The following is a 72,089-nucleotide window of genomic DNA, read 5'->3' as shown; positions in this document are numbered from 1 at the left end:
GCAAGGCCTAACAAGAAATAGGGATGTGGAGCATGGGAAGATAAACTTGATCATGGGGAACAGAAAAGTGTCGCATGTCACCAAGATTGGAGTTTATTCTTTAGTGCTTCGTAATGGATTAGGACTAGATTTGAATAATTGTTGCTATTCACCTGAAATGTCAAGAAACATCATTTCTTTTCATGGTTTTTATAGACAAAGATTTAGATATTCATTTGATAATGAAAAGGGTTCTACTAATGCTTATCTTAGTGGTGTTTTCAATTTTGAAGCATTGCCTTGTAATGGAATATATGAAACTGTGATGGTTGTAGACAATTTAGGAAATGATGTGTTGTGTATCGATTCTTCCAATAGTTTGGATAAAACATGCTTGTGGCATTGTCGTCTTGGACATGTCACAAGAAACACATAGCCCAACTCCAAAAGTATGGAGTGTTGGAGTCATTCAACCTTAAGGATGATGACGTGTGCGAGTCTTGTTTGCTTGGAAAGATCACCAAGTCACCCTTCACTGGTACTTGTGAAAGGGGTGAGGGTTTATTGGATCTTATACACACCGATGCGTGTGGACCCTTTAGATTCACCACAAGGGATGCGAGCCGCTTCTATGTGACTTTCACCGATGATTATAGCATATATGGGTATATCTACTTAATCAAGCACAAGTAAGAAACCTTTGAAAAGTTCAAAGAGTTTAAGCAGGAAGTGGAGAATCAGTTGGGAAGGAAATCAAGATGCTTCGATCTGATCGAGGTGGAGAGTACCTTAGTCTTGAATTCAATGACTACCTCAAGGAATGCGAAATCGTTTCGCAATTGATGCCTCCTAAGACACTGAAGTTGAATGATGTAGCTAAGAGGCGTAATCGAACCTTGCTAGACATGGTTCATTCCATGATGAGTCCTGCTTCGCTACCTATCTCATTATGGGGTATGCCTTAGAGATTGTCACCCATATCCTTAACTTAGTCCCTTCAAAGAAGGTTTCAAAAACACCTCACGAGATGTGGATAAGGAAATCTCCCTCGTTGGCACATATCAAGGTTTGGGCTTTCGAGGCTTTCGTAAGACAAGAGACTCACGACAAGCTTGAACCTTGTAGTGAGTGGTGTATTTTAATCAGCTACCCACAAAAGTCCTTTGGATATCTCTTCTATAGACCGAGTGATAATGTTGTCTTTGTTGCGAGGAGAGGGGTTTTCCGAGAGTGATAACTCATAAGCCAAGGAGACAGTGGGAGCCAAATTGATCTTGGAGAGCTTCAAGAGTCAAGTGATGAAGGAATCTCTAACATTGGCGCTCAACCCGAGGAGGAAACTCCGGTTGAACCGATTGATGAACTCTTACCTCTTAGACGTTCCTGTAGAGTTAGTGTTCCGCCTATGTTATATGGTTTTCATATCACAAGTGAAGGTGATACATTTATTAGTCACAGTACACTAATAAATTTGGATGAACCTAACAGCTACAAGGAAGCCATGGCAGGCCCGTAGTCTGCAAAATGGAAAGAGGCTATGGATAGCGAGATTCAGTCCATGTATAACAACCAAGTTTGGAATTTGGTTGAGAATGTATCGGGTCGTAAGACGGTCGGGTGTGAGTGGATCTTCAAGAAAAAGACCGGCATGGATGGGAAAGTACACAATTATAAGGCGTGATTGGTTGCGAAAGGCTTTACTCAAACTCTCGGAGTTGACTATGATGAGACCTTCTCAACAATTGCGAAGATAAAGTCTATTAGGGTGATGTTGGCCATATTTGCATTTCATGACTATGAAATATGGCAAATGGATGACAAAACCGTTTTCCTTAATTGGAAGTTGGTTGAGGATGTTTACATGAGTCAGCCAGATGGTTTTGTCGATGCAAAGCATCCTAATAGAGTGTGTAAGCTTGAGAAGTCCATTTATGGATTGAAACAAGCATCTTGCAAGTGGAATCTTTGTTTCAACAAGAAAGTCAAAGAGTTTGGTTTCCTGCAAAGTGAGGATGAGTCATGTGTATATGTTAAAGCCAATGGGAGTATAGTTAGCTTCCTCATATTGTATGTCGATGACATACTACTCATATGAAACGACATCCCGACCCTGCAGGAAGTTAAGTCCTGGCTTGGGAAGTGTTTCACTATGAAGGACCTCGAAGAGGCTGCCTATATTCTGGGAATAAGGATAGTGAAAAACAGGAGTAAAAGACTAATAGGACTTAGTCAGAATACTTACTTGGAAAAGGTGCTAAAACGTTTTAGTATGGAGAATTCCAAGAAAGGTGAGTTACTGATCCAAAGCAATGCCAAGTTGAGTAAGACTCAAAGCCCGAGTAGTGAAGTTGAGATAGCAAAGATGCGCCGAGTACCTTACGCTTCCGCAATTGGCTCGATCATCTATGTTGTGACTTGTACTCGCCCTGATGTGGTCTTCACCTTGTGCATGGTCAGCAGATATCAAGTAAACCCTAGCATAGCACATTGGACCGCAGTCAAGAATATTCTTGGAACGACATAAAATTTTCAACCAATTTTTCATTTTTAAAACATGGTAAATTACATATCATAATTCTCCAAAACTTTAAATCTCAATGTCAAAACATAATTCAAATTAGTTTTTCACAAATATAGGATCCACAATAAACATAACTCCAGCTCAAGGGTGTGTCTACAATCAAGCTGGTGCCTTCCCATGATCCTCGGAAGTACCTGAAACCCATAACACATAACACGATAAGCACAAAGCTTAGTGAGTTCCCCAAAATACCATGCACATATAATTAGCCACTCGAGGCTATAGCTCTATAAGACCCTCTGGTTAATGTGTCTCAGTGGGACCCTCCAGTCCCAGAGCTCGTAGGACCCTCCGGTACGGTCTGGTTGGGACTCTCCAGTCCCATGGCTCGTTGGACCCTCTGGTCCGGTCTGGTTGAGAACCCTCCGGTCTCATAGTTCGTTGGACGCTCCAGTCCGGTCTAAGTAACACATTATATAGCATACAATACATATCACACAAAAATGCATAACTCAAGTAAGCACATAAGTCCTTCTGGTCACACATAGTTACCACTCTAGGTAAAGTATAGTGAGAAGACTCACCTCGTAACAACTCGGATAATCTAGAACTCGAATCACCGGTCTAGCCTCCGCCTAACACACATAATAATTATCCCTAATTAATAACGGCTCTCAGAAGGCTAGACTAACCCTTCCATGCACTCACAGAAGGGTAAAAGACAATTTTACCCCTCCATGGGCTCAATAGACCACATGTTGACCCAACCCTAAAAGTCAACCGAAAGTCAACGGCAGGGAGTACGCTGCGCGTACCAACTCTCTACGGTGCGCGTACTCGGCTGCCGTGCATGCATCGGGGATGCTCAACCCCTACAATGCACGTACTAGGATTACGCCCAGCGTACGTCTCAGTTTCACTCTCCTCACATTTTTGGTCTTAATCAGTTAAGACATAGGCTCATATCTCGGATCTGGACTCCCTAATGTCCCTTAATCCATAAAGTTAGTGACTTTAGGCCTTTGCATGGCTGATTAGGTCACAACCACTCAAAACACCCATCCCATTTCCTTATGAAGCTCATAACTCATGCATGGCTCACTCCTAACGTCCAAGATTGGATTTTTACGACTCTACTCCACAAAATACACTGAAAAAGTGTAGATCAAGGTATCTGGAGCTCATTATCTCATAAAGTCTCCATCTTTTGGTACCAAAACCCTAAAATACTCCATATGAATGAACCAAACCATAGAATGAGAAAGCTTGAAGCTTTATACCTTTTTGTGAAGCTTTCTACACAACTAAGCTCAGTTCCAAACTCCTAGGGCTCTCACTCCTTCTTCTCCAAGCTCATTTTCTACTTCAAGAACACAAAATTACACTCACAAGCTCCCAAATGCACTCTCCAGCTATAAGGATGAAGATTTAAGATTAGGAGGGTTTGCTGTCTGGGAATGGTGGCCAGGAATGAGGCCATCATGTCCTTTAAATAAGGAGCTCACTAACAAATAGGGTTTCATTATGGGGCTAGTACGCCCAACGTACCCGCTTGTACTCCCAACGTACTAGGTGGCCTTCGCGACATATGCACACATTCGAGTACGCTAAGCGTACACTCTAGTACGCCCCGCATACTCGTTTACCACCTTTTCTCTAATAAGGGCCAATATGGACAAGAGCTCAAAAGATCAAGGTTTTACAAGATATACCTAGACTTGAGATGTTACAATTCTTAAGTACCTTCGCAAAACCAAGGAATGGTTTCTAGTCCTCAGTGGGAGTGATGATGTAAGGGTGCGAGGGTATATAGTGACGTCGGTTTTTAGACCGACCAAGACAACTACCGTTCTCAGTCAGGCTGGGTCTTTACCCTGAATGGAGGAGCAATAACTTGGAAGAGTTCCAAACTAGAGACCGTAGCTAATTCAACATGCGAATCAGTGTACATAATGGTGAGCAAAGCATGAAAGGAGGCGATATGGTTGAAGAAATTCATCGGAGACCTTGGAGTTGTACCAGCCATAAAGGAGCCTATGGAATTTTTTTGCGATAATGAAGGAGCGGTTGCCTTAACCAAGGAACCGAGGGATCACGGCAGATCCCGACATATCGACAGGAAATATCACTTTATTAGAGATCGGGTAGAAGACGGACTCATCGTAGTGAAGAGGGTATCGTCAGAGGATAGCCCAACAGATCCCCTTACGTAGGGACTGAGTAAGGTTAAGCACTTGCAGCACGCTAGGACCATTGGGCTGAAGGACAATATTAGTTTAGATTAGATAGTTTCAAAACATGTAATAGATAAAATTTAATTAACATTTGATGTTTAAATAACGGGGTATTATTTATAAGTAAAGTTACTGTCTTGTGTTAATTATTTACATATTGTTTCACTTTGCAAGTTTTGTCTTCCTGAATAATAAGATTATTTAAACAGTCCACAGTCGCTCATACTTTAGAAGAAGGTATGAAAGCAGACTGTCATGAATTGGTGTGTAGATTGTCTAAAAGTGTATTAGATATAGCAAAAGTTTGTTGCAACGTTCATGAATGCTAATGAAATAAGATTTGATCATTCGATTAGACCCACCATTACTGGTATCACTTTATGGAATTTATCACGAGTGATCGCAAGACGATAATATCATATGGTCTTTAAACCTAGATATATGCTTTATTGTTTGCGAGTTGGTTGTGCATTGATAATGCGTAGATGCATCGGTAACTTAATGTTATAAAATGCATTGTTGTGCATGATTTGATGAGTGAATGCTAAATGCATATAAGTCAAATGTAACATCCCAATTTTCAAGGCCAAAAATTTCACTTTTAATTACGAGATTCATAACATAGTTTACCAAACATTTCCAATGTCATATCAATTTTAAAAAAAAAACATAACAATGTGTCTGAAAACCATATCATCAAAAGTAATAAAAATCAGATTACAATCCCAGAAATCTCCATGCGGAAACCATATGTGAGTGATGCGTTGCTACACCATCGGTTCCTTCCCCATAGACGAACAGGTACCTGAAACCAAAACTGAAACTGTAAGCACAAAGCTTAGTTTGTTCCCCCATCATACCCATACCAAATTATGCATAATCGTCGGTATCTTTCAACCGGTAACTGGAAACTACCCTCCCCTTCGGTATCTTTCAACCGGTAACTGGGAGCTACCCTCCCTTTTGGTATCTTTCAACCGGTAACTGGGAACTACCTTCACCTTCGATATCCTTCAACCGGTAACCGGAAGCTACCCTTCCCTTTGGTATCTTTCAACCGGTATCCGGGGACTATGCCACCCCTACTATTACTAATACATATCAAGCACAACAAGCATATCAGATACAATGATCATATCAAGCACAATAATCATATCGCACATCAATCCTAGATGATTTTCACAAAGACAACCATCTATGCAATGCCTTTGCTGGTGGGTCGGCATTGTGGCCGTAGACCCACCCCTACTTGAAGGAAACTCACATCCAAGTCGTGTAGTGTCTGCACTATCCTCAGTGTGAAAGTCGGCTCTCCTCGACTCCTTAATCCCTACACAACAACCCTTCAAAGTTATCAACTTGAACCCTTAAAAGGGTCAACTCGAATCCAGGTCAAAGTCAAACCCTGTTCAACTCAACTTTTTGGTCAACCAGACTCACCGAGTTGGTCGGCCAACTCGTCGAGTCCCTTCGTCCCCAGAATACTACAAACCCATCCCCACTCGTCGAGTCTAGCAAGAGCTCGATGAGTTCACCTTCAACAACACTTCAGTAAATCTTCAACCGACTCGCCGAGTTCTTCCTTGAACTCGTCGAGTTCATCTTCAGCATATGAATGTGTCCAGTCTATGACTCGCCGAGTTGTATGAACAACTTGTCGAGTTCATCTTCAAAGATTGGGAGATTGCCTTGGACTCGCCGATTTTTCTCGAACACTCATCGAGTCCCATGATTCCTAGGTCCCTTGTGAGCCTAAACAACTGAGGGACCTTCCACACTATCATCTGGTTATCATCGGAAAGGATTTGGTGGTCATTACACCCCGACTCGCCGAGTCCCAAGAATGAATCGTCGAGTCCATCCTTGATCATTGCTATACAGTCGATTTAAATGGGTCTTAACACATCAAAACCATATATCTGGCCTCCTAATGTCCATTTTACACGTAAAGTTCCAAGCTTTGTGCACATGCAAGGGGTCTTTGGCTCAAAAAGCCATAAAAGATGTTCAACAAAGTGCATGGGGCTCTCATGGCCATAGATTTGGCACCTTTATGCCATGAGACCCCTCCAATGACCCAGATCTGAAGTCAAAACTCCATATAACCCTTCACAAATCTGAAAATGGCTTAGAAAGCCTTAAAGATACACAAAATCCAAGCCCTAAGGATAAATAAACACATGGAAGATCAAGACAGGGGCATTTTTACCTTCAATGAGATGGAAATGGAACAAAATTTATGGATCTCCAAGCCCCAACTCGAACTCCCAAGCTTCCTTCCTCTTTTCAAGCTTCACAATCCACCAAAATGCACCAAAATGGCCTTAGGACAGTCACACAAGGCTAGGGTTTCGAGATAATGCTTTCTGGGAGTAATAGGGACTGTGGGGGCTGAGATAAGCTGTTTAAATAGGGCACAAACCCTTAAAATTAGGGTTTCGCCCAAACAGCACCAACTTGACAAGTTAGTCTCCCAACTTATCGAGTAGGTCATTTAAACTCCCTGCGGGTCACGACTCTACTTGACGAGTTTGGCCACCAACTCGTCGAGTCCCAGAGAAAAACATAAGAAGTACTTGAAAGGAAGCGTACCAGGGATCGGGTGTTACAAATCTCCCCCACTCATTTTAGACTTCGTCCTCAAATTTTGTTGTTGGGTCCTAAAAAAGCTTGGGGTAATGCTCCATCATCTCGTCCTCCGGCTCCCAGGTCCATTCCAAGCCCTTGCGGTGCTGCCATTACACCTTTACCAACTCCACCCTCTACTTCCTCAGATCCCTTGACTTCTTGTCAAGGATTGCCACTGGCTAATCGATGTAATTCAGGCTATCATCAACCTAAATATCCTCTAAAGGCACCACTGCCAATTCGTCTACTAGGCACCTTTGCAACTAGGGGACGTGAAAGGTGCTATGAATCTGACTGAGTTCGGCTAGCAGATCCAGCCTATATGCCACCTTGCCCACCCGGGCAACAACTCTGAAGGGTCTAATATACTTGGAACCCAGCTTGCCCCGCTTTCTGAATCGAATGACGCCATTCCAAGGCGACAATTTTAGGAGCACCATATCACCGACCTGGAACTCCAAATCCGATCGACGCTTTTCGGCATAACTTTTGTGCCTGCTCCGCACCTGCTGGATCCTCTCCGTAGTCTTGAGTACCACTTTGATACTCCCCATAACCCTCTAACCAACCTAACCCCAGCATATCGGGGTCTTGCACTTCCTCCCATACAACATCTCGAAATGAGGGCAGTCGATACTCGCGTGATAGATATTATTGTAGGAGAACTCTGCCAGAGGAAGGCAAGTATCCCAACTACCTCCGAAGTCTAGAATACACGCCCGCAGCATATCCTCCAGAGTCTGGATGGTCCACTTGCTCTGACCATCCGTATGCAGGTGGATGGCGGTGCTAAAGTGCAGACGAGTACCAAGCTCGTCATGGAACTTCTTCCAAAACCTGGAAGTGAACCGCACATCCCTGTCGGAAATAATTGAAACCGACACCCCATGCCGCGCCACTACCTCCCTTATATAGATGTCGGCCAACTTTTCGGCCAAAATGCTCTCCTGAATCGGAATAAAATGGGCACTCTTGGTCAATCGATCAACGATGACCCAAATCGAATCCACTCCCCGTACGGTCCTGGGAAGCTTTGTGATGAAATCCATAGTAATATCCTCCCATTTCCATAGCAGGATATCCAACGGTTGGACCTTGCCTTGAGGTCTCTGGTGCTCAACCTTGACCTTCCTGTAGGTTAGGCATCTCTCCACAAACCAAGCTACATCCCTCTTCATACAGGGCCACCAATAATCAAGACGAAGATCCATGTACCTCTTCATCGCCCCGTGATGGATAGAAAACCTAGATTTGTGCACTTCCTCCATCAATATCTGACGCACACCTCCATGATATGGGACCCACACCCTACGGTGAAGATTCAACAATCCACGGCTATCATAATCAAAGGAGGAAACCTGACCCATAATATGCTCGCTCTTCCGATGGTCCTCCTTTATGGCCTCTTGCTGGGCCTCCCGAATCTTCTCCAACAGCGGAGTGACAACTGTCATCCTCATACAGACGTCCCTGATCGGCTCTTCCTTGAGGCTAAGCGCGTCGGCCACAACATTGGCCTTCCCGGGGTTGTAGAGGATATCACAATCATAATCATTTACCACATCAAGCCATCGATGTTGCCTTATATTCAGCTTTGGCTGGTCTATGAGATACCTCAGGCTCTTGTGGTCCGTGTAAATAGTACAACGAACCCCATAGAGGTAATGATGCCAAACCTTGAGGGCAAAAACAACCGCCCCCAGCTCCAAGTCGTGTGTCGGATGATTCGCCTCTTGAGGCTTCAACTGCCTCGAGGCGTAAGCGATTACATGCCCTCTATGCATTAATACGACGCCCAAACCTGAGATAGAGGCATCGCAATATACTACAAAATCCTCCATGCCCTCCGGCAGGGCTAAGATTGGTGCCTCGCACAATCTCTGCCTCAATGTCCCGAATGCGGGCTGCTGCTCATGCCACCAGCGAAAGACTACGGCTTTCCTCGTCAACCTGGTCAGGGGCACGACTATCTTGGAGAAGACCTGAATGAATCTCCGATAGTAGCCTGCTTGTCCCAGAAAGCTCTGAATCTCAGATGGAGACCTCAGAACCTCTCACCTCATCACGACCTTCACTTTGGCCGGGTCAACCGAAATCACGTTCTGATTGACAAGGTGCCCAAGAAACTCCACCTCGCGCAACCAGAACTCATACTTGGAGAACTTAGCATACAAGCTCTCCCTCCTCAGGGTTTCCAAAACCTCCCGAGAGTGCTCCTCATGCTGCTCTCGCATCTTGGAATAAACCAAGATGTCATTGATGAAAACTATCACAGACCGATCCAACATCGGTCTGCACACGCGGTTCATGAGATCCATGAACGCGGTAGGAGCATTGGTGAGCCCAAAAGGCATCACCATGAACTCATAGTGACCATAACACATTCGAAAAGCAGTCTTCTGCACATCCTCCTCTCTAACCCTCATCTGATGATAACCTGAACGCAAATCAATCTTGGAGAACCAAGATGCTCCCTGTAGCTGGTGAAAGAGGTCATCAATCCTCAGGAGTGGGTAACGGTTCTTCACCGTTACTTTATTCAGCTCCTGATAATCTATACACATTCGATGTGACTCGTCCTTCTTCCTTACAAATAAAATCGGGGCTCCCCAGGGTGAACTGCTCGGTATAATGAATCCTTTGTCTAACAGCTCCTGCAGCTGTATAGACAACTCCTGCATCTCAGGAGGAGCCAACCGATATGGTGCCTTGGCTATCGGAGCCGCACTAGGGACTAGGTGGATCCTGAACTCCACCTGCCCTTCCGAAGGTATCCCAGGAAACTCCTCGGGGAATACATCCGTGAACTCTCGCACTACTGGCACATCGGCCACCGTCGCCTTTCCCACCTCCCGGGTATCCATGACATAGGCGACATATCCTGTGCAACCCTGCTGAAGGTAGCGCCTAGCTCTTACTGCTGAACATAAAGTTGGCCCTTGATGTGGCCTCTCGCCCTGAACCACCAGTTCTCCCCCACTCGGGGTCCTGATCCGCACCAACTGTTGTGCGCAGTCAATCACCGCCCTATTGGGGCTTAGCCAATCCATACCAATAATAACCTTGTTCCCCCGCAAGGGTATGGGAACCAAGTCTACCAGGTAACGCTCCTTGAACAACCTCAAAACACGATCTTGGTAGACCTCTGATGCTCGCACTGACCGGTCGTCTACAATCTCGACCTCTAGAGGGCAATCCAACATGCACGGGGACTCAGGAAACTTCTTGCTAAGCGCAAGAGAAAAAACGATCGGGTAGCACTCAAATCAAACAACACCTGAACTGGGATATCGTTCACATGGTACGATGTTAAATAGAGCACACATATAACATATAAAAATCTTAGCGACATAACATAAAAGATTAAGGAGAAGAAATCATAACCGTCACCACATCGTGTGCGGCGCGTGCCTCCTCGACTGTCAACTGGAAAGCTCGACTCTTCACCACTGGAGCCTCTGGCTTGACCTTCCGGCCATCCGTAACCCATGTTGCCGCTGGAGTTGGTGCCACCACTGGCGCTACTGCTGCTGTCAACCTGGGGTAGTTAGCCTTTTATGGCCCCTCTGATTATAATGGAAGCAAATCAAGTCTGACATCTGAACAGTGTGGGCAGGGGCAGTACAATCCCTTCCAAAATGCCAGTCTTGCCGCACTTATAACAGCCTCATCCCGACCCAGTGCGGCAACCTCCCTCGTGTGACCTACCTTATTTCCTACAGCGGTCCCGGCCCTGCTGGCCCTTCAGCCTAGCGTCGAATCCCTTGGGTTTCTTCCCTGAAACCCCCAACAACCTGCCCTGCCTCCGCTTTCCTCTTCCTGAGGTGCTCTAAGTCAATCTCTCTCTCTCCCTCACTCTGGAAATCATGGAATCCAGAGTCGGGCAAGCAGAATAGCTGACATGCTCCCGAATGTCAGCCCTCGACATATCATGATAGCGGGTCTTCCGTATCTCCTCATCCCCTGCGTACTGAGGTACTAACAAGGCCCTTTCCGAGAACTTGGCGGTGATCTCCGCCACAGTCTCAGTAGTCTATCTCATATCAAGAAACTCTCTGACCAGCTGTTGAAGCTCCACAGCTGGCGCAAACTCTGCCCTAAACCGGGTTAAAAAATCTGACCAAGTCATAGCCTCGATGGTTGGGGCTCCCAGCGAGTCACCAACTAACTCCCACCATTTTCTATCCCTCAAACATCCTGCGGCAAAGCGGACCTTCGACCCTTCCGGGCAGAAGCTCGTCAACTGTGTAGACTCAATGTCTGCGATCCATCTCCTGGCAGCAATAGGGTCCTTCGCCCCGTGAAAGTCCGGCGCACCACTCCCCCTGAAGTCCTTGAGGGACAGTGTGCGCGTACCCGTCTGGCTAGACGCCAAATCACTCCTGAATGCCCGGAGGTGATCCTCCATCAGCTCAATAATCCCCCCCTTGATTGACCCAAAAATAATCGAGGTCGCCTCAAGGATACCTCTCCTGATCTCAAACGTGATGAACTCGCATAGCCCGTCATCAACCTGCTCGGATCCTTTGCACGAGCCTGATCTTGATCCTGATCCAGATCTTGAACCTCCTGCTCCATGTCGTGTGACCACCATACTGAAAATAAACACGTAAACGTCAGGATCATACATACTCTCGAGAGGTCTCATACTCTCCCAAAGTTTCCTGGTTCCATCTCGGCCCTCCTTGACTCGAGTACGAATCCTCTACTTTCAGTAGTACGAGCCCATACTACCTTCCACATCTATCCGTACTTTCCTCAAGGATTTCCTCGACTTTATGAAGTCCCTTTCTACTAATACGACTTCCCATGCTAATCTCATCCTAGGCTTAACCTAGGGTACTCCCCAACCTACTCTCTGCCATCAATTGTACAAGGAGTCCCCACCATCCTTCCCTTACTAGTTTGTGGATACTATTAAATATCCACTTGCTAGTTAGTTAAGGCTAGCTAGGACCCCAATAAGCACAAAGCAAACAGAATTCATGCATTGAGTAACCAAGTCAAACATGACCTAATCAGGCTTTTATACTGTTGACTAACAGTCCTAGCATACAGATCAGTAAGAGCATACAACAGACATATAAGGCATCCCCCTATATCCTTAGCCCTAATCTAGCATGCAGTTCACAGAATCATACAACAGGCATACAAGGCATCTACCTAGATCCTTAGCCCTAATCTAGCATGCAGTTCTCATAATCATATCATATAACATAACAAGTATGGGTACTTGGGGAAAACTTACTTGAGCTCGACCGGTCGCATGCATCACACACCTCTTTCTTTCTCAAAACTCTTTAATGTAAATTTAGAAAAAAAAAACTATTTCCTTTTAAAAATCCTTCAAGACCTCGGTTTGAGTTCAGACACCCCCGAGGGTGTGTCCGAATCCCTCAAACCAAGGCTCTGATACCAACTTGTAACATCCTAATTTTCGAGGCCAAAAATTTCATTTAAATTACGAGATTCAAAACATACTTTAGCAAACATTGTCAATGTCATATCAATTTAAAAAAAAAAAGAAAAAAAAAAGAAACCCATAACAACGTGTCTGAAAACCATATCATCAAAAGTAATAAAAATCAGAGTACAATCCCATAAATCTCCATGCAGAAACCATATGTGTGTGTGATGCGTTGCTACACTGCCGACTCCTTCCCCTTAGACGAAGAGGTACCTGAAACCAAAACTGAAACTGTAAGCACAAAGCTTAGTGAGTTACCCCATCATACCCATACCAAATAATGCATAATTGTTGGTATCTTTCAACCGGTAACTGGGAACTACCCTCCCCTCCGGTATCTTTCATCCGGTAACTGGGAGCTACCCTCCCTTTTGGTATCTTTCAACCGGTAACTGGGAACTACCTTCACCTTCGATATCCTTCAACCGGTAACTGGGAGCTACCCTCCCTTTGGTATCTTTCAACCGGTATCTGGGGACTATGCTACCCCTGCTATTACTAATACATATCAAGCACAACAATCATATCAGATACAATGATCATATCATGCACAGTAAGCATATCGCACATCAATCCTAGATGACTTTCACAAAGACAACCATCTACGCAACGCCTTTTCTGGTGGGTCAGCATTGTGGCCGTAGACCCACCCCTACTTGAAGGAAACTCACCTCCAAGTCGTGTAGTGTCTGCACTATCCTCAGTGTGAAAGTCGGCTCTCCTCGACTCCTTAATCCCTACACAACAACCCTTCAAAGTTATCAACTTGAACCCCTACAAGGGTAGACTCGAATCCATGTCAAAGTCAAACTCTGTTCAACTCAACTTTTTGGTCGACCAGACTCACTGATTTGGTCTGCCAACTCGTCGAGTCCCTTCGTCCCGAGAATACTACAAACCCATCCCCACTCCCCGAGTTTAGTAAGAGCTCGACGAGTTCACCTTCAACAACACTTCAGTAAATCTTCAACCGACTCGCCGAGTTCTTCCTTGAACTCGTCGAGTTCATCTTCAGCATATGAATGCGTGCAGTCTATGACTCGCCGAGTTGTATGAACAACTTTTCGAGTTCATCTTCAAAGATTGGGAGATTGCCTTGGACTCGTCGATTTTTCTCGAACACTCATCGAGTCCCATGATTCCCAGGTCCCTTGTGAGCCTAAACAACCGAGGGACCTTCCACACTATCATCTGGTCCATCATCGGAAAGGATTTGGTGGTCATTACACCCCGACTCTCCGAGTCCCAAGAACGAATCGCCGAGTCCATCCTTGATCATTACTATACAGTCGATTTAAATGGGTCTTAACACATCAAAACCATATATCTGGCCTCCTAATATCCATTTTACACGTAAAGTTCCAAGCTTGGTGCACATGCAATGGGTCTTTGGCTCAAAAAGCCATAAAAGATGTTCAACAAAGTGCATGGGGCTCTCATGGCCATAGATTTGGCACCTTTATGCCATGAGACCCCTCCAATGACCCAAATCTGAAGTCAAAACTCCATATAACCCTTCACAAATCCAAAAATGGCTTAGAAAGCCCTAAAGATACGCAAAATCCAAGCCCTAAGGATAAATAAACACATGGAAGACCAAGACAAGGGCGGTTTACCTTTTATGAGTTGGAAATGGAACAAAATCTTTGGATCTCCAAGCCCCAACTTGAACTCCCAAGCTTCCTTCCTCTTTTCAAGCTTCACAATCCACCCAAATGCACCAAAATGGCCTTAGGACAGTCACACAAGGCTAGGGTTTTGAGATAATGCTTTCTGGGAGTAATAAGGACTATGAGGGCTGAGATAAATTGTTTAAATAGGGCACAAACCCACAAAATTAGGGTTTCACCCAAGCAACACCTACTCGCCGAGTCAGTCTTCCAACTCATCGAGTAGGTCATTTAAACTTCCCGCGGGTCATGACTCTACTCGACGAGTTGGGCCACCAACTCTTAGAGTCCTAGAGAAAAACATAAGAAGTACTTGAAAGGAAGCATACCAGGGATCAGGTGTTACACGAAGTTTATCTGTTCCTTTTATCCTAAGTGGGTAAATGTGATATTTTGGCCCCTCGGTGATTTGGTTTGACTTATGTGTCGGGCCCGGTCAGGACTGAATTGATGTGTTCAATTAAGTTCTATGTCATACAAATCTGAGATCGAGAAATAAACTACTGGACAATAAGTATGACTATGTTCCATGTAATTGTCCACATGATATTTAGAACGGAGGACTATACGATCCCTTATCTAAAGGACAGGTTACTGATAAGATCAGAGTTCGACAGCGTCTTTGAGAGCTATGATTGCTAATCGGATCCTAAAGTCGTACTTACATTTATAGTTATTAGACTTATCCAAGTGGGAGACTATTGGATTAGTGTCTAAGTCCATAACTATATTTGGTACGTACTTTACCCTGTTGTAGCATGGTCCTTTTGGGTTGCCTTCACCAAAGCAACATGATTGGACGAATAATAGACAAAGAGGATGTTATGGTTTGTTAATATATTATAAGAATAATATATTAAAAGAGAAATCATATTTGTTTAATTAACATTGGTCAAGAATTAATTAAGATTTTTAATTTTATGGTCAAAAGAGGTTAATTGAATTAATGGGACTGAACTTGTAATTATGTGATAGTTGCAAAGTTGGGTAAGGAAACCCTAGAGTATAGGGTGGACAAATTCTAAGCATAAGGCCTTAGGAATTTGTCCAAGGGGATTCTAGAATTATCCGTGGGCTGCTTGGTGGCTAAGTAACCAGATAAGGATAATCACTGAAACCCTAATATCCACACCTATATAAAGACCCCTAAAGCATGGGATTTTCGGCTACACTTGAACCCTAGGAGTCTTGGAGCCGATTTTTCCCTCCCCCCTTTATCTCTCTTGCTTCATCCAATTGATTTGGTGTTTGTAAGCCATTAGAGTCACAACATTTGGGGTGCTAAGGTTCTCAAAGCTTCAAGATCTACAATCAACAATCAAGGTGTTCATCTAACTTCTTTATTTGATATTCAATTAGTTTTGATTTATGCTAGATTAGGGTTTACAAGCATTTGATAAATTTGAATGTACAATTTTGAAACCTAGATCCAAAGCTTTAGGGTTTTGTATGTGCACATAGGATTTTCTTTTGCTCAAAACCCATCAGCTCCCACTTGGATAAGTATAATAACTATAGTCTCAAGTATGACTTCAAAAATTCAAAAGCAACCATAACTCTCAAAGTTGTTGTCGAACTCTAACCTAATCAGATATGTGTCATTAGATAAGTGATCAAATATTCCTCCGTTCTACAAGATATAGTATAGACATGAGACATGGATTGTAATCATTCTCTCTCTCTCTCTCTAAGATTTGTTTCCCAATTTCTGATTTATAACGACTGATATCAGACTACTAATTGAACACATCAATTCAGTCTAGGCTTAGCCAAGCACTTTAGATGTCATCATCATATCATCGAGGGCCCATAGATATTGCTTGTCCCCATTAGCGAAAAAGGAATAGATAAACTTTGGCTCATATGCTTGCACTATTCACTCATTAAATCACGCACGGCAATATATTTTATAACATCAAGTTAGTGATGCATTTTCGTATTATCAATGCACAACTGACTCATAAACAACAACTCATATGTCTCTGTTTTAATAATAATTACTCATGATAAAATCCGTAAAGTAATTCTCTAAGTGTGTGTTAATCAAATACTCAAATCCCAATTTCAAAAGTACTCATGAATAAGCAAACCATTGTTATGTTTAACCCCTTAGACAATCTACAATGTATTTCATGACAGTCTTAATTCACTACTTACTTCCAAAAGTATGATCGACTGGTGATGTTTGAATAATCCAATTATTTGGGAAGTAAAACATGCAAAGTGAAACACAATAATAACCTAATTAATTATGGTCTCAAAACTATTGAATATAAATAAAACACTTATTATTTAATCACCATATTAATTAGACTTAATTGTATAATGTTTCGATTAATCAACTAATATTCTTGAAAAAAACATTAGTCATGCCATGTTCTTAAACATGCATACTATGTTTCTTTATGGTCCTTCCTTTGTGAATAGATAAACTGGATATAACTCCAATGACGCTCTTTTCAAAATTCCAAATCCTTATTACAAGTGTAATAATTCCAAATTCTTGTCACTACTAAATTTGTTAGAGTCTAACCTTCCATGCAATATCATTTTGTGATGATGTGACATCAAAGTCACTGAGACTTAGCCAATGATGTCACAAAATGCTCTATTGAAACTTTGTTAATAAAACAGTTTCATGGTAATGAAGTATCTAATTCAAGGTAACTCCTTGAACACCTTCCTGGCATTAAGGTTTCTAACTCATATGTAGATTTCAATAACCAACTCCCATTATGGAAACATTTACATATTCCATATGACTATTAATTCAGATCAAGAATTATCCCAATCAGTAATATTTCAATCTGGTCCGTCCAAATATTACTATACTTCCAACTATCCATAAGCAACCAATCTTTAGCGAACCACAAATTGTCCTTTAATAGTTGTTTGACAACTTTAGTCACACCAAGTTCTTGTCCTCTTTCCTATCAATGCCCTAGGGATTTGGAAAAATCAGAACAAGTGAATATTATAGCATATGTAATCAATCCAATATCATAAGCATATGGGATTCGATACATCATGTCTTACATAAAGACCTGACAACTCTTGCTATAATATTTCCATATATAGAATTTCCTATGTTGAATCACTTCAACATGATATTCATATATGTTCATGAATAAATTCCATTAAAATCATTCAATCTAAACTTGTAGACTTGAAATGAAGTATGAGTGCTCTCTCCCCTATAACTTTCTATAGAAAAACAATTTTTAAACTTTGCAACATGCAAATTTGTAACCTTTGTTTCCTACATATAGTATTGCTAACCTGCAACACTTAGCATAACAATTATGCTCCCACGAGCATAGTAATTATGCTTCTATATCCATAACAATTTTGCTCCCACTAGCTTTGACATGTACCTATAAATCAACTGGACTTCTACAAATCAATACTATTGACTTTCTTTCTAAAGTTCAGATTTCTGATATGTGATGCTTTGATAAGTCTTCATTTAGACTTCAAGCTCATACACCTTTCATTAGATAGCATATGAGTGTGTTTAAACCCTTTCAGAACTTACAACAATAAGTCTTAAACGTTCAAATAGTCCTATTCCATTTCTCACAATTCGAACTATGAAAAGGGATGCCATAATCATATACGAATTTGAGAATGAAATTATCACAAATGATAACCATAATGATATCAATCAGATTTAAAATCTACTAGTGAAAGTGTTTCCTCGTAATCATTTTCATGATTTAGAGCGAAACCTTTTGCCACCTATATTTTATGGTGTATATGTTTCTATCCATGTGAATCTTATCATTTTCCAACTTATAATCATAAGACGAGATTGAGGAAAAAACCAAAATCAAATTTATCTTTCATGGACTGAACTTTGCTTATTCTTAATTTCTTGCCCTTTGCAGCAGAAGGGCCTACCAGTGCTTCCATGTTGTTTAAGCATATCACTTCCATTGACCAATGTAACATCACTGACCAATGTGCTCTACCTTTTGCAGTCAAATGAGAACCATAGAACTTATAAGAATTGCTAACTCAATTGGAAGGTCCACAAAAACAAGAATTTATGAACACGACAGGTTATAAACCTCTGGTCGTGTGCTGGTGATTACTAAAAGGTTAATTGACTCTTGAAACTCCTCAAGATCAATAAGACTCCCACTGTCTTCTTGACATATAAGTTTCTTTCTTCTAGAAACATTCCTTGATGAACTAAAACAAATATTCAAAAAGTTAGTGTGGATTCTTGTCAAGATAACACTTCATTTAATTGGTCTTAGTTTATCTTTGGTTTAACCAAAACATCACAACTACCAATTTCAAATGTGCTAGAGTAAGAAAACTTTTCTACTCCACATATCTTGAGGTGTTATAAACCTACTTAGTTTGAAATAAGCTTCAAGATACGATTCGAAGTTACTAGAGAGTGACTTTAAAACTTGATTTGATACGAAGTATGACACATCTCTCGATTAAACCATTTCAAGAATATCTAATTCCTCTTCTTAGTCATACAAATGTACTAAGATGTCGTTAGAGGATCAATTGTGACTTGGTTCCATAATCATTAAGATGATCAAAAAACATGATACCAAAGTACTCTCCTTTCCTTTTAGATTGGAGAAACTTTTATCTTTCTGCCTTATGGATTCTTCATATTCGTTCTGCCACTCCTTGAAAAAAATTTCAAAGAATCAGAATTACACTTAATCGTATAAGTATAATCATATTTACTGAGCCATTAGTAAAACATGACGAATAGACTTATCGTCCTTTGTGGTGGATCTAAATAGTCCACTTCAATGTGTAGTAGATCCAATAGTCCTTCACTTTGACTCACATAAACATGTGATCAACGAATTAGTCATAATCTCCCAAAGATCAAGATTATCATACATCACATAATTCGAATTGTATGACTCCAAGTTTCTATCCAATTGAAAGTTGGGTGATGAGAATTCCTTTTCACTTGATTGATTATGACATTTCCATAAACGACATAACTAAGAATCAAATCCATATTTAACATTGCTAATCATAGAAATATCATCACCAATTTTCATATATGTCATCGCAAGGAAATATAAAGTAACAAAAATTCACTTTATTGATCAAATGCGGAAAAATTTGTTCTTACAATGAAAATATAAAAAACTATGTTTCTAGACATTTCCTAAGCAATCTATTAATCTATCATAACTACTAAGCAGCAGTTCTAAAATCTGAATCTCAAATCATGCGATTGAAATCTATCTCACATGATCAGATTCATCTCACTCTTCTTATGCTTCCTTCTTTCTCTTAGATCCCGCAAAACATCAGAATATGAGTATCACATCATGTAATAAGAATCTATGAATAGGAAGCTAATAAATAAGATTTAGATGGTGGATTTACCTGAAGTAAATTCATACAACTTGACTTTACTATCTCTTCGATCTTTCAGGTAGACAGGGCAGCTTCGCATCCAATGTCCCTTCAATTGGCAATAGAAACATATGGACTCTTCAGGAATGACACATGGAGCAATCTCAGAACTGGCCTTTCTCTTTACCATATGGTCAAACGATTTAACCTTGGGCGATCCATTTCCATTGGAAAGAGCAACCTTTTCTAGACTACCTATGTTTCCATCGTTAATGTCCATGGAAACTTGGGAGACAGATCCTTCAAAGACATTTGCTTGACTAGTGCTCTTTAGCATTTCTGCTTCAGTAACAATTAGCAAATATTTTAGATCAATTAGGGTCACGTCGTGGTCAGTCAGATAGTAGTACTTGGCAAACCAACTATATGACTCAAAAAAACGACACCCAACATTCCCAATCTGTCAATGTGCGACTTCATTTTCTGAACATGCGCCCACATAGAATCTCCATCTTGGTGTTTGCATGCCAAAAGGGCTTGAGTAACTTCGAACTTTTCAAGTTAACGAAAATGTGGGTCAGGGACAATCATTGGAGGAGGTGGAGGAAGAGTTGGTCGCCTGGAATGTAGTGACCACGCCATGTGTTGCACACAATGCCCAAGCCTAATGCATGCAATCGATACTACTTGCCATTCCTGGGAACTCATAATTACTTTCATGCACTGTGTGCAATTTGCGAACATCATGGATAGCTGGTTTGCACAAATATTGTCGCCCATAAACCAATGTAATAGCTTTCTCAAACTTATACACACTTTCCCATTTGGTACGCTCAGGCCTTAATAGACCCAAACAACTCCGGAATCTGTCCTCGGACAACCTCGAACACCTCCTCGCGGATGATCTCCCTAACTCGATCCTCTGTTAACACTGGCCCCTCCTGGCTGATAACCTCAGGCGTTGCTGGGGCCTCCTGATCGCCCTGCCCTGATCCTGATCCTGATCCGGATCCAGAAACAAAACGCCTCGTAACCACCATACTGAAAATATAACAGGAAGATATAAGACAATCTGCATAAATAAATGGGAACCAACTCCCGACAAAACCCTAGGGGTTATAACTTCCTTGCTACGCGTATGGTTCCTATGCTTTCAGTAGTACGGGCCCATACTACCTTTCACACCTACCCATATTTGTCTCAAGTATCATCACAACACCCTAATCCTATACATGCATATGGTGGTCGCTTAACCTCACTCATCCATGAGACTTCCACCAACCCCTGCAGCACTAGTGTATGCTAACCATACATAACGCTGGACCCAAGAGACTTTCGAATATTGTTAACACGCTGTCGTGCATGTATTAAGCAAATAAATTATCACTGCTGGTTGCACTAAAAATATAGCACAGGGAAGTAGGGTCGAATCCTCAGGGACACAGCCTAATAGTCAATGTCTTTTTGCATCAGGCACAATCTAGTCAAGAAACAGATAATATAGAAAGGGGGTTTTGAATTAAACTAAAAACTAAAATTGAAGTGATATTAAATTAAACTAAAATCAGTAATAAAAACGATTTTAGCTCTGCTGCGACTTTCCTAATCATGCAATCAACATTGACTTGGTTATTTGAGATGTGTTCTATCTAAGCTGGTACTGAGAAAAACTAACAAGCTCTAGTAATTCCACTTTTACCTTATTTAGTTAACCAAAACAAGCTATTTAATTAACCCTAACTTTTTACTGTTCAATTAAATAAGCTCTTAATTAAATCAGAAAAGTCGCATTATAATCTATGTAAAATTCCCAGCAATATCCAATACTTCTCACAGGCTCGGAAGCGTAAAGATATGATTTTTACAGTTTATAATAAAGTCAAATCCCAAACACAGAACTGATTTATTACTTGTTACTTTTACCAGTTGAAAAGAACAATTACGGATTCTATTAACTGATTAACTGGAATGATAAAACCCTAGCCAGGTGATCAAACTAACAAGAATTCAAATCAAACATTCATTAAGAACGAAACTGGAGAATCTAGATAGAAACACAAATCAAAAACCAAATTTGACGATCAATCACAGGAAAAGTACTTGTCTTATGCAGAACTGAAAACTAGGGTTTAGCCATACATGGCTAAAATCTGATAAAAACAAATGAAAAGAGACATCAAACAACTAATCTTACTAATCTACTTGAAGGAGATGATCCACAGTCTTTAGATCTTCAGAAATTGATGAAATCAGAGAATAAACGCCTCCAAAATCGTATTTTCGTCGTCTGGTACCTCTGGAATCATCAACTTAGGTTAATGGAAGGCTATCAGGGTCTTTTTATACGTCCAGCAGCAAAAACGGCGCACCTGCGATCGCATGTACATAACCTGCGATCGTAGGTTTTGAAATAAACACAGCTGATGCCGTTTTAATGAAGTAGGATGCTATTTTGACACTTTTTAGCCAACATGCGATCGCAAGGAGACAACCTGCGATCGCAGGTTTTGAGTTTTCACTTCCGGATGAATTTTGGGCACAAAAGAACCTCGAAGGCAACCTGCGATCAAACTTGCGATCGCAAAAAGGTCACCTTCGATCGCAAGGAGACAACTTGCGATCGCAGGTTATGCCTATGACGTCCGAAATTTCATCTACTTTTCAGATCATTTTGAATCGCTTCAATCGGAGTTACGGTTCTCAGGATATGGTGAAAATACTGACAAGGGGTCAAAGCTGCCAGCAACATCCTTTAACGTTAGATTGTATATTCTATCTTCGTATGATCAATTCAATTGAATGTTTCTTGACCAAAGAATCTTCCAAAGATTCCTCATAATCTTTCATAAGTTTCAAGCTCCATTTTAAGCTCCAAACGCACATCCAACTGCTCCCAAAGCACTGCTCCACTCGAACTATCTGAAATCAACACAAAACATGAGCAGTACGGGAATTCTAACGAAATACATCAGCTGAACATTATTTATCTAAATGACATGAAAATGTACAAAATGTGATGCTAAAATGATAATGAAAACTACCCTATAAGATGCATAAAATGGCATCTAACAAATATCATATCCTACCCTAATCCCTAATTAATAAGTACAGAACATAAGGCCAAATCAAACATTCTAAGGCTATAAGATCTTAATTATGTATAGCCGTGATACATACACAAGCAAGTATAGTAACGATGTAAATCTCAAATAAGTAAAACCCTAGGCTAGCAGGCATGATGTAATCAGGCAACTTTATCATGAAATTCCTGAAAATCCCTAACCTAGTACTAGCAAGTTGTTTTAACATACCACATAATCAAATAATTGTATGGTATTTTGGGGTTTACTTACTGGCTCCGGCTGATCGTACAACCTGCATCCTCCTTTATTTATTTTGAAAACCATTTAAAACCATTTTAAAAATCTTTCCTCGATTTGAGACTGGATTCACACGAATGTTCCTCTAATTCACTCAAACCAAGGCTCTGATACCAACTTGTAATACCCATAAAAATCATGCCAAATTTAAACTTTTTCAAAACATGTAAGACCATTTAACATTACGTAGTTTGTTTTCAAAATAATAAATATCAAAGCATCCCAGTATCAAATCATAAAAATCATAACAACAGGAGGAGCGGTACGATCATGCCTTTGTCTTCCCGCGGTCGCCAGGAGTACCTGAAACAAGAAAATGGAATTGTAAGCCCGAAAGCTTAGTGAGTTCCCCCAAAATACTCAATCCCACAATAATACACTATGGGTCCAGTCAACCATCGAGTTGGAATACCCCAAACCCTCAACCGATCCGTTGGAATGCCAACATACTATAGGTCCAATCATCCTCGGGATGGAATACCCCCAGACCCACAACCAACAGGTTGGAACGCCCACATACTATGAGTCCAATCATCCTCGAGAAGGAATACTCATGGCCCACAACCAACAGGTTGGAATGCCAGGTCTATTGGATTTCGCACAAAGTAGATAAGCCTCAACCACATAACAAACATGTGCACATATAACAATTAATCACATAACAGTCTATAGAAAACAAATTTATCAAAACAGATCATACCATATAACACATAATACCATCCTATCTATCAAGATACCAATAACATAACCAGATATAATCCATAAAGGGCCGGCTGTGACAACCCAAAATTTTTATCTTGTACAAGCCCTACACTTCAATCAAAGTTAGACTTATTTCTGCTAACTTTTAGCTCTGTTTAGAGTCTGTTTGGGTGTTTTTAATCATATGGCATTCAAGAATCAAGTGTTAGGAACTATCTTCTAGGGTTATTGTGCAACAATCAAGCCTTAAACCCCATTACGAGGTGTTTATGGCCAAACTTCATGAGTTTGGGCCGTAAACTCATCTCTAGCCGTGAACTCATGCTATAAGCATGAGTTTACACCATTTCTTCATCATTTCCTTCCTTTCAACTTCAAGAAACCCCATTTCTCTCTCAAGTATCATAAGATCTTCATCCCGATCTTCCAAAAATGTAAGAATCCTTTCTCTTGATTTGTTGTTACAACACTTTATCTAGTGATTTCACATGATTTCATACATGAAATCCTTTCATTTTGATAGATCTTCAAGTGTTCTTCATTTCACCAACAACACACACTAGTGTTCTTGGACCTTAAACACCCTTACAAGCTTCTATATTGTAAGTACTCTTGCCTTAACTTGTTATATGATTGAATTACTTGGTTTACACCTTGAAATCAACACAAAATCAAGATCAAAAGGGAGTTTATGTCCAAGGAAATCTCCTTGGGCCGTAAACTCTAATGATGGGTGCAAATGAGCCCTAATTCCTTCCTTAGCCTTAGAACTAGGTCTAGAACACTTCCAAATTGAGTAAAGGACCTTAAACATCAAAATGGTACAACTTACCATGAGTTTACAGCCATAAACTCATTAGGACCGCAAGCCCTTGGCCGTGAACTCATGGGGAGTTTACACTTGGGTCGTAAACTCCAAGGTGAAGCCCTAGAACCCTTAGATGCAACCCTTTTGTACTTATAAAACTTGAATCAAATTGTTTTCCATGTTCTAGGGTGTCTATACTTGCTAAATTAGTTGTTTGATCACTAATTAGATGCATATATGTGTCTTTATGTGCTAACTAGGATCCGTGTGTGCGCTCAAGTCTTCACTTGACACCTAGCATCCTATACCACTTGTTCATCCAAGTTACTCACTACAGGTGAGTTCATACACCTTAATTAACCTTTTAAATGATTTTAAATTCTTTTATGGGGGGGGAATACAAGTTGAAACATTATAGTTATTATATCAATCACATGTGATTATTAACTATCAAACAAATGGATTTACTATGCTTTTAACTGTTTTATCAAGCAAACTACTTCAACCTGTTTAACAAACTCTTCTACATGTTAAACTCTTTACCAAACTTACTCTTATATGCCAAATCTTTTTCTTTATAGCTTTCAAACTTATATATCGTCAAAACCATGTCCAATACATATATAGTTATATAAGTAAGGTTTGAAGGACTTAGGACTGAGAACTCACTTTATTTCCTGTTCCTTGTTTAGTTGTGGACTTAGAGTACCTTGTTGTTTGTCTGAGTGTTGTTGGATCCTTAGTTATATATTATGTATATATTTATAGATATAAAGGCTTTTATCTCAGTTCAATACACTTAGTTATACAAACAACTCTACTAGTAAACTATAATAGGTATAGTTTAGGAAGTTACTACCTACTATTTCTAGTACAATGAAACATACAAAGAGTCAGTTCATACATGAGTCAATACATACTATTATGAGAAACATAACGAATATACTATAAAGAGAAACAGATAGAGAATACTATAACAAGAAACAATACATACACTACAATATACAAGAGAACATACTATGATGAGAAACAAAGAGAACGTACTATATACTAGACAGAGAGAGCATACATTACACTAGTAGATACAATACATATACAAGATTTCTATAACATATATGCGAGTCACTACTTCGGGGTATGGCATCACGGCTATGGCTCATTTTGTAACCAGAGTCTTCTGAAGGGAGATCGTGAATTCGTGTATAGATCTATACCGGACTGACCGTCCTACACCTTAATGCTAGCTACAATGGGACCTACAAGTCTTCGGGTGATGAATGTCATACCATCTCGATGTCTTCGAGCGTCGTATTTTACTAGGTCGATCAAGTATCGTTACAATCATATCACATTATACCTTCTTTAATAATCGGTTTAAGGTAGTTAGTACAGCAGTAGTTACTATAATACAACACTACAGTACTATATTGTTTTCCCATTGCATTCACTTTGTGATCTTTTCACATAAATGGTAATGTATAAACTATATTTTGTTAATGATAGTCATACTTGGGAAAATTACACACTTTTACAAAGAAATGAACATACAAAACAGTCGGGCCTTAGTAGAAGGCTACTTTTAGTAGAAAATATAGGATTTTCTAGGAGATACAAACATTTGCTAACATTTACAAACATCTACAAACTTTTACAAACTTATACATTCAAACACTTACAAACATTTTCATACAATCCATGACGCTAAAATGCTTATGAACTCACCAGCTTTAAAGCTGATAAACTCTTTCAAAATAACTTGTATTCTTAGGTCATCAGTAGACAGGTACTGATACCAGCATTTGATAAGATGGAGCACTTTCAAGACTCATCTTTTATTTTGATTTATATTTTTGGTGTCTTATAAACTATACAGAACACTTGTATTAAAATACATTATTAATGCAATGGACGATGTTGTTTTCTTATTTACTATTATTATGTGTTGTGATATTGTACATGACGTCCTCCATCCCAGAACGATTTCTGACGTTCCGGTTTTGGGGTGTGACAGATTGGTATCAGATCGTTGTTTATAGTGAATTGAGTATATCAACCCATAAAATATATACAAACTATAAACACAATGGGATTAAAATACTCTGACCAAGAGTTTATACTTTTAAATAATAAAATATTTAACTAAGTATACATACCTGCATTCATACTAAAATCAGTGTCACTAGGACAGAACAAAAGTATTATGATTGTTGAATATCACAAATAGGCTTGGGGAAGTATGGTCAGTCCTGGGAGTGACATAGCCTGATCAACTATGTTGGTCTGAGAAGTGATTAGCAAATGCCCGAGAATGGTTGTGATATGGCAACAAGTCTAACAACTTACCAACACCACTACAATGATAACGTTAGAAAAAAACATAAGTCTAAAATACTATAGGAGTATTTTGTGTTACTATAATTACTTATCTAAGAACTAAAAAGGTCTTCACTAGTAGGTCAATAGCTGCTAAGTGGATACACTAAGGTTATATGAGGTTAAGGTGTCATAGACTTAGAATTTGTGGTCTTTGCTTTACTTCATGTTCCTTGTTTGGTTGTGGATTTGGAGTTAGGGTTACTTATTCGAAGGTCTATCATGTTTTGATTTCATATAACTGGTATGCACTATGCAAGTATTGAAGTAACCGGTAAGGATCGTCTTATCATTATCTTAAGTAGTACGTCTATTTATATTAGATTCTTATACCCCTTTTCTCGCATAGATATCATGGTTGGATTCCATCCTCCTGGCGACCCGTACTTCACAAACGAAGGCAATGCTGGATGGCTCAAAGACGAGCCAAAAGATGATCATCCAATCCCTTTGGATGATCACCATGCAAAAGGCTTTTTTGATAGTTCTGACTCTGAGCTGGAAGTCAACAACCTGCCTCAAGAGGGTCAAGTCCTAAATCTCAACCCCTGACCAGCATTTCAAGGTCCCACACCCTTGTGGGCGACAAACTTGAATTGTTGGAGTGATGAACAGGGTAAACCTTTACCCTACAATGGGGACCGAAGCTTTAACAACCTAAGCGAGGGTGGCTCAGCTGGCCGAGTCCTGCCCATCATGGTCCGTAGGATTGCTCGGAATGTGGAGCAAGGTTGAGCAGCCATCGACCGAGTCATGGAAATTGATGCCAACTCTGGTGGTAACACGGTCCGCATTCGCCAACTTGAAGAGGCTATGGAAAGTACTAGGAGAACCAATGAGGCACTACAGCAACAGTTAGCTGCATCCCGGGTTGAAGTCATAGAACTTCGAGTTTCTCAGAGAGCTCATGAGCGACATCTTCAAGAGGTAGTACGTCAACTGGCGGATATGAGGGTTCATCCAAGGAATTCCCGTCACTGGTAGAAGATGTCTGACTCATCTTTTGGTTTAAGGAATAGCCTTTCTTATCTATTCTCTATGAAGCACTTTCCTGTAAAATATTTATGTCTTTCAGTGCACTATCTAGACTACTAAGTTGTTAACATTTTCCCTTATATGGTTTGATGTAAGACCTATTGTTAGGTCATTTTTCCCGAACTCATTTACATCATTAATACCGGTAATATTGGCAGTTTTATAATCTGCTGAGAAGTCTATACCCTTGTGTTTCCCCTACTCTATTGTCGTGTCTCTATTCCAATCATACAGTGATTATAATGTTTGTACTATGGTGATTTAGTCCATGGATCACTCTCATCATACTTTATGATTGATTCTTACTATTATCATCATCTTTATAAACTTTCAGTAGAAGATGGCACCTCGCAAACGTCCGAACAGAGGCACACCGGAAAATCAAACTCCAAAACCACCTCCTCCACTAATCGATACGGCAACTCTAAATGTTGCAGTAGTTGTGGCTGTGGCAACAGCCATGACTCAATTTCATTGTACGGGTGCCAGCGGAGGTGGAACACCTGTTCATTCTACTCAAGGTGAAATCCCTGTGCGCTCGAGAGAGTGGCCAAAGTCCTATAAAGGGATTGGCAGAGTCATTTCCCTCTCGCAATGGTTCGAAAAAACGGAGTCGATCTTTGAGAACTGCTCCTGCCCAGCAGAGAGCAAGGTCAAGTTTGCTACTTGCACCTTTGAGGAAAAAGCCCTGACATGGTGGAATAGCCATGTCAAGTCACTAACACTAATACTAGCAAACGATATGGGCTGAAAAACCCTGAAAGACCTCATGATTGAAGAATATTGCCCGCGGGGCGAAATCCAAAAATTAGAACAAGAACTATGGAGCCTAACCATGAAGGGCTCTGACATAGTTTCCTATACCGCCAGATTCAGTGAGCTGGTGGCCCTATATCCCAACATGGTTGCCACGGAGGGAAAGAAAATAGAGAGGTATATCTGGGGGATGGTGCCTCCATTTCAGGGGAATGTACTAGCTTCAAACCCCGCTACCTTCGATAGTGCCAAGCAATTGGCACAACGTCTCATCATGCCGACATCATGTGTTATGAAAAATTTGTTCGCCTTAATCCTCTATCTAACGAAACTCTTATCATCTACGGTGACAAACTCGGCACGAGCCTTCATATCATCTCAAGTATTCAAGCTCATAAGTACCTGCGTAAGGAATATCGTGCATTCCTTGCTCACATTGTCGATACGATCTTAGAAACGAAAGACCTGAAGAACATTCCGGTAGTACGCGACTTTCCTGAAATCTTTCCAGGAGAACTACCAGGATTGCCTCTGCAACGACAAGTCGAGTTCAGAATCGACTTAGTCCCAGGAGCTACCCCAGTAGCCAAATCACCCTATCGACTAGCACTAGCTGAGATGCAGGAACCATCTGGTCAACTTAACGAATTGCTCAGCGAGGGCTTCATCAGACCTAGCTTCTCTCCATGAGGAGCATCGGTCTTATTCGTGAAGAAGAAAGATGGATCGTTTCGTATGTGCAACGACTACAGCAAGCTTAACAAACTTATGGTCAAAAATCGTTACCCTCTGCCTTACATAGACAATTTGTTCGACCAACTGCAAGGGGCGAGTTACTTTTCCAAGATCGATCTAAGATCTGGATATCACCAGTTACGAGTGCTTGAGGAGGATGTTCCGAAGACAGCCTTTCGAACTCGTTACGGACACTACGAGTTCGTGGTGATGCCATTTGGATTGACCAATTCGCCCTCAGTATTCATGGACTTAATGAATAGGGTATGTCGTCCTTACTTGGATCAGTTCATCATCGTCTTCATTGATATGGCATCACGGATATGGCTCGTTTTGTAACCAGAGTCTTCTGAAGGGAGAGCATGAATTCGTGTATAGATCTATACTGGAATGACCGTCCTACACCTTGCTGATAGCTACAGTGGGACCTGCAAGTCTTCGGGTGATGAATGTCATACCATCTCAACGTCTTCGAGCGTCGTATTTTACTAGGTCGTTCAAGTATGGTTACAATCATATCACATTATACATTCTTTAATAACCGGTTTAAGGTAGTTAGTATAGCAGTAGTTACTATACTACAACACTACAGTACTATATTATTTTCCCATTGCATTCATTTTTTGTTCTTCTCACATAAACGGTAATGTATAAACTATATTTTGTTAATGATAGTCATGCTTGGGAAAATTACACACTTTTACAAAGAAGCGAACATACAAAATAGTCGGGCCTTGGTAGAAGGCTACTTTTAGTAGAAAATGTAGGATTTTCTAGGAGATACAAACATTTGCTAACAATTACAAACATATACAAACTGATACATTCAAACACTTACAAACATTTTCATACAATCCATGACATTAAAATTCTTATGAACTCACCAGCTTTAAAGTTGATAAACTCTTTCAAAATAACTTGTATTCTCAGGTCATCAGTAGACAGGTACCGATGCCAGCTTTTGAGAAAATGGAGCACTTTCAAGACTCGTCTTTTATTTTGATTTATATTTTTGGTGTCTTATAAACTATACAGAACACTTGTATTAAAATACATTATTAATGCAATGGACGATGTTGTTTGCTTATTTACTATTATTCTATGTTGTGATATTGTACGTGACGTCCTCCGCCCCAGAACGATTTCCGTCGTTCCGGTTTTGGGGTGTGACACCGGTCTTGGTGCCTTAGACCCTGTTGATATAGTGAGGATAACTCACCTGTCGACTCGAAGGATAAGCTCAAACTCTCGGATCACCGGCACAAACTCCACCACCTATATTCACCATGGAACCATAATTGTAATTTCCAATCTCCCAAAATGTCCCCAGAAGTCAATTGGTCAACCCTTGGTCAATAGTCAAAGTCAACTGCCAAGGTCAACAGTCCATGTTGACCTCAACTCATCGAGTACCCTTAGCTACTCGCTGAGTTCCTTGCATAACTCGCCAACTCGCTGAGTCACTAGAGTGACTCGTCGAGTTCCTAAGGTTTGCATTCGTAATCTCATTAGCCGACTCATCGAGTTTCCCTTGCAACTCGTCAAGTTCATACATGTCCAAAGGTTGGGAAAACCCTAGCCGACTCGTCGCGTCACTCATCTGACTCACCGAGCCCTTGACAATCTACATTGCACTCGCCAAGTTGACCATGCAACTCACCGAGTCCCTTCAGTCCTTCGTCCATACAGAATCTTTTTAAGCCATACAAAGGCTCCATATTGCATATCCAGCTTCCCAAGGCATGCTTATCACGTAAAGTTGCAAACTTTACGTGCATGCAAAGCTCTAAAGTCTTAAAATGACATAACTAAGCTTGCAAAGAAGTCTTAAACTTGAGGTGAGGTTCATACTTGCCAAAGTTAACGACTTTATGAACTTAGAGACCCAAGAGAGTTCAGATACGAAATTGCAACTTCAGATCTTAGCTCAAACACAAGAAAAGCTTCCTAAAATCCACCCAAAACAGATCTAGAATGAAATGAGGCCAAGCTAACAGCTTAATAGCTTCCAAAGGATGCCAACAGAGGTAGATCTATGATTCCCACGCGTTCCTTGCTTCTAGTTGTTGGTTCCCCAAGCTTTTCTCACCAAAACTCCTTCTTCAAAGCTTAAGACACATAAATGGAGCACACTCACACGAGTTAGGGCTATGGGGTATCAAGAGGCTATGAAGGGGAGGTTGGGGAGGCCAATGATCCTTTAAATAGGGTGCAAAACCCCGAAAATTAGGTTTTCATTCTCCAGCTCCTACTCGTCGAGTCCCTTATTGGACTTGGCGATTATGTCACTTAAACACATGGACCAACCCGCTGCTACTCGACGAGTCGGGCAACCAACTCGTCGAGTAGACCTTGAAATCAAGAAAATTATTATATCAAAAATCAACACCTGAGAATCGGGGCGTTACAGGATTCTAGTGAAGTTCTAGTTTTAGTGATTATTTTGGCCTAAAGGGCAATTTGGGTAACGTGGAATGGAATTGGGGATTTCGTAGTTAGTTTTGTAACGACCCAAAAATCATAACTAAAAATTTCTTTTTAAAACATTACTAAAACCATATTTATAAAAACGTATCATAAGTCATAACATAACTTTCGAGTATTAGATTCAAAACATAATCTCATTATCAGAGTAAAACATTTCCCAGGCTAACTGACTATGGTGTGTGCACTGCAATCTCTCCGAGCTCCTCTTTTGAAAACTAAGTACCTGAAACCAAAACTGAAAACCGTAAGCACGAATCTTAGTGAGCTCCCCCAAACTACCACATAACGTACAATAACATATAAAACACATACTGGGCCTTGCCCACTACATCGGACCGAGGTCCGGACTAACTGGGGCCTTGCCCCCTACATCGGACCGAAGTCCGGAAACTGACTGGGACCTTGTCCCCTACATCGGACCAAAGTCCGGACTAACTGGGGCCTTGCCCCCTGCATCGGACCGAAGTCCGGACTAACTAACTGGGACCTTGTCCCCTGCATCGGACCGAAGTCCGGACTAACTGAGGCCTTGCCCCCTGCATCGGATCGAAGTCCGGACTAACTGGGGCCTTGCCCCCTGCATCGGACCGAAGTCCGGAACTAACTGAACAGAACAGAACATAAACATATCAACTAGCATGAACACACATATACTGCATACTGCATCGGGCCGTAGCCCGGAACACATGACACATAAATCATGTCTGAGCCACGAAGGCATCAAACATACTAACTACTGCATCAGACTAAAATCCGGAAACTACTGCTAGCTAAACGGGCTGGCATTGTGGCCTTAGACCCGTTCCTACTGGAAGGAAACTCACCTGAACTGCTGAGCTCTGCTGATAATACTCTGGTTGCTACTCGACAATCCCCTGAGCCGCTGCTCCTCTAGCTCTTCGAGCTATCAATATCAATATGACACTTAGTCTGACAGTCCTCTAAAAGTCAACTAAGTCAACTCTGGTCAAGGTCAAAATCCTGGTCAAAGTCAACCTTCCAGGTCAACCCTACTCGCCGAGTCCACCTACTAACTTGCCGAGTTCATATGCTCAGGATCCTTCTATTCGCGACTCGACTCGCCGAGTCAGTCCATGACTCGCCGAGTCCAACTATTTCCGAGTCCTGACCTGTCCAACTCGTTGAGTCTCCACCCGACTCACTGATTCGAGTTTCAACTCGAAGGGTTTGGGGTTTCGCGACTTGACTCGCCGAGTCCAAGAATAGACTCACCGAGCCCAAGGCAATCTTCAACCAACTCGTCGAGTTGTTCTTCCAACTCGCCGAGTTCATGCCTAACTTCATCCGACTCGACGAGTTGTTCATCCCACTCGTCGAGTTCCTCCTCATCTTCATGCTACTCGCCGAGTCCACTCAAAGGACTCGCCGAGTCCATTCAGATCTACATACATGTAGAGGAATTTTGAGTCATGCATGGACTCCAAACTGTAGATCCACTCTTCTAAAGCCTATTCCTTACGTAAAGTGGCAAACTTTACGTGTAGCTAACGAGATCTAGGCTCAAATCACTATAAACTAGGGTTTGAGACAAAGGGGCTCAACAATCAACCCATAGATTGATGCTTTATGATTCTCTAGGCCAAGATACACATAGATCTGAAGTAGCAACTTCAGATCTGGGCTTCTAACTCGAAATGGTTCATAAACTTGTCCTAAAAGCCCCAAATCCCATGATAAAGGTTGATCTATATGCAAAAGAGGGAAGGTAGCGACTCATTACCTTCAAATGCTCTGGAAGACCTCACAAACTCTGGATCTACTGCCAATTCTTGAATCCCCAATGTGTGCCTTCTTCCTTCTTCCTTCAAATCACCCAAAATGGCAAGAAAGCTTGAATGAGCAACAATGGAGGCTTAGGGTTTCTGGTTCTGGACTATAGGGCCGCAAATGAGCCCTAGGGAAGAGAATAAGATGCTTAAATAGGGTACCAAGTCCCGAAATTAGGGTTTCCTCGTTCAGACCCAACTCGCCGATTTCACGAGCCGACTCGCCGAGTTGGTCACTTACTCGATCCCCCGGATCCCGCTCCGACTCGTCGAGTTCCTCCCTGGGCTCGACGAGTCCACTCCTTGACTTAAGGTTTCTTTACTTTTCTTGGACTTTCTGATCTTGGGTGTTAGTACTCTCCCCCACTTAAACTACTCCTTGAAGTTTGCTATGGCCAACTGTCCTGCGAACTGCCTCCAACTCTCTGTCTGGGAAAACTAACACCCTTTTGTCCATCACTCCAGCCACTCACAGTGCTGGTCACTACTGTTGGTACATACTGAATTCTTCTCTTTTCCATAATTTCCTCAACGTTACTTCCTCCGACTGAAAATTCTGTTACCCCTCATCCGCCTACCTGATGCACTGAGACCACCCTAGTCCAACTAATCTGTAGATATCTGAGTTATCGGACTCCCACTGGTCACTACACTCCATCGCAATCTCCTGGTCGCTCCCAGCGACTCCTGAAGATACTTCGACTACCTATAACTGTTCTATCCATTCTACCACTCATACTGAAACGATGCTGCTGGAACCAGCTTGCCTATCTCCCATCTGATTACTCAACTCCTACTAACTCGAGCCTTCCATCCTGAAAGAAAAACTACCTGCCTAGCTATCCTTACAGATCACTTATACTTGGCAGAAGGCTCAACTGATCCTGCTGAGAGGGACTTGCCATTTCCAAATCAACCAACTATACTAATACTGAACCTCACACTGCAACTATCCGAAACACGGAACTGCCTGCAACACCGAACTGCCTAAAACACTGAACACGCCTGAAACTCTGAACTGCATGAAACACCGAACATGCCTGAAACTCTGAACTGCATGAAACACTGAACATGCCTGAAACTCTGAATACGCCTGAATCACTGAGTTGCCCGAAACACTGCTTCCCAATTATCTCAAGACCTTCCTGGTTACCAATCATTCGTCGGTTATTTGCAACACTGAGTTCCAACTCAATTGTGGAATCAAAGGACTCCTCACTTAGTCGCTCCCACGACTTCTTGACGAAATCTTTCTCTGGAACTAGTTTCCACTAGTTATCTTGTCACTGTGGCTCTAATAACCCTCCGATCCAACCGATCGGGTCCATACGTCACATCCTGACATCATCAATTCCACGACTAACAACATGATGGCTCCCAGACTGACGGTAGCCCTTAACATACCCGAACCCCAACGGTCCACTGCTACTCTGATCTCATAACTGATGTGACTATCTATAGCCAAATTGTTGACTTAACCATAACTGAACCATTTGGGAAATCTGAAATCTAACCCGGGATTCCCATATTTTCACTGCTGCACCCGGACTGGTGGGTACTACTATTTCCCCTGCGTCCAATAACGCGCTCATGCTATCTACCAACCTGATAAAGGCCACGGCTACACCCGCATACTTACAACTCTCTAATACTATCTGGCTGCTAGTGAATGCTACGGCTACCCCCGCAGACTTACAACACTCTACTACTATCTGACTGCTAGTGAATGCTACGGCTACCCCCGCAGACTTACAACACTACTACTACTATCTGACTGCTAGTGAATGTTACGGCTACCCCCACAGACTTACAACACTACTACTACTATCTGACTGCTAGTGAATGCTACGGCTACCCCGCAAACTTACAACACTACTACTAATACTATCTGAGGACATCCTGACTATCCCTTGTCCTACTAGGGATTCCTCATCTTGATTTCTCAAAACCAGCCCTCAGTCTTTGAATTCTGCATCAACCTCGACATATTATATCCTTGATATACTTAGCGCTTCGTCGAGGAATTCTTCGGCTTGGTTCCCAAACCAACCGCCTACTAATCCGGATACAAGAAGCTATTTTTGGGAAGTTTCCAAACTCCCAACTCCTGAATCTACACAATCCTGCATGCTGACTCTGTCACTGGCTACTAATACGAAAGCATCTCTTGCTAACCGTTCTTAGGATCCTCATTCCGACTCACTTGAGCCCTACAGGTGGTCCTCCAATCCTGGATTCCCAACCAGCTTCTAACCATCTCGATTACATGAACTCACTGCTGGGAAGGTCCTCGAACTCCCAATTCTGAACTTCTCAATCCATCAATCACTGTGCTACTATCTTTTCTTCTCAGAGGCCGCGCACTCATTCTGGGTCTACGTGGCTCTTATCCTTGTATACTCGGAGAGTTCTCCCCTACTTGGATTCGGCTAATTCCTTACTGCTCACTGGTCGAAAGGATTCCCAACCTTCCTTCCATTAAAAGGGTGATACGCTGTCCGCCAACGTTTACCCTTGCCAGCACTCCAACTAACTCTTACTAGATCCGCACCCTTCTTGCTATCTGACTAAGCACCCTTCGATCCTTAACTGCATTTGCTTTAGGGACTACATCTCGAGAACCTGCGTTTAGGGTGCACATGCCCAACCCACTTCCTTACTGACCGCTAGCTACTCCACTAAAAACTCTGGATTATCACTACTGAGAATATAAATGATCATTACCCGACTAACGCCTTCCGCAAGTAGTAAGGCACTACTGAATCTTACACCTACATGTTACAGTCACCGCATCTGAAGTAACCTGATCTAGAGGGAACGACCTCCAATTCACCATTCTAATCCCATGCTATGCAGATGGCATAAAACTCCGTCACAAGTAGGTAATATAATACCCCCAACACATATACTTATTGATATCAATGCAACAACATAACAAATAATAACATGAATAATAATTGATAGGGAGGTAGAAGATACATACCTCCATCACTCAGCGCTGCTCGAATCCTTGTTGAAATCAACCGGAAAACTCGGCTCCGAGCCGTGGGCGCCCTTGCCCGGCCTCGGCAACCACTGGCGGTACTTGAAGTCCCAAGGGCAGGAGCTGGCACCTGCCCTGCTGTATACAAACTCGGACAGTGGGCCTTCTTGTGGCCCCTCTGACTGCAATGGAAACATATCGGATCAAGTCCATGGGCGATGGTAACAGTACAATCTCTGCTAAAATGGCCAATCTGGCCGCACTTGAAACATCCAGCATCACTACCACTTCTACGCCTGCATGTACCCATGTGCGTCCTACCACACTTCCCGCATCGACTGCGGCTCTGATAGTTCCTCGTCCTCAAATCCGACCCCTTGGGCCTCTTGCCCGAACCTACGGCTTCCTGAGTCTCATCCGTTTTCCTCTTCCTTTCCGATTCCCTTCCCGTCTCTCGTTCCTGTGTTCCCTTGTCGACACCGCCCGTCGATTGAACAATAGCTGTCTGATCCTAGAGCTTCGCAATCAACCTATCAGTGATCCTCAAAACCATGTCGGGCAGATCCTCGCGAATGGCTCGCGTAACCTCCTCAACTATCCAATCATGCAAAGGTCTCTCTTGGAGACAGGGTGCCCCACTCACTCCTGTCCCCTGATGGCAAAAACTAGAAATGGGATCTCCTTTCCCGATGGATCCCTGAACTCCATAAGAATCGGGGTCTAGACGAGCCCCAATCTGTCCTGAAACTATCCCGGCCTTAAAGGCCTCAAGATGACTGTCCATGAGCTCCACAATGGTCTCTCTAACCAAACCGAAAATCACTGGAGTCTGATCAATGATGTTGCGCATGATCTCTGCGGAAATGAAATCCCTCATCTGATCCTCAAGCTGCCCGGCTCTAGAGCCTGAGCCAGATCCCTCCCCGGCACCTGAACTGCCAACTGATATCTCACACAACGTCACCATGCTGAAAATATAACAATTCCTGATCAATTTACACACTACTGCTGAGGGATCTCTCACACACTCTACTAGTTCCATGGTTTTGCCTTGGCCCCTCTTGAATCGAGTACGGATCCTCTGCTTTCAGTAGTACGGGCCCATACTACCTTCCACATATATCCGTACTTTCCTCAAGAGTTACCTCAACTCCACCAAGTCCCCTTTTCTCTACTACTGATCTCTGCTACTCTCATCCTAGGCTTGCCCTAGGGAACCTCTGATTCCACCCAAACCAATCCTCAGTTGCTGAAGGCCTCCTCGTAATGCCAATTAGCCACCACCTGAATACCATCACATGCAATGAGGCTCGGATAGTCCTTCGAGTAAAAGTCTCGTCCCTACAACGGTTAGACTCAAACGAGAGCTGCACAGTAGGGCCAAATCCAGCACTCTGAGATTATTCAACCCTGATCACATGTGATGTGACGTATTCACCTAATGGCTAACTCCCATCACTCAGAGTCCCACAAAGCACAAAGCAAGCAGCATTCGGATAAAGGAAACATACTCATGCAAAACTATTCTCATAACAAGAAACTGTACTAGCATACAATGCTAAGCTCATACTATCAGGCATAACCTACACAGGCTATCCTACTACTGTCTACTCAATACTAGCATGAAATTCTTATCAAGCTGAAACATATAAAGCAGGCACATAAGGCATCCTCCAGGATCCTTAATCCTATACTAGCATGCTGTTCTACTGAAACTGAAACTGGAACTGGAACTAAAACTGAAACTGAAACTAATGATCATAAACTTGTATGGGTAATTTGGGAGTACTTACTTGAGCTCGACTGATTGCATGCACCACACCCTTTTCTCTTTTCAAAATTCTTTTCGCTTTTTCTAAAACTCTTTTCTTCATACTTTTTCTAAAATTGTTTTCTTTTCTCAAAATTCTTTTGTAACCATGGTTTTTCTCTTGAAAACTTTATACCTCTTCCTTAGTTTAAGTTCAGACACACTCGGGAGTGCGCCCGAATCCCTCAAACCAAGGCTCTGATACCAACTTGTAACGACCCAAAAATCATACCTAAAAATTTCTTTTTAAAACATTACTAAAACCATATTTATAAAAACGTATCATAAGTCATAACATAACTTTCGAGTATTAGATTCAAAACATAATCTCATTATCAGAGTAAAACATTTCCCAGGCTAACTGACTATGGTGTGTGCACTGCAATCTCTCCGAGCTCCTCTTTTGAAAACTGAGTACCTGAAACCAAAACTGAAAACCGTAAGCACGAATCTTAGTGAGCTCCCCCAAACTACCACATACCGTACAATAACATATAAAACACATACTGGGCCTTGCCCACTGCATCGGACCGAGGTCCGGACTAACTGGGGCCTTGCCCCCTGCATCGGACCGAAGTCCGGAAACTGACTGGGACCTTGTCCCCTGCATCGGACCAAAGTCCGGACTAACTGGGGCCTTGCCCCCTGCATCGGACCGAAGTCCGGACTAACTGACTGGGACCTTGTCCCCTGCATCGGACCGAAGTCCGGACAAACTGGGGCCTTGCCCCCTGCATCGGACCGAAGTCCGGACTAACTGGGGCCTTGCCCCCTGCATCGGACCGAAGTCCGGAACTAACTGAACAGAACATCACATAAACATATCAACTAGCATGAACACACATATACTACATACTGCATCGGGCCGTAGCCCGGAACACATAACACATAAATCTTGTCTGAGCCACGAAGGCATCAAACATACTAACTACTGCATCGGACTAAAATCCGGAAACTACTGCTAGCTAAATGGACCGGCATTGTGGCCTTAGACCCGTTCCTACTGGAAGGAAACTCACCTGAACTGATGAGCTCTGCTGATAATCCTCTGGCTGCTACTCGACAATCCCCTGAGCCGCTGCTCCTCTAGCTCTCCGAGCTATCAATATCAATATGACACTTAGTCTGACAGTCCTCTAAAAGTCAACTAAGTCAACTCTGGTCAAGGTCAAAATGCTGGTCAAAGTCAACCTTCCAGGTCAACCCTACTCGCCGAGTCCACCTACTGACTCGCCGAGTTCATATGCTCAGGATCCTTCTATTCGCGACTTGACTCGCCGAGTCAGTCCATGACTCGCCGAGTCCAACTATTTCCGAGTCCTGACCTGTCCAACTCGTTGAGTCTCCACCCGACTCACTGATTCGAGTTTCAACTCGAAGGGTTTGGGGTTTCGCGACCTGACTCGCCGAGTCCAAGAATAGACTCGCCGAGCCCAAGGCAATCTTCAACCAACTCGTCGAGTTGTTTTTCAAACTCGCCAAGTTCATGCCTAACTTCATCCGACTCGACGAGTTGTTCATCCCACTCGTCGAGTTCCTCCTCATCTTCATGCTACTCGCCGAGTCCACTCGAAGGACTCGCCGAGTCCATTCAGATCTACATACATGTAGAGGACTTTTGAGTCATGCATGGACTCCAAACTGTAGATCCACTCTTCTAAAGCCTATTCCTTACGTAAAGTGGCAAACTTTACGTGTAGCTAACGAGATCTAGGCTCAAATCACTATAAACTAGGGTTTGAGACAAAGGGGCTCAACAATCAACCCATAGACTGATGCTTTATGATTCTCTAGGCCAAGATACACATAGATCTGAAGTAGCAACTTCAGATCTGGGCTTCTAACTCGAAATGGTTCATAAACTTGTCCTAAAAGCCCCAAATCCCATGATAAAGGTTGATCTATATGCAAAAGAGGGAAGGTAGCGACTCATTACCTTCAAATGCTCTGGAAGACCTCACAAACTCTAGATCTACTGCCAATTCTTGAATCCCCAATGTGTGCCTTCTTCCTTCTTCCTTCAAATCACCCAAAATGGCAAGAAAGCTTGAATGAGCAACAATGGAGGCTTAGGGTTTCTGGTTCTGGACTATAGGGCCGCAAATGAGCCCTATGGAAGAGAATAAGATGCTTAAATAGGGTACCAAGTCCCGAAATTAGGGTTTCCTCGTTCAGACCCAACTCGCCGAGTTCATGAGCCGACTCGCCGAGTTGGTCACTTACTCAATCCCCCGGATCCCGCTTCAACTCATCGAGTTCCTCCCTGGGCTCGACGAGTCCACTCATTGACTTAAGGTTTCTTTCCTTTTCTTGGACTTTCTGATCTTGGGTGTTACAGTATGAAATGTGTAAATTATGGAAAGTAACGATAAGAAACGGAAAATAATGACAAAAATTCGAAAGTAATGTCAAGAATATATTGCTCGAGTCATGATGTCCCCGTAACGCGCTATAGAAGAATCAATCGGGGTGGAGCTTCTCCTTCGCGAGATAGATATCCTAACAAAAATAATGCCTTGGTAGACTGATTTTTGTTCTTTACACCTTGGTATAGACTTGCTGAGTTCACGAAACATTATATCTCTTTTTAATTCCATATATCCTACGTTATACGTAAGGATAGAGTGTTGATTGATAGAAGTTAGATGAAGTGTCATGATAGATGGAGTAGAAGTTGTTGAGTTCCTCAATATTGGTATGTATATAATTCGTATTTGCTTACTATGATTGTATTGATGCTTAATAGTAACACTAAATGTTTTAAATGTAAATGTTTTAATGAGACCGAGTTTTGTTAAATGCGGTTTAATTCCCAAAAAGATTTTATAACCATAACTTTGAAATTTGAAAATTTTGGAATATTACACTTACCATTTTATAACATAAAATAAATAAACTAAGAATATTAAGATATTGACATGAATATTAGATATTATTTTAAATATGCCCTTTTAAAAATATTCATTTTTGGATCATATACATAAAAACGTTTTTTTTACATTTTTTTTATAAAAATCATTGTGATTTGAAAATATTCTAAATAATTACTAATGACAAATAGAAACATATTAGTATTTGTAAATGAAAATTTGGTTTTAACATAGATTTGAGTTTTGGCATATTAGTAGTAATGACCAATAGTGTGTTATGAAAATTTAACATTAACGTTTTTGAAAATGAATATAAAAAATATTGAAGTTAAATACAAATGAAAAAAATGTCAAATCAGTTGTAAAATAAATAATCTAAATCAATGATTAATAGACTTTTATTTATTTTTATAATTAAAACATAATTTTTTATATAATAACTTATAGTGTTATATAATTTATTTTATATGAACAATACAAATATTAGAGGCTTATCATTAAGTTTTTAACAATGGGTTTGAAGGGTTTTGACATAATTATTATCAACACATTAAATGATCATATTATTCATCTAATTTACTAAATAAAATTGAACTGTTTCAATCTCATAAATATCTATTAAGTATTATAAATAAAAAATAAAAAAAAATAAAAAAAAAAAAAACTTTTTGAGTTGTAGTGGTTTAATTATTTATAACATTTATTCAGAATTTAAAGAGTTGTAAATTAAATTAAATCTTCAATATAGTAACACATTAATACTCACGTATGGTTTTTATAAGATTTGGTTTTAACAGAAAATTTAGTTTTAGCAAAATAGTATGACTTTTTTTTTCAAAAAATTAAATATTGAAGTGAAATATAAAAGATTTTTTTGGCAATGATTTGTTAAATAATAGTCTAAACCAACGTTTTAGTCGTAAATACATTATTTAAATATTAATGTAGTTGAGTTGATAACAAAACAATATTTTTATTTATTTTAGGCTTAAAATGAAATATTTTTTATATAATAACTCATAGTGTAATACAATCAGTTTTATATAAATAATTAGGGATGAGTACATGCGGGTACCCGCCTCATTTGGCGAGAACCGGAACGGGAACCGGAACCGGAATCGGAATCAACGGTTCCTAGAAAGTTAGAACCGGAACCACTCTAGGCGGTTCTTAAAATTTTGGAACCAGTTCCGGAACCGGCGGTTCCGGTTCCAGAAGCGGGTAACCCGGTTACATTAACTTTGTTAACTTTTGTCGATAAAACCGCAACTTAGCTCGATCCAAATTGAATCAATTCGGACAAAAAAGGGACAGAATCGGACCAATATATTCTAAACCGATCTAAATAACACACACATATTTATATGAATTACTAATATATATATATATATATATATATATATATATATATATATATATATATATTAGTAATTCATATAAATATGTGTGTGTTATTTGGACCGGTTTAGAATATATTGGTTCGATTCTGTCCCTTTTTATATATATATACAAACCGGTTTCGGCGGGTACCCAGCGGGTAGCGGTTCCGAAAAAATGAGAATTGGAACCGAAACCGCTTAAGGCGGTTCCATAACTCTAGGAACCGGAACCGCTTAAGTCAGTTCCAGTTCCAGAACCGGCAGTTCCGAGGCGGTTCCGGTTCCAAAAACAGGTACCCGGTTCCGATGCTCATCCCTATAAATAATAACAAAATATTATATGCTTATAATTATGTTTTTAATAGTGGGATTAAGGTTTTTGATATAATTTTTTATATAGACGTTAGATGACCAAACACTACTTAACTATTTTAATCACACTTAATTAAGTCTTTTATATATATATATATATATATATATATATATATATATATATATATATATATATATATATATATATATATATATATATATATATGAATTAAGTACCATAACTAAAAAAATTAGTTGTAACAGTTTAATTTAAAATAACTTTTATTTGGAATGTAAACAGATATAATATTAAAACAAAACTTTAATATCTTAGCACATTAGAATTTGCATATGATTTTAATATAAAAATTGTTTTTTAATAAAACGATTGAGTTTTGGCACATTAATATCTTTTTTTTGAAAAAAAGAAAAAACATCATAAATGGTCCCTGTGTTTTTTCAGATTCTGAAGTTTAGTCCCCATGGTTTAAAAATCTCATAAATGGTCCCTGTGCTTTCAAAACTTTTGACAGATGGTCCTTATTGCTAACTCCGTTAACTTTTGTCTATTAATTGAGGGGTATTTTCGTCATTTCACACCACATGGACCATTTATGATGTTTTCTTTTCTTTTATTTTGTTAAATTAAATTTAATCTCTCTCTCTTTTTCTCTTTCTCTCTCTCTCCCTCTCTCTCTAAATCAGAAGTTCAGAACGAGCTTTCATCTTCCCTATCAGTGATCATTGCAGATACAAACTAATTCTCTCGAATTAATTTTAGATTTCATGAACGGTTAGTCAAACTCGTAAACTATTGTTTCATTGATGTTTACTTCGATTAGTTGTGAAGAAATGGATGCTGATTATGATTCGTAATTGAAAATTTGGATGAAATCAGAATGTGATGATCAATAATCATTGAAAACAATCCAGTCAATTAAGAATATAAAACAGAATATAAGAAAACAAACGCTCTGTTTATTTCTTTCTTTCTTCTTCTTCTTCCTTTTTAATACTACAAGTCTTGTTCCACTTGGCAGCGTCAATATACAGAGTAATCATCTAAAGATTTCCTGAATTTAGAGAAAAAAAAAATGTCAGTTACTAACTGATCTCTATCAATTTTATGACATTCAAGTATTTCAGGGCAGTTGATCTCTTGATATGGAAGGCGTAGAATCAAAATCACAGTCACCAGGGCAGGGTAGTCGAAATATGCCAGAAAATTATGCATTCCTTTTCGAAAATGTGGAAGGTAAACAAAGCATTTATTTCTCATACTAAATACATCTTTACATTTCAATCTATATGCTAATTGAGCTTGAATTTTCTTGGAAATTAGGGTTCCAGCAGTGTGTTAAAGAAATCCTTAACGTGATTGAACAAGATGAAAATTTACCCAAATTTGGCGATATCAAGAAGTCTAAATTGACAGGAATGGTTATAGAGTGATTATCTATGTTGTCTGACCGATACCCAAAGATGAAATTTTACCCAAAATAGGAAAACACAGCAATGCTAACCGGATCATCTGAAACAGTCAAACAATCCACAGCCACCACCAGGCCAGACTTAGCTGCGAGAAACCCTAACCCTGCCATGAAAACGGGTCCGAACAAAAAACCATCGAAGCTGTACGAGCGGCGGAGCAGTCTGAAGAACTTCAAAATCAATCGGTTGGCTCCTGGATTCACAAACGGTAGAGGGTTCTCCGGATCCCCATGGAATCCCAACGCGCCGGAGATTATGTCCCTAAGTCTTCTTGATTTTCCGTTGTTGGTGCTTAGTCCAGTCACACCTCTTCTTTCCGATCCGTTTAGTAGGTCTCCGGCGAATGATTGTTCCCCAAATTTGGATGTTGAGGCTGAAGAAAAGGCGATTACAGAGAAAGGATTTTACTTACATCCGTCGTCGGCGACTACTCCGAGGAGGGAGGGTTATATGTTTCGATCGAGAGAGAGAGAGAGAGAGAGAGAGAGAGAGAGAAAGAGAGAGATTAAATTTAATTTAAAAAAATAAAAGAAAATAAAACATCATAAATGGTCCCTGTGGTGTGAAATGACGAAAATACCCCTCAATTAACGGACAAAAGTTAACGGAGTTAGCAATAAGGACCATCTGTCAAAAGTTTTGAAAGCACAGGGACCATTTATGAGATTTTTAAACCACGGGGACTAAACTTCAGAATCTGGAAAAACACAGGGACCATTTATGATGTTTTTTCCTTTTTTTTAAAGAAGATGAAAAAGCATTCGAGTGAATACAAAAAAATGGCATTGACTGGTTATATAATTATTAACACAATTGAATTAGTAGAAAATCGATACTTCTATTTATTTTCAGGTTTAAAACAAAATGTTTTTTATATAATAAGTCAGAGTCTTATATGGATCTTTTTATATAAGTAATACACATAATATTTAATGTTTATAATTAATTTTTTAGTAGTAAGTTTTGAGGTTTTTGATAAAGATTTTTATGTAAAGATTATATGATTATATTATCCATTTAAGTGACTAAATACTACTTAACTATTCAAATTATTTTTAATTAAGACTCATAACTTTCAAGTAACTAGTTTTGATTACCTTAATGTGGTTTAAGGTATACATTTATGTTTGAACCAAATAAAAATACCTTAATTTACTAACAAAATAACATATCAAATGCTATCTAATAATGGTTGATACTTACTTTACTAATGTGAGTTAAGACCAAAATATATGAAACTTTATTTTTCTTTTTTTAGTTTCTATATGCTAAATATTAAAATATATATTATATATAATACATATAACAAAATATAGTTGCATTTAATAACCTTCAAATACAATCATAATATACTCTATAAATACAAAAGTTGATAATGAAAATTCTAAAATCTTAAATCCTAAATTCAAATATATGAAATCTATAATGGTAAATTGTCCAACATTCAAAAGTAAATATTTAATTATGAACTAAATAATCTTTAAAAGTGTTTTATCTTGGAAAAAATAGATTCAAGAAAAAATTACATATTTTTCCTTTAATATGTTTACAGATATTAATATGAATATACGAAAAAAAAAAACAATTTCATAAATCACTTAATATCTTCATGTACCATTTGTTTTCTTCAATTAAAAAAATATAAGTTTAATAAACAACTTATTTAAGTAAATAAGTTTTTGTTTTTATTTATCCAAACATTACTAATAATTATTTGTCAACTAAACTTCGTAACTACTCATCAATGTTCAACATGATTTAAATCTAATTTACCCTATATAAATCATTCATAAGGTCATTAAAGTTAAATTCCAACATATTTTTTTAAATTTCTTTACATTTTGTATTTATTTACAACTCATTCATATATACGTAGTAAGAACATAAAGAATAATAGTCACATTCTCAATATAGATAGATAAAGGTGATGATGCATTTTAATTATATATAACAAATCAAATCGTAGAATAAATGAAAAAAAATCAAGCCACAAACTTGATATATAATACTTTTGATCACAATTGTGCAACGAATTAATCCAAAATAAAATTAGCCAACAAAGATCGTAGGATATTATGTCATATCCAAATTATGGACGCCAATTTTGAGAGATTCATTCAAAATATATCAAAATGTAATACCTAAATGTAATAAAGTTATAAGGACATCACTCTTAGAAAATAAATCATAACTCCAAATGCAACACTAAACACATACCATTTAGGTAAAATTTATAAAGATGTAATCATAGTGAAGCTTAGCACCAAAAAAACAAACTCTTATGCTATATAATTACTCTCAATGCAACAAAAAAGTTCTTTTGTTAAATGTGATTTACTGTCAATGTAGAGAATAAATGTGACCTCATTCTCTTAAGATATGTTAATGTCGTTTGTATTGAATTTTTTTTCAAATCTTACAATTAACCATATATGAACCAAATGCTCTAATTTATTTTAAATGTCATATAACTTTAATATTTTATCAATGTAGTTAAACTTTTATAAAGCGCACCGTAATTCGTCTAATATCAAATATAGTTATCCCTCTTCTCATATTATCGTAAATCAGAGAAAATGCAATCGAAAATCTGACAACCCATTAATACTAGGTTTCCGAACCTAAAAATATATACTACCTAACGTTTAATATAAATCATCACAACAAATTTTTTTTATTTTAAAATAAAATTAAGAATATTGTGTAAAAATTCATATAAATTGAATAAATAATCGAATATTGTGGAATCAATTTATCCCCTCCGATCATCCTGTTAAAATAAAATCGGAGTAGCGTAGTTGAAAATTCAAAATTGACGATAGCTAAAAAGAAAATGTAGACTTTGATACTTTGACCTTGACTATTCCTTTAAACTGCCTAATAGTTTACCTACACGTATATTATAAAATATAAATAAATAATCATATGGTCCTACAAAACAAACAGCCAGTATGGACTGAGAGTGTCTAGTCCACTCTAGCCGTATCCATGGTCCAAATTTTCATCCTCAAGTAACCAACCCTTCCACCTTTTTGTCATATTAATAATAATCTAATTGAATATAAAAATAAAGTGTGATAAAATAAACATTCAATCATTCTCTCAATAGCAACTTTTATTTTAACATATGCAAAACTGCAATAAAGTTCCTACATATTGACCGATTTAGCCATTATATATTTTGTTTATTCAATTAAGTCTCAAATACCGGTAATCGTATTCATTTTAACCTTTTGACCCGGTCAACAGGTCATCTAACTTTCAAAAATTATATTTTCGGCCCAGATTTCAAATTTTATTACAAATTTGGTCCAAAATTTACACTTTTGGCCAAGATTTTAATTTTTTTTACAAATTTGGTCTAAAATTTACCCTTTTTGCCCAAATTTTAGGATTTTTATTATGAATTCAGCATAACTTTAGTTTTCTTTACAACTTTTTTTCTCAAAAGTTTGTTTCTAATATGTTTTTCTTTAAAACTCATACTTATACAAAAAAAACATATTTTCACATAAAAATCTTATTTTTTTTATATAAAAACTTTTTTGTATATGAAATATCTAATTATAAAAATAGGTTTGGATTATTTGTGTGATTTCTCTTAAAAAATCAATTAAAAAATTAAAAGTAACCCTAAATTATACTATTAAATTATAGTTTGTCAAAAACTAGTTACACTCATTTTAATATTATTTATTTGTTCTTTAATCACATTTATAGGAAAAGTTTAAATAATAGAAGATGCTACATATTGAAAACTTCATATTTTTTGTTTCTCGCTGAATACATGTTCATACATATAGTTCATCATCACTTTGGATTTCTTTATTTAAACTTCTTGTAAAATCGGATTCATGTGTCAATTTTGTTTGTTGTAATAACAAAAAATAACTATCTAGAATGGAGCATTTGTCATTTGTCGATAAGGAGGTTTTTGGCAGAAAATGGCATTTAACAAATGTAAAAAAGTATTACAAACGTTGATAGTTACAACTCCTACTGAAATCAATATGGATTGTCATATATGAGATTAGAACAACTTTACATACCTTTTGTCATATATACGTGATCGAAGGTATGATTTAATTTACGAAGATGCAACAGATTGAAAAATACATATAAACAACTATATTAAAATCTCATAGAAAAAAGAATACACACTAAATAGAACACATATTAAAATATCTATATTAATAGTATAATTTAGGGTTACTTTTAATTTAGGGTAACTAGTGTAACTAGTTTTTGACAAACTATAATTTAATAGTATAATTTAGGGTTACTTTTAATTACTTAATTGATTTTTTAAGAGAAATCACACAAATAATCCAAACCTATTTTTATAATTAGATATTTCATATACAAAAAAGTTTTTAAAAAAAAGTTTTTATATAGAAAAAATAAGATTTGAAAGTTAGATGACCTGTTGACCGGGTCAAAGGGTTAAATTGAATACGATTACCGATATTTGGGACTTAATTGAATAAAAGAAATATAAGGGCTAAATCGATTATAAGCCCAATATATAAGGACTTTATTGTAGTTTTACCTTTAACATATACATATTAATAGTTCAATTGGTAATATTATATACAATATAGTAATAACTAAATAATAGATTGAGGGAGAGTTTTTTTTTTTTTTTTTTTTTTTTTTTTTTTTTTTGGGAATAGCTCTCCAAGGGGGTACTTACTATTTGTCATTTGCTTTTTCTTTTGATAGTTTTCCACTCACTCATCAAAAACCATAAAATTGTCTTATTTCATTTTCTCTATCTTTTTTAAAATATATTTTACATCAATATTATATTTTATTCGTAGGAAATTAAAAACCATAAAACAATAAAGAAAATACATAAAATAGATATGGCCAATCAAAAGAAAAGAGAGATAGACATGCATAACTGACAGTTGTCACGAAGTCAACCATCCTACTATACCGAAAACTAGCGGGTCGACATTGGTGCTTTCGACATACAAATATTGTGAAGGAAACTCACATCAGACTGAAGGCATCAAATCACACTCGGTGATTGACTCGTAAAATCATCTCCCTAACACACAAGTATAAAACTCTAGAAATTGGGCCAATCTTCTAACCCGAGGGCCCAAACCCTAATTCTTGTCTTAAAAGCAGAAAGGGTTGCTTAAACCTTGTCTCATTGGGCCTGCCCCACTAAGACCCAAATCTAATTAGTCTAAAAAGGCATTCCAAGCCTAACTACAAGGCCCTTAAGGCCCAATATGCCCCAAGAGCACCAAAAGTGGCCTAAATCCCAAACATGTCTTGCTACAACAGGTGGGTCTGACGCCCAAACCTAAACAAGCCAAAAGCCCAGCAAAACTCGAGCCCAAAAGTCTCATAAACCCACAGACTGCGTACGCACGACGTACATGGCTCGTACGCTCGGCGTACGTTAATGATCCAGAATCGGGGCATTGGCCCAATACACACAACGTACTCTAAAGTACGCCCAACGTAATGGTCAGTCAGCCCAATTTTGCTTCCATGTCTTAATTCATTCAGCTTTTATGTCTAAAACTTAGATCCAAGCTTATAATAACATCCTAAGCCATAAAGTTGCAAACTTTATGCTTTTGCATGCATTGTTGGGGCTCAAACTATGAATTAAACCTCAAAATCACTTAAGTGGTCACTAACACATGTATGGTTTAGTCTTAGCCTCCAATATACGATTTTTATGACTCCCTCCCATCCAGAAACACCACCTACCTGAAAATCAATTTTACAAATTTAATAAAAAAAAATTATTCAAACCACAATAATTCAAGATTCCTGTAAGTACAATGTCTCAAAGTACAATGTCCCAATGAGATGGTTACAATGAGGTTATAGTTTTTTCTGTTTTATCAAAGTGATCACTGCAGGCTTTGTCTTAGATTTTCATGATATTTTTTGGATTATCTGAACCATAAAAAATAACTCTTATGTGAAGGGAAATGCCCCATTCTTCGTATCATCAAATACAGTGGCGGGGCTAGATGGGGCGTTGGGATACTACAGTACCCCCAAAAAAATATTTTATATATATAAAAATATTATTTATAAACATTTTTCATGTTATTGTACCCCCCCCAAGTAAAGAGATTATTATACCATGTTTTTTAATGTCCGATATTGGATAACTACATATAATATATATTGAAAATGTTTGTATCCCATATCAAAATTCCTAGTTCCGCCACTAATCAAATATCAATCCTACCAACATCATCATGCATTGTATAATCAAATATCAATCATAAGAACATCGAATAACTAAAAATTCATACGAGGAATCTTGCAAGTTTATGAAGCAATCAAAGGAATCACAGAAGCATTGGGAATTAGGAAGACAATTTAAAAAAATAAATAAAAAAAATAAATAAATAAATAAAACAAATCAAACGACTCATAAGATAAGTCAATCTTCTTCGTTGCCTCATTTGAACAATATATAGATGACATAGCACTTCGTAAGCCGTAGTGTCTGATAACCACTTATGGCATTAAACAATCTTGCCCACGGATGTCTCCGACCAACATCTCATAAATTCTTCAGGCAAAAAGTTATTTCATCAGACTTGATTATATGGTTGAGGTTCACGAGGTTATTTGCATAGTGTTTTTATGGGTAATATGGTCATTTCAGAATCACTTTGTGCATTCAAATGGTTCAAAATCATGTACGATTATGGTTACTGAGGTACAAATACGCTTTCATCTTTGGATCAGTTCTCGGAAGAAAAAAAAAGACAGGAATTCTCAATTGGAAGGAGTGATGTCAAAATCCTACATTAGAATGTAAAAGTTTTCTAACGTGACTTCTGTTTATTTCTTCTTTTTACTTTGTAATTCTAACTATTTGCTTGTTTTTTTTTTGTTGTTTATTGGAATTGCACGTCATTCAAAGAAAAACTTTTGGATATTGCATTCATATTTTAAAATAATATATAATACTTTATGTTAAAAGTATATTTTTTCATAATAATCGGAATTTTATTATTTATTCTAAACTTTCTACAACAAAAGGATATTTATTATTGTCTTTTTGATTAATACAACCTCTTAAATTACCTTTTTCCAAAAAATTATATACTATTATTATTATTATTATTATTATTATTATTATTATTATTATTATTATTATTATATAGTTTTTAACGTTTTACATATTATCAAATCAACCTAAACATTTTGGACCGATAACAAAATTTACAGCTTTTAAGAACATGTAAATAAATTTATAAATATATACTGTAGAAGCTTAACCCATATATTGTAAATTTATAATTTATAATTAGGCCTTATCAAATGAAAGTTTTGGGCTCAATTTCTTTTGGGGTCACTTCAACTTATAGACTATAGTCATAAGTCATAGCTATTACGTATTAACTAATAACTACAAAGTCTACAATAGTACTGATTTCTGGTTAGAAAATTAAAAGATTTGACATTAACATGACGTTTATTATATAATAAGTAATGTGTAAATTTTGTAAGGAATATGAAATTTTTAAAGAGTTTTGACTTTTGTAGTTGTAGCGTCAAAATTAGTTTATATCTTTAACCCAAATTTTGTCTTATATTCTTGATCTAAAACTTTTATTTGGATAATCAACCTGTTACTAGGGAGCCTATAATGAAGCAAATTTAATGAAACAACAACGGATACCATAGAGAAAAGATGAGGCCTTACAAACTTCTATCTTTGATTTAAAAGATTCCTTTTTTTTTTTTAGTTTAAGGGAACAAACTTCATAGTTAAAAAAATCACATGACTTGTAAAAAAATCAAATTAAAATATAATTCACACCACCAACGGATACCATATTTTCGTAAAATGTACTTCAAGGAGAGTGATTTTTTGTGGTATTTTCTGATTGTTTTTTGTTCGATCAATTTTTATCTTAATTTTTAGTTCATGAGTTTAGTTTTTTGATGTTTATATATCATTATTTTTTTTCGATTTCATGGTCCTGGGGTTCGATATTCCTCTTCATCTTAGTCATATTCATCTTCAAAACCAATATGAACAAATCTTGAACCCATAAATGATGGTCGTTGTTTGAAGTTAAAAAAATCAATATGAACAAAAAGAGAAAAAATTACTAATTATGGTGTTGATGGAGGTTGGATGATAGGGGCGGTGGTGTAGGATGGAGGTGTACGGTGGTGGAGTTGGTGAATGGTGCTGATAGTGATTCATGGTGGTAGTCATTAGTGGTGCTAAGTGGTTCTTAAAATTTGAGAAATTGGTGGTGTTAGGCGATGCACGGTGGTATTGGTGGATAATTGTGGTCTTCAATCCACGTGGACTCAAAGGGCACCATGTGAACCTGTCAATAGGACCAAAATGCCAAATAGATTACCATATCAATGATGTTACCAGCTTTGTTAAGACGTCGTCGTGGACGTCTTAAACAAATAATAAACTCACTACTTAGTTATACTAATGGGTAGCACAGGGAAGTTCGGTCGAATCATCATGGAGACAATCTAAAAGTCAATGCCTCTTTGCGTAAAGCACACACTAGTCATAAAACATAAAATATAAAAAATGGGTTTTGTTTAATAATTAATAACTTAAATAGCAGTGAAAATAACGAAAGCAAATTCAATAATAAAAGAACGAATTCAACTCTGTTACGACTTTCCTAATTATGCAATCAACACAGATCTAGTTATTTAAGATTCATTCTATCTAAAGTGGTATTGAAAAATTGGGGTGAGCAAAACCGAACCCGGAAACCAAAAAACCGACAAAAACCGACGAAACCGAAATCGAAACATAAACCGACAGTTTGGGTTTGTATTATTTAGAAACCGAAAAATTCGGTTCGGTTTGGGTTTTAGGAATGTGTGAAACCGATAGAAACCGAACCGAACCGAACTTTATAAAAATATGAATTCTGCGAGTTATATATGTATATATATGTTTTCCTTGACTTGTAAGCACAAATAGATGGCTGGTGTGTTGGCTAAGGAGGTGGACGTATAATGCAAAAGACTCGGGTTCGATCCTTTCTCTTGACATGTGGAGCTTTTATTTTGTTTACTACTATCAAATCCCTTTGTTTCTTTTATTTGTTACAGTGAAAGTTTATCCCACATCGACAGAGGAACGAAACATTCTTCCTATTCACCTCTTATATAAAGCAATACAAACTATCATATCCCACAAGTAAAATTTCGAACGGGTTTTAGGTTTAAAACCGAAACCGAGTTTGAATAAATCGAAAAACCGGGAAACCGACCCATCGGTTTGGGTTTTAAATATTTGAAAACCGACATCATCGGTTTGGGTCAAAACCGACCCATGCTCAGCCCTATTGAAAAATACTAACAAGCTCTAGTAAGTTCTGTTTTACCTAATTAATTAATCAAAAAAGTTCTTCAGTTAATCCTAAGTTTTTACCAACCTAATTAAACAAACTCTTAATCAAGTTAGAAAAAGAAGCGTTATGATTTATGTAAAATTCTCAACAATATTCAATACTTCTCACATGCTCAGAAGCATAAAAATATGAAATTTTAGTTTATAACAGGGTCAAATTCCAAAGTTGAACCGATCTGTTGCTTGTTACTTCTTACTTGTTACCAAATTATCAAAACAATTACGGATTTCAATAACTGATTAACTAGATTGATTTAATCCAGAATTAGGTGATCAAGCTAAAAAGAACTAAAATCAAATATTCATTATACGCAAAACTGAAATAACTAGATAGAATCACAAATCAAAAACCAAGTCTAATGATTAACTACATAAAAAGTACTAATCTTTGCAGAACTAAAATGTAGGGTTTAGCCCAACATGACTAAAATCTGATATAGAACAATCAAAAGAGAAATCAAACGACTAACCTTATTAAACTAATTGAATGAGATGATCCACAACCTTTAGATCTTTGAAAATTGATAGAAAAGTACAAAAATCACCTCTAAAAGTCGTTTTTGGTCGTTTGGGAACATTTATGGTTTAAATTGATCAGATATGGGCATTTAGATACAAGCCAGAAGCATCAGACAAAAAATTTCGAAAAACATGATCGTGCTTTTTGGAAAAAGACGATCGTTTTTTTTGCTCAAAAATCTAGAAAAATTTTGTTTTTCACTTTTAATGAAGTATGGTGTTATTTTAGACATAAAACTTAAAAACAATATCATGTTTTATGAAGAAACACAATCGTGTAAGTCCTTCGAGGTCCTGAAAATCAATTTTTGCCTTGGAAAAGTTGCGAAGAAGAAACACGATCGCATGTCCAAAAGCACAATCGTGTAAACTCAAATTGTGTGTTTCGGACGCGAACTCTTCGGTTTTAGCAAATCCAACCCAGGTTCCAGCTTCCTCAAGTATTTTAGTTCCATTAAGCTCCAAATATGCATCCAAGTTGCTTCCAAATAACTGCTCCGCTAAAAATATCTGAAAATGACAGAAAAACACGAGTAGTACGAGAATTCTGGTGATTAACATGAGTTGAACATTAATTAAACTAATGAACATGAATAAACATAAAATATGATGCAAAACCATAATAAAAATTAATATAAAAGTTGCATAAAATGACATCTAACAAATCTCTTCATGCCTAAACCTTATTTTCCTTTAATTAATAAAAAGATTAAACATTATAAATAAATGGAAAGACGTAGATGACTTAAAAAGAATTTAGAACTAAAACTAAAATACAATTAAAAATAAATAAAAACTTGAACTTTAATAACTAAAATACTATATTTATATTATTATTTTCATCACAACATCATCACATCAAAACCTTGATCACCAACATCACACAGAATAATCCAATTTGAATTCATCAACTATGTCTCACCTCAATGCATATATTTGTGTCTAAAATCTCAATTACTTCCCAAGTCCTAAATACTCATATTCTTCATAACTGTTCCCCACTTATTTTGAACAACATTCATTTTTGCATCCCTTCAATATATGCCTTTTTATTATCCCCTTTCGTTTCAAAAGTTATTGTCAAGTTCCAAGTGACACAACTTAAAAAGAAAATGACATATATAATAGTATCAAAAAAATAACTATTATTCATTTCAACATACTAGTTTTTGGAAGATTTTCTGTTTTTCACTTTTTTTTTTCTTTTTCACAACTTTTCTATTTTTTTTTTTATCTTTTTATCTTTTCTCAAAACTTTAATTTCAACTTTCACATATAAACAAACAAACAATATAACTTTGTTTCTAGTATTACTATAGTTCGTGACTTTCTAAGAAATTCATTAGGGTACTCGGAATCTCTTAGGCCACTAATGGAGTCCATAATGTTTGATGAAACACATGTAACGACTTTCTTCTCATCCATCCAAGTTTTTATAATTAGGTAGATAAATGTAAACATCCCTAGGAGGAATACTCATCGAGTTTCAAATGCCACTAATTGACTCTACTCCTGAATTATTACTTTTTCAATATATATAACTTTACTCAAAGCCAAACTTAAAAGCAAATAAAGTTGGAATTTGAGTCGCCCTATTTAATAGAAAGGACATAAGAGATAAATCATCAACTAATAGGCTTTTTATGGGGTCTAAATATATACACAATGCAAAACATATTATGTCCCTCAAACTACACAAGTTCGTGTTTTTGTCTCATGATTTCAGTAGAATTGGGAAGCTACAAATATACTATAACAAATTGGTTTGACTAATTTTAGTATTCTCATCAAATTATCTTACATAACACTAACAAACATTAGCTCTAACAATTATTTACCAATTTTTATGCAGAAAATAAAACTAAAAATGAAAAATAAAATCTTTTTGGTTTTTTTAATATAAAATGCAGAAAAAACATAAAATAAAATAAAATATATTTAGACTTTTCTTGTATTCTTATGAAATGCAGAAAATAAAATGCATAAAAAAATGAAAATTTTAACTGAAAAACTGAAAATTTTAAAAATGTTAACAAAAAGATGAAATTTTTTAACCTCATCCCCAAGCCTAAAATGAAGCATTTTGTAACACTGTAAATTTTGAATAAATTTTTCATATTTAAAATCACATAAACATAATATCACATTTCCTCAAAACCACAAAGTGTATAATTTGTCAAAACACAAGTCAACAAATGTTTAATAAAATCCAAGAATCCTCAAAATCATGATCTCTAACTGGTGTGTACAATCGTCGACGCCTTCCCGCGATCCTTAGAAGTACCTGAAACACATATCACACAACACGGTAATCACAAAGCTTAGTGAGTTCCTCAAAATACCACATACACAAATAATAAGCCTCTCATGGCTATAGCTCGACATGGACCCTCAGATCATGCGTCTCGGTGAGGACCACCGGGTCTCACGACTCGGTGTGGACCCTCCGATCATGTGTCTCAGCAAAGATCATCTGGTCTTACGGCTTGGGTTAGACCTTCCAGTCCTGTATCTCAGTGAAGACCCTCCGGTCTCACAACTCGGTTTGGACCCTCCAATCCTAACTCAGTAAGGCACAGAATAATATAGCATATATCACAGAGACAAAATGCATAATATCACATAACTCAATATAAGCACATAGGACTCTCTGTTCGATAACTCAAATAAGACCCTCCGGTTACACAATATTACCACTCGGGTAAGTATAATGAGAAGACTCACCTCGTAAGTAAGCAAGTAGATCTAGTACCCCACGAACAGTCTAGATTTCAGCAACATAATATAATCATCTCTAATTAACACTTTATAATCACAACTCTAAAAAGTTAGGTTAACCCCTTTCCCCACTCTCGGAAAGGGTGAAAGACTATTTTACCCCTCCGTGGTCTTCTTTACTCATGTCTTGACCAAACCCTAAAAGTCAACAGAAGTTAACGCTCGAGTCAACAGTCCATGTTGACCCAACTCGCCGAGTGCATCTACGCGAATCATCGAGTTCCTTCTTTTCTTTGAAAAATCAGGAAAGTCCAACTCAACTCGTCGAGTTGTCTCATCAACTCACCGAGTTGTAGCGTGTCCAGACTATCGGGGAAAACCCTAACCGACTCGTCGAGTTGGCTCATCCACTCGTCGGGTCCCTTAAGTCCATTTCTCATTCGGACGATGTAACATCCCGACTCCTAGGTATAATAGTTAATTTAAATTTATAGTTTCAGAGCAACTCGATGAGTTGGATGCCCCAACTCGCCGAGTATAGGAGTTAATGGTCGCGTGATTTTAGAGTCTACCCGACGAGTTGGAGGACCCCAACTCGACAAGTAGGTGTTGAGTGAGAAAACCCTAATTTTCAAGGTTTGTGTCCTATTTAAATGACCTTAAGCCTCCATTTCCACTTCCCTTATCACCCTAACACTCTGTGAGAAATCCTAATAGACCCTTTGCTTTTTGAAAATCGAATCTATGTGTTAAGAAACCCTATAGGGCCAATTTCATCCTCTCTCCTAAGTCTTCCTTTGCAAGAGTGTTTGTGACTCCATTAGAGGTGCAACAATTGGGTCACTAAGCTTTCAAGAGTTAAGGACTTTGTGGATTGTTCTTGTTATTGCTACATAGCAATTAAGGTAAGGTTTTTAACCCTAATCATGTGTGATGTTCAAAATTGTATTCTAGACATTAGGGTTTATGCTTTGGATGATTATTTGCATGATAACTTGAGAAAAACCTAGATCCAAAGTATTAGGGTTGCATGTACACCATAGGATTGATGTAATGCTCAAAATCCATCAGTGGTATCAGAGCCTAAGTCGTTTTTCTGTTATATGTGATGCTAATATGTTTATTCAAAGCTGAAAAAAATTGTTATTTTTTCACTCTGTCTGATCACCACGAGGTGGTGTCGGGTCAGATGAATTATTTTCGGATTTTTGGCCAAAATTAGATTAGGATAATTACCATAAGTTGTTTTAATTTTTAAGATAATTACTAGATTATCCTCATCTAATTGAAGGATAATTGTCAAATTTTAAGATAATTACTAGATTATATGATAAATTAATTATTTGTAAATTTTGATTTGTGTTTATCTTGCCAAAATTATAAGATTAGGTCAAATTATGTGATAAGGATAAATTATGTGAGTAATTTAATTGGTTTTCAAATTTGATTTAAATGTTTTGAAAAGTTTCAAAATTTTCCCCCAACTTTTGGATTTTAAATTTTGATTAAAAGTTTTAATTTTGAAATATTAAATTCTTAAACCCTAGTAATTTGAAATAAATTTTGAAATAAATTTGATTAAATAGCTTTAATTTTGAAATAAATTTAGAACCCTGATAATTTGAATAGTTCAAATTACACCCTTATGGTTTTATTAAATTAATTAAGTGTTTAATTAAAAGAGAAAATTAATAAATTCATAATGACATGGTTTAAAGTTAATTAAATTAAGAGTCTAATTTATTAATAGATTAAACCATTTAGTATTTTAAATGTGTAAAATACACCCTTATACTATATAAAATTAAAAGTCAAATATATTATATATGTATAAGTAAACATTCAATCTTACCATTAGTAGGCCTCTTTCACGAAGCTGGTCTATAAGGGGTGTTTAAGGAAGCGCCCTGTAAAATGATTGCCATTGGGTATCCACTCTTACCCACCACACCCTTGACCAGTGGAGGGTCGTTAGCCGAACATGTTTGATAGGACATTTAAATGCTCATTAAAAGTATATTGAACATATAAAGTAACTAAATCTTTTTATAAATTCCCAATCTTAGTTACTTTAGGAAAAATGTGAATTTGGTGCTAATCCATGAAATTGCACATTGCACCTTGTTGGTCGTTAGTGGAGCGTGTGTGGTTAACCGACACACTAATATGGGACTAATGAAGGATGGCAATGGGTAGCTCGTAGATTATCATAGATCAATAGAGCGTGTGTGGTTAACTGGTACATTGATTAGGTGATAAACATCTTCGAGAGTACCAAGCTAATTTGCATGGTTATTCACACCTTGTTTGTGATCCTCGATATCCCAGTTACAAACTTGAAGGGCATAATTGAGATTAAACATGCCATTGAAAAGTTCAATGAATCTAAAAAGATCTAGGAGTTTCATTTAAAACCTAATTCGTTTAAAATTTAGTTTTCGTGGTGGAATTGGTAAATCGTTATTTACCAACCGACAAATAGTTTACAATTTGATTACGGCATCCCTCCTCCGAACTATAAATTATTGTATTGGATCCTAGCCTTAATATTTCATTTGGGTGTTATATTACGTAATGTCCGTGTTTCTAGGCTAGGCATTAATATTGACATTATAGTCTAGGTTAACCTTTGTAACTCATTTTGAAGAAATGAAAAGGAATTATGTGAATATTATATGAATTATGTGAGTTTATATGCTTATTACTTATTTATAAATGTGTAATAAATAAAGAATAAAAATAAGCGTCAAAATTAAAGTGTGAGATAAGCCCGATATCTTTACATAAAGTTGTAGTGGTCGAAACAAGGATTCGGGGATATAAAGAATACTAAAATCCGAGTTATAACGAAGAAGTTATGACCTGTCGAAGTTCGCGACAAAACCGGCACGGTGCTGAATGTCGTAAAAAGCGAATTTTTGATAAACTACTCTTTAGCCTTAGTGATATAAACGAAAGTCATAGTATTCGTTAAACCGAGAAGTTCGATAAAAAGAACGCCCAAATCTGACTTCGTATGAGGAAGTTAACATTTTTCGAAGTTTCAACTTAGCAGTAGACAACTAAAAACTCGAATTTTAGATCGAGTGATTTTTAGCCGACACTACCTAAATGAGAATCGAAGGTCTCGTCATTAATAGCACAACGGTAAAAAGTCTGATGAAAACGGGCGTCAGATGAAAAAGTTATGAATTTTTTACGGATTTCCTATCCCGGTCTGTTAAAAATAATAATATAAAAATTAAAGTCAAAATTAGCCGACGAAGTCTAAACGAAATTTGTAGATCGTAATTTTACCTACGCGTGCATATAAAGAACGTCAAAAAATGAGCTCGTATGCGAAAGTTATGGATTTTAGAAGTTTTGGCACGAAAAACGAGAAAAATCCCCAAAACCGAGGAATTTCGCACACATGGACTTCGGCCACATGTCCTCGCTTCGCATCCAACGCGTGTCCAGAAATTGGCTGAGTCACCGAAGCCACCTGGCGAGGCGTGTCATGATCTTATCGAGTCCGAGGTTCGGTACAGTAGAAATGTGACGCGTGCCTCTTCCCTCGTGCGTCCGAACCCTCGCAGGTGCCACGAACCATCCCTATTTCGGACTAGACCGCGGTCCAATCAAGGGACGATAGCGAGCCCCTCGCATGCACAGCCCACATGCGAAGCCACCTGCCCCCTTCGGATCTGCTGCCACCTGGGAGCTTCTCAGCCATCCGATCAGAAGCCCCCACTATAAATAGAAGGCTGCGAGCCTTCTCGGATAATTTTAAGAAATTGTCTATTTTCACCCCTTTTCTCATATTTCTTTCATCTTAACATCTCCCAAAGCCCCGATATCGATTATAAGCCCCGAAATACTCCACGAAGTGCTCGAGAAGCCCGTACAATTTATCTTTTCGGTTTCAAAGCCCGACCTTTGCAGAGCCCGGTTTCTTAATAAAACTCTCGGTTTTATTAGAAACGATCGTTTTAGGAAACGAATTGCTGTCCGATTATCATCAAATCAAGTGTGTGTATAGTCACCTTCATCTTACACCTAGATATGAAGTATTTTATATGAAATACGTGCTACATGTAATTATATTAATTGTTCAACTAAGGTGACTGTTGAATTGATGTTTTATACAAGTTTTAAACTGTATATGTATTTTTATGTACAAATATGTTGGGTAAAACATGGGTAGATAGTGATGTGTGATAAAATAAAAGTGATGAGAGGTCTCGATGTGATTTGAGATCTAATCACTTAGCGGAGTTTGGATGACGACCACGGACTTTCTAGATAGTCCAGTGGAACACTGGCAAGCCCGCAACCTGTAGGTGTAATGAACTAAGAGTGTTCATTTGATGTACTCCATCCCCCTCATGGTTGTCTTTAGGACATGTATGGCTGAGGAAACCCCTTAGCAGTAGTGTCCATCCCGATGATATTCTTTAGGCTAGATCCCTTGTGATAAGTGTTTAGGGACGTAAAGAGAGGATAACGGGAACGGGTAATCAGGGTTATTGTTGATTGGTGAACTTAATAAGTTTATTATTATTGTGGGTTGAAACTCCTATATGCTCACCAGGCTCCCAAGCCTGACCCACTCAGCTTTTTATGTTACAGGTAGTGGACCCTGAGCATAGTCGGAGGACGATGAGAGATTTTTGGATTATAGGCCAGTAGATGTAAATAACTGTTGAAAGGCTTATAATGTCTTGTTTATGATTTTGATCTGTATCGGAACATGACATCCCGAGGTTTTGATATGACATGAAACTATACATTTCTTAAAGAAGGTTTTGATAAACTTTTATCATGTTTTGTTTTGGGGACCAATTTCGCATCATCTTTTAAAAAGATTTCTGTGATTTTATTTTAAAAAGCATAAATTAAATCGGTCTTTTCTGGCCGATAAATTAGGGGATGTCACATATTAGGGATTGAATCAACTAGCTTGAATTTCTCCCTTGTAGATGTCTAGTTTTGACAACTATGGTCTTCCTCAATCCTTTGGAAAAGGCTTTGCATTCGAAGATGATATTCCACATGTCGATAAAGGTGAAATATCATTCCTTTCTTCATGCAAAGGTGGAACTGGAAATCATACTTCTCTTCCTCCACCTCCTCCACTAACTCTCCCTGACCCACAATTTCGTCGACTTGAAAAGTTCAAGGTCACTCAAGCCCTATTGGCAAGAAAACACCAAGATGGAAGGTCTGTGTGTACACACGTCTAGAAGATGAAGTCACACGTTGATAGACTAAGGACGTTAGGTGTCGTTTTCCCAAGGAAGTTGGCTGTTGACTTGGTTCTTCAATCACTTCTCGAGTCATATAGTCAGTTCGTTAAGGACTACTATATGGCAGACCACGACGTGAACCTTATTGACCTAACCTATTTGCTTATTGTTGTTGAATCACCAATGATTTGGAGCACTTGTCAAGCAAACTTGATTAGAAGATCAATCTCCCAAACATCCATGGACATTAAAAATGGCAACATTGGAAGTCCATAAAGGTTTTATCTTCCCAATGGAAAGGGATCGGCCAAGGTCAAACTGTTTGACCAAATGGTAAAGAGAAAGGTTAAGTCTGGAATTGTATTGTGTACCATTCCAAAAGAGTATGTTTGTTTCTATTGCCAAGAGAAGGGGCATTGGATGCGAAGCTTCCATGTTTACCTGAAAGATCGCAAGGATGGAAAAGTCAAGATGTATGACTCTGCTTCAGGTAAGTCTACTATCTAACTCTATTAAGTTTCTATTTATATATTCTTAACACATGATGTGATAAGATTGCATTTTGATGTTTTGTAAGATCGAAGAAAATAAAGAAAGCTTAAAGGAAGAACTAGGCTGAGTCTGATCGCGAAGAAATGGATTTTAATCGCATGGTTCGATGATCGGATTTTTGAGCTGCTTAAGAGTTATGATAGATTGCTCAGGAATATAAGTAACATAGTTTTCATATGTAATCGCATTGTAAGGAAAGGTTTTCCGAATTTTATAAATAAAGAAAATTTTTGATTTTATTTTATATTGAGTAAATTACTAAAATCATCGCTATGGTTTGGTCAAAATTGCACGTTTGGTCCCTAACTTTTTTTGCACTCGGATCGTCCTTGTGGTTTGATTTTGTTGCGTTTTTCATCCCTTACATACATAAAGTTAGGGACCAAACGTGCAATTTTGACGAAATCATAAGGACGAAAAACGCAACAAAATCAAACCACACGGACGATCCGAGTGTAAAAAAAAGTTAAGGACCAAACATGCAATTTTGACCAAACCATAGAGACAATTTCGATAATTTACTCTTTTATATTTCCTTGCAATGACATTAGTTAAAATTGATGGTTATATGTTTCTATTTTTAGCAATATGGATTTGATTCTTTTGTTTGTGGAAGTGTCTAAATTTACCAAATAAGGAAAGATTCTTAGCACCAAGTTTCAATTGGATAGAAACTTGGAATCATGCAACTTGTATTGTATGATGAATGAGAACCTTTATCTTTGGGAAATTAATGTGTGTCAAGTGAAGGACTAGGGGATCTAGTACACATTGATGTGCACTGGTCAAGTCCGCCACAAAGAACGATAAGACTATTCGTTATGATTTACTAAGAGTTTAGTAAATATGGTTATGCTTAAAAGATTAAGTGTGATTCTAAATCATTGAAAATGTTTCACATGTATATCAGAACGAATAAGAAGAATCAATTACGCAGAAAGATAAAAGTTTCTCCAATCTGAAAGGAAAGGAGAGTACTTGAGTATCGTGTTTTATGATCATCTTAGTGATTATGAAACCATGTCACAATTGATCCTCTAAGAACACCTTAGTACATTTGTATGGCTAAGAAAAGGAATCGATAATTGTTGAAATGCTTGAAAAGGGTGAGTCATACTTCATTTCAAAATTGAGTCTTCAAGTTATACTCCAAGATTGCGCCTTGAGTGACATATCTAAAGTAGGTTTATAACACCTCAATAAATGTGGAGTAGAAATGTTTCTTACTCTTGCACATTGGAAATTGGTAGTTGTAATGTATTAGATAAGATGAAGACCAACTAAGACCAATTATATGAAGTGTTTTTCTTGATAAGAATCTGTACTAACACTTGAATATTTGTTTGTCGAGGAACATTTCTTGACAGAGAATCTTATATGTCAAGAGGTCAGTGGAAGTCTTAATTGTCTTGAATAGTTTCAAGAACTAATCAAGAATAAACCTATTGTTCATCACTACCACACGACTTGAGGTTTGTAACCTGTCGTGTTGACACATTCTTGTTTATGCGCCCATTCATGTTGACTATGCATGTGAGTTCTATGAGTTCTCATTTGACTGCACAAGGCAAAGCACCTTGATCAATGAAAGTACATTGACCAGTATAGGTGAGCTGCTCAACAACCTGGAAGACATGGTAGGCCCTATACTACTAAGTGGCAAAAAAATTAAGATTGAACAAGTTCAGTCCATATGAGTTTGGATTTGTCACAAACCTTGTCTTGTGATTATGGTTATGACAAATTCACATGGATAAGAATACATACACCATAAAATCTAAGTGGCAAAGGTTTCTCTCCGCTTCATAAAAGGACTGTGAGGAAATGCTTTCACTGAGTAGATTTAAAGAGATAGCAGTTGTGTTAATTGCATTCTCAAATTCGATTATAATTATGGCATCCCTCTTCATAGTTCAAATTGTGAGAAATGGAAAATAGTCTGAACATTCAAGACTTATTGCTGTAAGTTTTGAAATAGTTTAGACACACATATGAGCTATCTAAGGAAAGGTGTTTGAGTTTGAGAAGCCTAGATAAAGTATTATCGAAGCATCTTGTATCAGAAATCTGAACTTTGGTAAGAAATTCAATAAGTATCAATTTCTAGAAGTCCAGCTGATTTCTGGGTAGATGTCAAAGCTAGTGGGAGCATAAGTGTTATGCTAGTAAGGATATAATTATTATGCTAGTTGGAGCATAATCATTATGAAGAGTGTTACGAGATAGCAATTCTATTTATAGGAAACAAAGTTTTGATTTGAAAAGTTGCAGAGTTTGAAAAGTTGTTTTGCTATAGTAAGGGAGAGGGTACTTATACTTTATTTCGAATCTAAAAGTTTAGATTGAAGTATTAATCGAACGTAGTCATGGATATATATACATATATATTATATATACATATATATATATATATATATATATATATATATATATATATATGAATGTAATGTTGAAATGTTTCAACATAAGAAATTCTATATATGGAAATATTATAATGAGAGATTGGTAAAGTATCATATCTTTATTATGAATCGTATCCCTTATGCTTTGGATATAGGATCGATTGCCTGTTCTGATTTTCCAAATGCCTAGGGCATTAAGAGGGAAAAAGGACCAAAATCGGATATGACTAAAGTGATTAAACAACTGTCAAGGACAATCTAAGTTTCGCTAAGGATTGGTCGCCTGCGGGCAGTTGGAAGTATAGTAATGGATGGACTATATTGGCATTATTATGAATAGATAGGATTCTATTAAGAATGCATTGTCATATGGCATGTATGGAAATGTTTCCATAATGGGAGTTGGAAATTAAGAATCTATGTGTAGGTTAGAAACTTTTATGCAAGAAGGATGTTTAAAGGAATGTACTTTGAATATGAGACCTCGTATCTATGGAATTGTCTTGTAACAATCTCCAATGGAATGTTTTGCAATTGGAAAAGTCTCTTTGACTTTGGTGCCTAAACATTATAAAATGATCATTGTATGATAGCTTAGAATCTAACAAATTCAAATAGTGGAAGAATTTGGTATTCTTACACTTATAAGGATTTGGAATTGTGAAATGTGCATCATTGAAGTGTTTTCAACTGATCTATTTCATAAAGTAAGGAGCATAGGTAAACATAGTGTGCATGCTTGGAGCATGGTATGACTATTATTTTAATTCAAGTTGATTGACCGAAACATTACACAATGAATAATGTGTAATCAATATGGTGATTAAATAAAAGGTGTTTTATTTATACTCAAAAGTTTTGAGACCATATTGGATTCCATAATTCTTGTGTGCTCATTTCGCATGTTTTGACTTCCCGAATAATAAGATTATTCAAACCATCCACATTCGATCATACATTGGAAGAAGGTATTGAGGCAAGACTGTCATGAATCCGACTGTAGATTGTCTAAGTGTTTAGACATAGCACAAGTGTTGCAGTATTCATGAGTACTCCTGAAATAAGAGTTTGAGTATTGGATTAAACCCACGCTCACTTGAGTCACTTCATGGATTTTATCACGAGTGATTGTGAGATTATATTATCTTATATTATTGAAACAGAAACATATAGTTTTTGTTTACAAGTCGGTCGCGCATTGATAATATGTAAATGCATCAGTAACTTGATGTTATAAAACGTATTGTTGTGTGTGATTTAGTCTGTTGTCAGTCGTCATAAATAGGAAATCGGGAAACAACACATGGACAGAGAGAATGAGTATAATCTATGTATCGGTTCATACGATATCTAGAATGGAGGAATATATGATCTCGTATCCAAAGGATGTGTTTCTGATAAGATCAGAGTTCAACAGCGGCTTTTGAAAGCTACAATTGCTAATCAAATTTTGTAGTCGTACTTGTATTAATAGTTATTAGACTTACCCAAATAGGAGACTATTGGATCAGGTGTCTAAGCCCATAACAATTTTTGGTATGTACTGGATTTGATTATAAGCATGGACTTTTTGGGTTGCCTTCACTAATGCAACTTGATAGGATTACAATAGGAGAGAGAGTAGGATTTATTATATGAATAATAAATTGGTACTCAAAATGGTTTTATTAATATATTATAAGATTAATATATTATTTGGAAATCATATTTTTTAATTAGTATTAATTAGAAATTAATTTGGAATTAATTTGGTGATCAAAAGAGACTGATTAAATTAAGGGAACTGATATTGCAAATCACTGATAGTTGCAATTGGGCTAATGGATCACCTTGGAATTCAGGTTGGATGAATTCTATGGGAAGCCCATAAACAATTCCTCTAATGGCTATTCTAGAAGGTGTCCATGGGCTGCTTTAGGCTTAAGCAGTCATATTAGGGTTTCCACCTAAAACCCTAACAACCACAAGTATAAATAGACCCCTTGCCTTGTGAAAATCAGATCTATATGTCAAGAAACCCTAGAGGGCCGATTTCATCCTCTCTCCTAAGTCTTCCTTTACAAGAGTGTTTGTGACTCCATTAGAGGTGCAACAATTGGGGCACTAAGCTTTCAAGAGTTAAGAACTTCGTGGATTGTTCTTGTTATTGCTATATAACAATTAAGGTAAGGTTTGTAACCCTAATCATGTGTGATTTTCGAAATTGTATACTAGACATTAGGGCTTATGCTTTGGATGATTATTTGCATGGTAACTTGAGAAAAAACTAGATCCAAAGTATTAGGGTTGCATGTACACCATAGGATTGATGTAATGCTCAAAACCGATCAAGATCTAACCCCTTCATGACTTCTCATGGATGAAAGTTGCAAACTTTATTAGTTCCAAGTCACATTCATGCAATAAGTCCCTCATTAAGTCCTTATTAAGCTCCAGAGTGTATTTCTAGCTTGCATGGATGTAAAGTTGGAAACTTTACGTGATTATCCAATCTTTGGACTCTAGATCTGTGTTTTGGGACTATATTAGGAGATTTCAATGGCTTAATGGATTAAGACTCACTCTAAAGATCCTAGGGTTTGGGTTTGATTCTTATTGGATGGTTCTTAAGGGTAAAGTTGGAAACTTTACCCTTCTAGACATCATTTTTTATGAGATCTGAGATTTGGAGTCCCTAGATTTTATGGTATCGGCTTAATGCATTAAGAGGTTGGATTTCTAGCCAACTCGACGAGTTCATTAGTGAACTCAACGAGCTAATGGGATTTTTCCTGATCTGTTCGGATGATGGAGAAACTCGACGAGTTGAGGGACAACTCGGCAAGTTGGGTCAACTCAGGCCGTAGAGTTTGACTTTTGACCTTAGTCTTTGACTAAGTTTGCCCTTTAAGGGATTTTGGGACATTTTGATTTATATTTAAGGATTTGTTTCTGTTATAGGGTTTGTGTAGAGCGGATATTTGGAGTCCCGATCTAGTCAGCTATTGTTGAGTATTGAGGTGAGTCTTCTTACGACACTCATGGGTCGAAGGCACCACAGCCGGCCCATAATTGATATGAGATGATTAGTATTGGAATATGTATGATTTACTATTCGATTTATATATGTGTTTATATGAAGACCATGGGAGGAGCCCATGACATTTGACAAGACCATGGGGGAGCTCATGGCTCAGGGATACAAGACCATGGGGGTAACCCATGGCATTCCATATAAAGACCATGGAGGGAGTCCATGGAAATTTATATGTATGTGTGCATGAATTATATGATTATATGTTATGTGTGTTTTGGGAAGCTCACTAAGTGTGTGCTTACAGTTTGTTGGTTGTTTATGGTACATCCAAACCTAAGGGCTAGGGTCCGGCTTGATGGCGTGGCATGCATTCTCCAGTATTTCCACACTTAGTTTTTGATACTCTGATATTTAAAGAAAAATTATGATTATGTAATGGGATTTTAGAAACAAATGTGGTTGGTATTTATGATTAAATAAATGAGAAAATTTATGTACAATTTGGGCTGTTACAAGTTGGTATCAAAGCCTTTGTTTGAGAGATTTGGGCACACTTTTGGGTATGTCAGAACTCAAACTGAGGAAATGGTAACAATTTCTTTTCAAAAAGAAACCAAAGTCAAATTTCTTGAAAACAATTTTTGCAAGAAAAGGGGAGAATGTAATGCGCATAATCGGCCGAGCTCAAGTAAGTATTTCCAATGTTTTAGACATGCTATAGTATATATGGAAATATGGTTGTATGGATTATTTGCTAAGTGTATGCTTCCAAAGTTGTACATGTTTAGGATTGCATAGCCCTAGAATGAGGGAAACTACCTTATTCTTGTTCCTTATTTAGTTGTAGTTTAGGGTAGAAGCTTTATTTGACAGTCTATGTGATTCTCTTTGTGTATAACTTGCATGCATAGGGCAACCTGCTATATTTAATCTGGGTTCCTGATTTGGTGAGGGTTGAGAATCCTAGGGCAGTCTAGGATCTGAGTTAGTGTTGTGTTTTTTTGAGTTGTGAATTGTGATTGGATGATTTTGGGATATCAGGTATGGCCTTGGGAAGGTGCAGGTAGGTGTGGAAGGTAGTATCGGGCCCGTACTACTAGAAGCACATGACATGTACCCAAAGAAATGACAGACCTTATAGTTCTTAGAATTCTGGTGAGGAGGAATCTCTTTCGAATTCCTTATCTTGGTTATTTGTGATATTTTTAGTTTATTATGGTGATGATCACTCGATGTTCAGCTTCAGGATCAGTATCAGGTTCAGGATCGGGTGCAGAGGCCATGGATGAGAGGTTGCGCGATCTTATCGCAGTCGAGGCTACTCATGGCATCCTTGAAGCTATCCTGGCGATTTTCGGTACTATCAAGGAGGGCATCATGTAGATGAGAGGCTCAGGTCCTTCAGAGCCGAGATTGTTGCAGGACAGATTGGGGACCAAGCTCCCTCGTTCAGGGAGTTCAAGGCGTGTGGAGCACCTAAGTTCTTCAAGGTTAGGGATCCCATCACTAACCGACGTTGGGTGGCAGACATGGAGAATGCTCAGCGCACGAGTTTTTTCCCCGAGGAGGCAAAGGTGGGGTTTGTATCTTGTATGTTGAGGGATCAAGCACGAGACTGGTGGGAGGAAGTGAACCGTGAGGTGGGATCAGCAAGGGTGGCCATGATGACTTGGGAGAAGCTTATGAGGAGGTTTGATCAGGAGTTTTCACCATTCATTGAGATACAATGTTTGGTGAGAGAGTTCCAGGATCTACAATAGACTACCGATACTGTAGCGGAGATCACCGCCAAGTTTCGAGAGAGGGCACTTTTGGTTCCACAGTATGTTGCAGATGAGGAGAAGAAGAAGAATAGGTATCAATCCATATTGAGAGATGATATTCGGGAGTTTATGATGTTTTCAGGGTGCAAGACCCTTAATGAGATAGTGGAGAAGGCCTGGGAATGGGAGATTGAGTTAGAGCATCTCACGAAGCGGAAGCCGGAGCAGGTTCATGCAGCAGTGGGTCAGGCCAAGAAACCTAAGACCTCCGATCCTCCCAGCAAGGCCATGGCTGGTGTGCCAAGTGTGGTAAGTCACACAATGGGGCCTATCGAGCAACAGGCTCGGTATGTTATGCTTGTGGCCAGCCAGGCCATATGAGCAAGGATTGCCCCAAGAAGGGTTTGATTTGTTTTCAATGCAACCAAACCGATCATAAAAAGGTTGATTGTCCGAGGTTGGTTAGAGGAGGAGGAGTAGTGGCGGCGCCTGCACCAGCCATGATGAGGATTACAGATGGCCGCCCGATCAAGGCGGAAGCTCCTGCGGTGAAAAGTTACGTATTTCAGTTGACTACTGAGGAGGCCTGAGCAGCACCAGACGTCACCACTGGTATGTGATCTATTTATGTCTTGTTTATTTTATTGTGATGCTTATGCTATTGTTATCTTGTATAGGGACCTTCTTGGTCATTGATTTGTCGGCTTTTTTTTATATTCGTGGGCTACCCAATCATTCGTATCTCTTGCGCTCAGCAAGAAGTTTCAGGATGCTTCGGGGACCTTGGATTCCCCACTTGAGGTGGAGATTGTGGATGAACGCACCGTGAGTGTTATGAGGGTACTTCGGAGGAACGTTCTAAATGTGTTTGGGCAGAGGTTATCTATCGATTTGGTTCTGATTCATTTACAGGGGTTGAAGGTGATCATCGGGATGGATGGTTAGGGACCAATAGGGCCATGATAGACTACGAGCATCAGCTGGTGAGAGTTCGTACCCCAAGTGGGGGAGAACTGGTTATTCATGAAGAGAGAGCCTCGCATGGGCCAACTCTCTGTTCGGCTGCGAGGGCTAGGAGGCTTCTTCAGCAAGGTTATTTTGGGTTCTTGGCTTATGTTTCAGACACGAGGATTGAGGCCATGCTAGAGTTGAGCAGTGTTCCGATTGTGCGAGATTTTCCTGACATATTTCATGAGGAGTTTCTAGGGGTACCTTCGGAGAGGCAAGTGGAGTTCCGTTCTGATTTAGTGCCTGGTGCGGCTCTGATAGCCAAGGTACCATATCATTTAGCTCCACCTAAGATGCAGGAGTTGTCTACACAGCTTCAGGAACTGTTAGACTGAGGATTTATTCGTCCGAGCAGTTCCCAGTGGGGAGCATCGATCCTGTTCGTGAAAAAGAAGGATGGGTCACACAGGATGTGTATTGATTATCGAGTGTTAAACAAGCTAACGGTGAAGAACCGTTATCCACTTCCGAGGACTGATGATTTGTTTGACCAGCTTCAGGGTGCATCTTGGTTTTCCAAGATTGATCTTCGGTCGGGTATCACCAGATGAGGATTAGGGATGAGGATATACTGAAGATGGCCTTTAGGAATCGTTATGGTCACTATGAGTTTGCGGTGATGCCATTTGAGCTCACCAATGCTCCAGCGGTGTTCATGGATCTCATGAACCGGGTTTGTAGACCGATGTTGGATCGGTTTGTGATCGTCTTCATTGATGATATTTTGGTC

This window comes from Lactuca serriola, chromosome 6 (assembly GCF_051521515.1).
Source record: "Lactuca serriola cultivar US96UC23 chromosome 6, Lser_US96UC23_V15, whole genome shotgun sequence".
Taxonomy (NCBI): Eukaryota; Viridiplantae; Streptophyta; class Magnoliopsida; order Asterales; family Asteraceae; genus Lactuca; species Lactuca serriola.
This window is presented reverse-complemented; position numbering follows the sequence as displayed.